Source organism: Micromys minutus (assembly GCF_963924665.1).
Source record: "Micromys minutus genome assembly, chromosome: 23".
In the NCBI taxonomy this organism is placed as follows: Eukaryota; Metazoa; Chordata; class Mammalia; order Rodentia; family Muridae; genus Micromys; species Micromys minutus.
The window spans coordinates 40,040,487-40,112,575 of record NC_137958.1 but is presented as its reverse complement, the minus strand read 5'-3'; positions in this window follow the sequence as shown (position 1 = coordinate 40,112,575).

Here is a 72,089-nt window from a genome sequence, read left to right as displayed (position 1 = left end):
CTAATTCTCTTTTTATTTCTTAATCTCTCCTCAGAGCTGTAACCATGAAAGAGATAAAATGTAATCATGCCTTGAAATTTTCTCCAACAAATACATTTGTACATTACTATGAACTTCAGCTTCATAAGACATGAGAACAAAGTCATATGTGTATGTGTGGGTGTGTGTGTGTGTGTGTGTGTGTGTGCATCCAGAATATCAGAGCCTGGCCCCTCACTTCCTCATTTCTTCTTGCTTTCTGAAACCTCATGAATCTAACCTCTACTATGTGTATTTCACTCAGCAGTTAACTCTTCCAAGCTCTCAATAAAGTGTCCTGTTACTATCTACTTAGAGCATTTAACAGTTTCACTAGGTCAAAGGTCAAATCTTCCATTTCTTTCCCAAAGGTGTAAGAATCTCATGGTCATGTGTATCACAGCAACAATCCCACCTCTTGGTACCAATTTCCTATTCTAATTAGTTGTCTCATTGCCATGACAGAAATGCCTGCCTGACAAAAGCAGCATTGAGAAGGATGGACCAATTCTCATCCAGAGTTTGATGTTCTAGTTCATTGTGTTAGGAATTTTAGGAAGCAGGAATGTTAGGAAGAAATTGGTTGTGCTGGACACACTGTCAGAATGCAAACGATTACGGATCCCGTGCTCAACTAGGTCCTTCCTGTGCAGTCCAGAACCCTACCCATGGCTCGTTACCACACATTCAGAGTAAGTCTTTTTGCCTCAGTTAACATAATCCACATTCGTTCACAGACATGCCTGGAGGGATGTTTCTGTGTAGTTCCATATCCTTTCTCTTCTGGGAAGTTTTGCAGGTAGGATGTGATGGCAACTCCTTTTAAAGCTGTGATATCCTGTGATCTCTTTACTATAACATTTACATAGCAGAAACATTTAAAATCTTTCTTTACAAATATTTTATGCGGATGCAGGTTTTGTCTGCACCATGTGTGCATCTGGTGCACAGAGAGGCCAGAAAAGAATGTTGAGCCTCTGGAACTGGAGCTACTGACACCTTTGAGCTGCCACATGTGTGCTGGAAATTGAACCCATGTCCTCTGGAGGGACAGCCAGTGCTCTTAATCACCGAGCTCTCTCCAGCCCCAGAATTCTAATTTCTATTCTTCGGAGTCTTCCAAAGGGCAAGTGCTGCATATTCATGTCCTTATGTAATGGGAAATAGAAATTCTTGCAGTTAGAAAAACAAATAAAAAGGAGATAGGAAGAATTCGGAAGTTTATGTGCATTTTTCAAGGTATAGGACAGCATGTGGTTTGAGCTAAAAAAAAAAAAAAATCCAAACACATGTTGTATCATGTCTCAGAAGAACCTACTAAATATAAAAGTCTCCTCTATGATTCAGTATAGAAATATTGGCATAGAAAAACAGTGTTCCATAGTTAAACATTTGACTGCTAGGAGTATTTACAAAAGTCTTAAAAGTCATGAAAGTGAATGCATCGATCTATCTTGCTTTCATCTTAACTTTTCTTCAGTGAATTTTTCACATGACTAAAATATGGGATATTTGTGACATCTTAATGTGAATTATTCTGCATTTATGTGGATTTCAGTAAGTATTTGGCACTGTAAAACCTCTCATCTTTAAATAACTTGAACTTTAGAGAATGGTGAAATACCAAAAGAAGACGTATTTCAATCAGTCATAATTAGGAAGGAGTAGTGGGACCTGATGCTGCTGAGTGATAATTATGTTTGAGGCAGCATATTAAGTGTTGTTATTTTCATGTAATTCTCATATAATTACACAGTATTCTAATGTAATTCTGTATCACACAGTAGCTCATAGATGAATCAATAGACAGGAAAATGTTCCTATGAAAAACACAATGATTCAGATGTTATGTGATTTTTATTGTCATGTTAACGTCTTATACAGCATTAGTCAATTATAATTACAAAACTATTCCAAGTGGAGTTGCAGGTATAGGATAAAATCACAGCTATATCCTAGACCAGTCTTTCTGTGTCCTTTTCTCCATTCAACTTGTATACATGCTCTGTCATGGAAGGAGTTGAATATGAACTTTTCCTCAGTCTTGAGCTTTCCACATTTGTGTTCAAAGTAAAGCTATCTGCTTCATTAAATTTTCTTCTACTAAGTTTCCATCATCCATTTTTAAATATAAGGACTTTCATTGTGATGATATTTCTTCAGTCCATCTAAGTAAAATATATATTTTTTTGTTTTAGAAAAAGGAAAAAAAAAAGCTTTAGTTTGTTTTTTTTTTTTTTTTTTTTTTTTTTTTTTTTTTTTACAGTTCCAGATACAATCCATTTCAGTAGGATAGTGTGAGGGTTTGCATATGCTAATCCCAGGAAGTGGCACTATTGGAAGGTGTGGCTTTGTTGGAGGAAGTGTGTTACTGTGTGGGCGGGCTTGGTGATCTTCCTCCTAGCTGCCTGAGGATGCTTAGTCTGTTTCTGGATTCCATCGACTGAACTCTCAACCTGTAAACTTGCCCCAATTAAATGATGTTATTTATAAAACTTGCATTGGTCATGGTGTCTCTTCACAGCCATAAAACCCGAACTAAGACAGACAGCCTTAGACATGACAACATGAGACAGCAGGTTCTATCTTATCAGGAGATAAGAAGAGAACAGTGAATCCTCATGCTCAATTGAGTGTCTTTTTTACACTCCCATTGTCCATTCCAGGGTTTGGTGTTTCCCACAAGAAAGTTCAGTGTTCACATTTCATTTGACCTGATGTAGACACTTCATAGGCATGCTCAGAGGCTAAGTCAATTTAGGTAATATCTCATAAGTATGAGGCTTGCCTTCCAGGTTATCCTACAAGATATCGACAGTCATATTTAGGAATCTGGTAATAGGTGTCTTCTGATGGTATTTTCAAAGTTTGGGTTAGTTTGTTTTTTACTTGAGAGTAGAATTGCCAGAATTCTCAGTGGATCAGTCCATTTCTCTCCTTCTTATAACTATGCTAAATGCAAGACTTGTCAGAATGCCTGCATGATATTTCACCACACTATATACAAGCTTGTTCTCTATTGCCTGTGCACTGCAATGTGGCCGTGTGTAGGTTTCCTATACTCTAGTGGATGCCCTAACAGCCATGTGCATACGGGATGCCTTACTAAACTCAGTGACTTAAACCAAACATACAAACAAACAAACACACAAGCAAACAATCAAAAAAGACACAAAATTGGAGGGATGTGCCAAGTGGAACATATACAAAGGAAGTTGAAGACGAGAAATGTGGATAGGTATGTTCATATTTCATTGCTCATGTATGTGATAATCTCAAAATCTCTATATTTAAAGTGGATAGTAATATTACTCTAAAATCAACTTTGCTATTTTGACACTGGGTGGTTATGCATTTCAAAAGCCACCATTGTAAGATGCATAAGAGGTATCTAGACTATCTTAAGTAATGGTGAGCTCTGCAATAGAAGATGCAACTCCTCCAAAATATGAAGTGTTAAATATACAAAAGATAATCATTCTCATTTACAATTAAAGATGCACTAATTAAGACTATAATAAATTATATCTTTTCTTCTACAGGATTGGCAAAACTTAACAAGTTTGAAAATCCATGCTAGTGGTGAGGCTCATGAACATCTCAGTGGTTGAATAAAGCAGGAAGAGTTACAATTCCATGGGCTTATCATAATTTAAGTAATTATATTTGCTGATTGATCAGGAAATGAAACCTCTGATGTAGAGAGCCGTTTGTGCCGCACCCAAACATGATGCTGGCTTCCCACCGAGGACTCAGCAAACAGAGCTATTGCCCAGCCAAGAGACTTAGTGCGCATGCACCACAGACATCACAGCCTGCTCTCGGGGCATGCTAATGAGTTACTGGAGAGCGCACCAATCAGGTAGTGACACGAGTCTCCTGGGCGTATATAAGCAGTGCATTTTTCTTCCACGTGGAGTCCCCTGCTCAAGAGTATTGTACAATAAAGGTTGTTCGCAGAAGAATCCTGTTGTTGAATGCCTTTTCCTGCCGGTGGGACATGGGGCGCGAAACACTCTGAGGAATCAGTCCTTAATATATACCTCTGTGAAGTTAAATGTAATCTAAATATTCATTAGAACCTGTTTAGCTAAATAAACTCTGTTTTATTAATTAGATGTAAAGTGATATGTATCGCTATTGGATTCTACATAAATAGATAAACATAAAAAGAATAAAAAATTTTCTAATTATTGACACTAGGTCATTTCTGGTATTATTGTTAGAGAAGAAGACAATCAAAATATGAATCAATTAATATTTTATTATATGTCAGAGGGATTAAGAACAATAAAATTGTGCAAAATTTATCTTTGCTTGTATATGTGTGGAAAAGAGTAAAACTGCAAGCTCATTGGTACGAGAGGAACATATCTGAGTAGAATCCTGACAGTGCAGGATCTATATCCAACACTTAATAAATGGTGCTTCAAGAAGCTAAGAGGACTAAACAAAACGTTCTCAATTGAGGAATATGGAATGGCTGAGAAACATCTAAGGAAGTGCTCAACATCCTTAGCCATCAGGGAAATGCAAATCAAAACAACCCTGAGATTCCACCTCACACCAGTCAGATTGGCCAAGATCCAAAACTCAGATGACAGCAGATGCTGGTGAGGCTGCGGAGAAAGAGGAACACTTCTCCATTGTTGGTGGGGTTGTAAACTGATACAAGCACTCTGGAAATCAGTCTGGTGATTCCTCAGAAAATTGGACATAGTACTTCCTGAAGATCCAGCTATTCCACTTCTGGGCATATACCCCAGAGACACTCCAATATACAACAAAGATACATGCACCACAATGTTCATAGCAGCCCTATTTATAATAGCCAGAAGCTGGAAAGAACCCAGATGTCCTTCAGTAGATGAATGGATACAAAAATTGTGGTACATATACACAATGGAATTCTACTCAGCTATCAGAAACAATGCCTTAACCAAATTCTTAAGAAAATGATTGCATCTAGAGAATATCATCCTGAGTGAGATAACCCAGTCACAAAAGAACAGACATAATATGCAGTCACTGATAGTAGGATGCTAACCCCAGATGCTCAGACTGCCCCAGAAACAACTCACAGACTGTGTGAAGTTCAAGAAAAAAAAAGAAAACAAAACAAAACAAAAACAAAACAAAACAAAACATTATGCTCAATCCTTACACACCAAGAAAACATTGACTAATTCCGGGTTACATCCTGTTTTACATGTACTTTTTGCTCATTGTAACTAGTAAGACCTTAATGCAGAGTATCAAACCTTAAAAAAAGAGAAAAAAAAGAAAAAGCCAAGCACTGACAAAAATGTATTTGTATACATTTATGCAAAAATGTTTAATTTTTTTCTTTTATCTTTGTTTTTTAAAATAAAGTTTAAAAAAAAGAAGCTAAGAAGAACACAGTCATTTGAGCAAAGTGGCAGCCTACATTATGGGGAAACATCTTTACCAATTATGCATATAATAGACTATTGGTATCTAGGATATATAAAGAAAACAATATATTTAAAATGTTTATAGAAATAAACAGTGAGTTATGAAAAGATGGAACACAGATGGTGGGGAAACACAAACTTTCCCTCCCCTCTCTTACACACACACACACACATACACACACACACAACTGGTTGACATCCATAGATGTATGTGAAAGGAAAATTAAAACTATCTTGTGATTTTATCTTATCCCAGTTAGAATGACCAAAATCAATAAAACAAGTGACAATATATGTAGACAGGGACTCAGGGAAAGGTGAAACACTTACTCATTGTTGTGGGAGTGAAAACTAGTACAGGCAATCTGGAAGTAAATGTGGGAGTTCATCTAAAAGCCAAAATGAGATTTACAGCAAGATCCAGCTATAGTACTCCCAGGATACACCCAAAGGACACTACATATCATAGATCTACATATCATATCATATAGATCTACTTCTAATCCATGTTCATGGTTGCTCTATCACAACAGCCAGAAGCTGAAAGCAGCCTAAATGTTCATAAACTGATAAATAGATAATGAAAATGTGGTTCACTTACATCATAAAATATTCTTTAGCTTTTAAGAAATACAAACATATAAAATGTTTAGATAGCAGAAAACAAGCTACGGACAATCATCCTGACTAACTCGTACCCCACTAGTCATTTTATGTTTTCTCTTACATGTAGATCATTGCTCTTGATTTTGAATACGTGTATTTTAATCAAAATAAACTCGGACGTTAAGTAGTTAGTAAGAGGCAAAGATGGGCTCTTCCAAGGAAGGAGATACAGAAGTGGCTTTGTAAAGAGAAAAGGGGAAAAGCTAGAAGAGAGATAAAAATGGAGAATAAATGGGAGATATGTGTGAAGGAGAAACATTGGGATAGGACAACTAAACTTCTTTTGGAAAAAAAATGGAAACCCACTACTATCAATAGATGTACACACTCGTGAGCATGTGCATGGGCACATAGACATGTATATGTATGTGTGTGCCACACACATATGCATACACACATACCACACATATCACACGACTATTGTACATAATGTAGTGTTTTGGTGGTTTTCTTTTCTTTTATTATTTAGTGCTTTGAGTAAAAGAACATGAATTTGGCTAGATAGGATGTAGAAGTTGGCCAAGGGGAAGAAGTATGATAAAATTATACTGAATGGATAACTTTTTCGAAAGTCCAATAAATAAAAAAAGAACAAATAAAATAAACAAAAAGAAAATAAAAATTTTAATCTCCAGAGAAGAGATTCCCAGCCTCAGAAGCATTGGGTAACAGCACACTTCACTAATGAGTTGTTTATTATGTTGGCTTGAAATCGTAAGTAAATATGAAAGCTTCTAACAAGCTGAGAACAGTTAATTTAATTACAAATGAAACCAATAACATGACCACCAACAAAGAAAATGAAAGTTTTTTTTAATGTTTCCTAAATAGAATAGATAGAAAAGGGAAATTATTTTTAACTTTAGAAAAAAACATAAACATTAAAGAAAATATGAGAAAACTAAGTATAATTATTTAATGTAAAGTGAGAGTATGTGGATATTTATTATCATGGCTCTTCTTATTTGGATATTTTCACAAAAAAGCTGTTAAAAACACAGTATGACCACTAAACAAGAAATGATTTGAGACTAATTATGCTACCAATTTATTTCAAAACAGATCTTTTTAAAGAAAACATTCCTCTGGTACATACTAGGAAACCAAGAAGATCACATATATAAAGACTTGTTCTAATTTAAATATACAAAATTATTAAAACAGATTCAAGGGAGCTTTAAAATACTTAATATGTAAACATAAAAACTTTTCATGCATAATTATGACAAACATAAAGGTATTTCTAATAAACAATAACAACAACGTGTTGTTATCCAGGATGTAAGGAATTACTGACAATTAATAAAAAATTTCAATAGGACAAGATGTACAAAAGAAGAGAAAAATTAGACAAAGCTGGGAGATTCTAAAGCTATCGATTGACTCCTCCTGTCTTCTAAACCTATAGATTATGTTCTGTGTCTGCTTTTCTGCTACTGTGCAAACTTCAGTCTTGTGGAGATAAGAAGGAATGTCTCATAGAATTCAGTTTTGGAAACGAAATCTTTCTCTCCAGAAATCTCAAATGCCCCTATTTTATGGCAGGTTTCTGTGTGAATGACAGACCTTACCTGTCCTGTCTCACTGATTGGCACTCACCACTTCTGTCCTAAAATCCCTGTCATGGGAAACAATTTTCTTCCTCCTTCTCGGTGTCTCTTATGAAGGAGGAAGTTGGTGTGAGTGTGGTGCCTTATGCACAGTTTTTATAGGAACATTTTTTTCATTACAAAAGTCAAAGTAATTTTTTACAACTTAGCATGGAGAATGGATTTAGTATTAAAATGTAGAGATGGCATTTTCTCGATCCTGCAGGCTCTGGAAAAGTGCTCTGTAACTTCAATTTTCACCTGTACACTTAGATGCATCCTCTCTCCTGACACTAATTCTCTCCTGCACTTGTTTCTTTCCTCGGAAATCTATTTGAGTTATTGAACTCCACATAACTCCTTCAGAATGATATGTCATCACCTTCTGTGGAGCAAGCCTGAACTCACTGTCTATCTCTAAGCCCTTTAGGGTCAGCTGTCACCCGACTCACACTTACCCAGCAATACCTCCAATTATATTCAGGTCATCACAGTCCTAAATGGTGTTAGTTATTGTCTGCTCTTCCAGCCCCTTGTCTTCCTCAATTAGCCCTCTTCATTCTTCACATGAGCATACTTTATAGGTTAAGCCATCTAATACAATCTTGGTCTTAATTCTTAGGCTTTCCTTTTTAATTAACTATTTTATTTGTTTACATTTCAAATAATATCTCCCTTCCCCATCACCCTCCCAAAACCGCACATCCCATTCCTCTTATCACTCTTTCCCTTTACCTCTATAAGTTTGCTCCTTCACTCACTCACCCACTCCCACCTCACCACTCCAGCATCACCCTATGCTGGAGCATGAAGCCTCCACAAAACCAAGGACCTCCCAGGGGAACATTGATGCCAGACAAAGACATCCTCTGCCACATATCCAGCTGGAGCAATTAGTCCCTCCATATGTACTCTTTGATTGATGATTGAGTTCCTGGGAGCTCTGGGTTGTCCGGTTAGTTGATATTGTTGTTCCTGTGGGGTTGCAAGCCCCTTTAACTCCTTCAGTCTTTTCCCTAGATCTTCCATTGGGGTCCCCAGGGAAGCAAGAGACTCCCAAGACCCAACAGAGATGGCTTGAGTTGAACTACCAAACAAAAAAGAGAAAGAGAAGGAAACGGTGGAGACCACCTTTAGTAGACAGTCACGATTCCCAGTTGAGGGATGAGGCCACCCACCTATCTCAAATTTTTTATTCCAGAAATATTCCTGTCCAAAGGAAAGACAGGGACTAAATAATGGAACAGAGACTGAATGAAAGGCCATCCAGAGACCACCTCACCTAGGGATCCACCCCATCTGCAGACACCAAACTGAGACGTTATTGCTTATGCCAAGAGGCACTTGATAACAGGAACCAGGTATGGCTGTTTCTGAGAGGTTCTAGAAGCACCTGACCAGTACAGATGCAAATGCTCACATCCAACCATAGGACTGAGACAATGGACCTCAGTGGAAGACTAGGGAAAGGACTGAAGGAGCTGAAGGGGATTTCTTAAACTTTCTGCCTGATTGCAACACCCTGTTCTTTCTGAGATCTCAACCAATGTAGTTAAATGTGGGAGAGACAAGTGATGCTGGTCCAGGGCATCAGATGACCATAGCAGCAGCACGTCAGGCAGACAAGCACAGTCACATCACAATGCCAGCCCACTTTTACTTCCCAGTATTAGTGCTGCTTGGTAGACATTCTTATTAATAGCAATCTGCTATATCAAAACTGAAGAATTCATTTGGATTTTTCAAAGAGTCCTTTTGCAGTTAGAAAAGAGGATAAAGTTGCAACAATTAAATCATATTAATTTTAAAAAACCCTCTATTTTCTCAGACTGTTCGTGTACCAAGAATGGCTATAGTATTAGCAATCATATTTAAATCCTTTTCTGTAATTTTTATACATTTATCTTCCACTACAGCGATTTGGTTTTCTTATTTTCCCACCTGATATTTTATTTTCTATTTCCAAATCTGCTCATATCTTTTTCTGTAGAACATTGTGGTGTTTTTCTCTATATATCTATATTCTACTTGCTGATTGTGATCAATTCTTTGTTTTTTAATGAAACTTCTTTAATTGGTGTGTCTAATGTTAATATTTGATGTATAACAACATTATAATCTGCATCATGTATTGAACATTGTTATGATCCAAACACTCCACATTCATTTCATAATTATTCTGGGTATAATTATTATTCTCAGGGAACTAACCATGCCTTGTACGAGTGTCTAAGTATTTTTTTTTCTTTTTCTGTCCTAGAATATTAGGATAAAACAGTAAAGTATGACTTAGTGAAGAAAGGCTTTGTTTTAGTTCACAATTTAAGGTACAGACCATCATGAAGTGGAATTAAAAATATCAGGAACTTGATTACATTACCTCCAAGGTCAGGAAAGAATAGGGAATGAAAACTCCAGTTTTACTTCCCTTTATCCAATGATACAGTCCAGAACTTCAGCCAGTTAATGGCAACACGGATAGTGGGCCTTTCAGTCTTAATGAAGTAAATCCAGATAAACATACACACACATACCCAAATTCCTATCTCCCATATGATTGTTGACAAATAAAACTTACCTTCAAAATGAAGATTTTAGCTGTATTATTAATAATACCCACAATTTTACTTCAAGTTATCAACTACTTGTTGAAATATTTATTTTCAAACTGGGTAATAAAGAGTGATTATTATTTTAATCCAGAAAAGGAAACAATTTATAGGATTAAAGTAATTGTTAAATTGATACACATTGCCTATCAATTTTTTTCTTGTACACATATGTGTGTTCCATGGGTGTTCATATATGTTCATATGGATGTGAGAACATATCTATATGTGGAGGTCTAAGGTTAATGTTGGATGCTTTTTTTTTGACCACCTTTATGTGTTGAGACTGGGTGTCTCATTGAACCTAGAGTTTACATTTTGGCTAGCTTGAACAAACTCCTCTGAGGACTCCTGGTTTTCCCTTCCCAACTGCTTGATTCACAGGCTGATTTGCATCCTCGTTGGCATTATATGGGTTCTGGTTTCTGTATGCAGGTCCTCTCTACTGTGTGGAAAATGCTTGAGCTTCTGAGTCACCTTATAGTTCTCCATCATTCCATCATTAGTTCTTAATTTTCTACTTGTTGATAATGTATTAGAAAACAGCAAACAAATGGTATTCCCTGAATAATATGTTACATACAATAGCTTCTACAAAAGTGTAATTTAGAACTTTTATATCTCAACTGCAGAATGAATAGGTTGATTATCAAGATTAGTCAAATTTCATGTATTCAATGTATGTATTCAATAGGGTCCACTAACCAAGCACAGGTAGCTAGAAGAGATAGAAGGATGATAATAGTCATAGAGAATATACAATGTTGCTATAGGAGTTTAGTGCCATGCGGTGAAAACCAGCATTACTTTGAAGATGTCTTGTTCATTTTTCCAGAATAATTATAAAGTCTACAAAAAAATGTATAACACTGAACTAAAGAGTGAATCCATTTGTGTATACCAACAACTGAAGTTCTAAGTTGGATTCTGGTGCATGCTTAGAGATTCTGTTGAACCTGGAGAAGATGCTTTCTAGGGAAGAAGTGACGATCAAGTTCAGTAGATTGCTTCTTCAAAGACTGGCTCATCAGGCAGCTTATTTGGCAGCTGAGTTGTGTTTGAAGGCAGAGTCCTGAGCATCATAACCATATGATCTCATACCTGTGAGATAAAATTCTCAGAGAAAATGGCAAATGGCCAAGCTGAATGTTCTATTTCCTCCAAGATGTTAGCTTTATCTTCCAATGGTGGAGCATGAAGGCAGAGCAACATATAAGATGAGTTGATCAAAAAAAAAAAAAAAAAAAAAAAAGTGTGGAGAAGAACATGGTACAACATAACAAAGGGGATAGAAGTTAGAACAAGAGATGAAGATATCCAGAAGAGGACATGGGAGTACCTGGACTAGGATTTTTTTCAGGATAGTTTATTCAACAACAAAAATTGGAAATGTTTTACTTAATGTTCTGATCTATGTATCTGCTTAAGGAAATGAGCTTTTGAATCTGTCATGCTCCACTGTGTTTTGGTAACTGAGAGGGCCATACCTTTTAGGGATAATTTTTCAAAGTCCCTAGAACTCTTGAGAATCTTTCAATAAACTTGTCTAATGCTTATATGGGAAAATAGATTTTCAGAAGGAGTACAGTGGCTACAGAGGGGGCTCATCAGTTAAGAGGTCTGCTGTTCTTTCAGATTAGAATTTATTCCTGGTCACCCACGTTGGCAGCCTCCAGACATTATAACTCCAGTTCCAAGAATAAGATGCACACTTCTGTTTTCCAGAGGCATATGATGACCGGTGCCTGAGTATGTGTGTATATGTGTAAGTATACACACATAGAGAAAAACATATACATACATGTAAAGAAAAACAAACATTTAAAAATGCTTCAGCAGTATTTGTGTGTTTGGTAAGAATATTAAAAGCTTTCAAATGAAGGCCAAGTGACTATTTGAAGAGGATTCAACTGTATTATCAGGGCTGGGGAAATAAGCATTAGAGGAAACTGTGCCACATCTGAACAGTCTGTGAATAGTGAGCTTAGATGTAATATAAACATCATTTTATTTTTGGGCTCAGTATTTCACACATTTCAAACATTGGGGAACTCTTGTAAAATAAGTAAAACACGAGAAATGCAAAAAAGAAAAAGAAAGGAAATGATTGAAGGAAGAAAAGAGTCAAGAAAGAAAACACCTAAATTAAGTTAAATTATAATAAAAGACATAAATTTGAAAGATAGTAAAATAGGTTATATGTAAGCATTTGGAGGGAAGAAAGGGACAGTGAAATGATATAATTATATTGCAGTCTAAAAAATAAGAAATGATAAAAAAAATCAATTTCAGAAATAAAAAGATTGACAGTATTTTACTATAATTTTTCATTGAGAATATGACAGTAGATGGATAGATGATAGAAATATATATATATATATATGATAAATAAAAATAAACAATAGACAGATAGGCTAATGGCAGTAATGGTATATAACATGGAAACCAAATTAAATTTTTTCATCAGGCCTTATATACTGTTTGAGATACAGACACTCTATAGATGTTTATAGATATCCATTGCCTGGAGAGCTCATTCTTATTGGAGCCCAAATAAATTCATTTTGTTGTATGTTTGACATTCCTATAACAATATCTAAACTTATAGTAAGTCATAATTTACACTAAAATGCCAACTTCATTATTTGAATATTGATAATTTACTCATGTAATTGTAAATTGTGCAATGTTAGCCATGCTGTTAAAAATACTCTTACAACTTATAGTAAAGATAATAGATTACTGATTAAAAAATAATCAACTTTGTATACCATTATTCGTTATGTATATGAGCACCATGAATTGTCCAAAGACAGTTTTAATTAATTCGAATAAAAGTCACATTAATAATCACAAAGGAATCTATGAATTAAAGTAAGCAACAGAAGTGAAACTTGCGGCTTGGCATCATCAACTAGAGAACTGGACATAAAATATAAACAAGCACCTTCGCAACATCAGATAGTAGCCGTTGGTGTGACCCTTGGATAGAAGATCTATAGCTAAATTTGCCCCTGATTTCACTAAACATTTCTAGAGTGAACCAGGAGAAGCCAATTCTAGAGCACAATGTAATTATTTAACCGAGAATAACCTCTGGACTCATATATTTGAGTATTTGGTACCCAGTCAGTGGCACTGCTGGGAAGGAAGAGGTGGTTCCTTTCTCTGGAGGCAGGAATTTAAAGACAGTGCACTGCTATGCAGTATCTGAAAGTCACATTGCATGGAGGAATCAAAAGATTAATACAGGGAAAACAATATACCTTCAACTTGTAGTACCAAGTACTGGTGAGCAACGAGACACATAGGATCTCTGAATCTTTTTAACAATGTTTCTTAATTCTTGCTAAATGCTCAAATGCAGGTTTGAGTGGGAATCTATCTATGGCTCAGGGAAGAAACAAGAAAGAAAGAAGCCCACTGTCCTGGAGCTTAACAAAGTAATAAGAACAGTCCTTATCTCCATCCGCACGAGGGAGAAGACCTCATAAAATCAGTATCAGAAGAAAACATCTTCAGAAGGGCATATGTAAAATACTGGGAGTGAGGTAGCACAAAATCAAAGAGAAATTAGTAAGTTTGTTTCTTTTTTTAAGAGATAAAAGGTACAATGACTTAAATGGGAAAGATTAGCAACCATAGCTGGTGCAGTATAGCAGGAAAAAAATTACTGAATTCAAAGAATAACAATGTAATTAATGCAAAATGAGTGACAGAAAAAATCTGTGAAAAATAACCAAATACTTTGAGGCAATAATAAGTATTGTGCTCATTATTTTAGATGAAGAAAGAAATTTGAAGAAATAATAGCTAAACATTTTTCAAATATAACAAGACTATGCCATTTATAAATTAAAAAGAAAACTCACCAGTCACAAGCCAACACACATGAATAAAATAACTCCTAATGTTATATAACCAAGTTGCTGGAAAAATGAATGATCTTACAGACCAAAGAGAAAGGCACCTTAATTTGCTTCAGGAGATTTAAAACACACTGCCTAAATTTTAGCAGACCGTAAGCACAGAGAAGCCGGTGAATATGTATTTTTCAAGATTTGGTGAAAATTTAAAGCTACAGACAAACTTTAGTCAAGAGTTCTTAAGCCAGTAAAAAGCTATTGACAAATAAACTTTTCAAGGCCAGGAAAGCAAAACAAGTAATTACCCCCATTCTTTTAATTTTCTCCATTAAGGGAAAGTTACATCCATTTTTCAAAACAGAGAAACATAATACCCATTGGAAATTCCATCCTCCAGGATGAGTGATGGGTATGAAATATGGCAAACATCTAGATGAGACTTTTCTTTTATCTTGTATAGTGTTGTTAAACACCTCATGGAGGGGGAGGGGGAGGGGATTGAGAGAAGGGGATAACATCTGAAATGTAAATGCAGAGATTATCTGAAAAGAAAAAAGACAACCAGGGACAGAATGATGTCAGTGGTGAGGTAATGTAGGCTTTATACATTTATACATTTGCTATAGGTGAGTCTAGAATCATGTGACACATTCTGGAAGATGAGACTAAACATAGTATAAATCTGTCTGCATCATATAATGCAATAGGCAAGACAACCGTGAAGAAAGCAAATTCCTGGTGACCAAGATTAGGCATGGAGAAGATGTAACAGAAAGATTGGTGTGCACTGTGTCAATGTGGTAATCGGCTTCCTGCCAAGACTCACTGACCTAGTTGTGACCATTACTATCTGCAAAATATACAGCTGTAAAAACGATTTTAAAAGAATGAATAAATAAGAGAGTTGAGATGAGAAAGCCAAAAGTCAAATCACAGCTTTACATTTTAAAAGTACTTAAGACTTTTTATTTTGACTGGCACATTTTTGATGGATGTCTGGCTTTAAGGATGATTTGACTGCAGATCAGTCAAAGAATTCAAACAGATTTGTAAACTTGGATGTGACCTTCAATGAAACCGATTTTCCTAATGTGTGCTGAGGTTGCTAAGCTGTGAATGAACTATACGATAATGAAGAATACATTTTTTAATCTGATCGAATGTACTAAAAGTAAAAGCGAAAGCTAATTCCATGGCAGATTTCCCTGCTTCATCTGGTTATTGAAGACAGTAAAAATACTGATAGTCAGTGTATAAGTTTTAGTTGTAGAGTTCTAACCATATAGATCCAGCTACCCTGTTTGTTTCTAGCTTCTTGATTGCCCATTTATTTATTTTAACCACAACTTGAACTGCATCAAGTCAACACCAGAGACCCACCAGGTGCAGCTACAGAACTATGATCCAGTATAAATGTTCTTTCTCTATTATAAGCCTTCATATAAGTAACAAAAATAAAAAAAATATAAAGTCAGTGTCCAATCTTGTATAATTAGGACCAGTGAGATAGCCCAGAGGGTAAATATGTCTGCCACCAACCTGACATAGTTCAATTCCCAGGGCCCACGTGGTGGATAGACATAATCATAGATGTCCTTTGATTTCCACAGTGCACCTCTCCACACAAACACACAGGCAATAAATAAACAAATACACCTTTAAAAATTCTTTAAAGTATGATTATATTCTTCTGATAGAGTGTATAATTTAACACATACATTCATTTTGTTAGTGTTTACTTTAATAAGAACAATTAATTGTTCGTTTTCATCCATTTATCATAGCATGACTTTTTAACAAATGTAAAACCTGCCAAGAATTTACCAATAAATCTTAAAAACAGAAGTAGACAAAGTTTTATCAACTAACTTATTTTCATATCATAATGAATTCTTCTTGTCACGACTTTAGCAGAGCCCAACATTCCACATATTATATCACACATTTGTTCTCATCTTACCAATAAAAGTAGATCATACATTGTTAATTTTTTATGGAGTCTTTTAATTCTTTCATGTTGCCAGGGGATCTGTTAGTAAATTACCTCATCCAGTGTTCTAAATGGTCCCTTAGTGGCCTAAGTTAATACAACTGCAAAGAAAGATATTCCCTTTTCACCAAAAGAATCAGACCCACAGGTTTCCTTATTTGTTTCTTTGTTTAATGAACAAAAAAATGCTAGTGTTGTTTTTTCATATTCACACAATGAATTTGAAAATCATTGCTCAGTATATCCACAATTTCTTGGGAGCAAGATTTTCTATTTTATCATATCTTAAGAAACATTTATTCTGTGATTTATTAATATTACTTCAGGGTTGTCATAGGGACTCATGCATAGTGAATTTAATTATCAACCACCTGAGAATATACCTTGTTCCAAAAATATCTGATTGCTTTTTTACTCAATTTAAGAATTCTAGAGTAACACTTGATTGTAAAGAAATAAAATACAGATATTTTCAGTTTGTGCTTAGTTTTCTATGTATAATATGAACAGAGAATTCAGTGAAAATTCAAATAAAGAATATAAAGTCAGAAGAAAAAATTAATAAATTTTTATCTTTTAAAACGTATCTAACTGCATTTAAAAAAATTTAAACGCTTCTGTCTATTTTTCAATGTTACAAAATCCCTATCACTAAAGAAGTGTCTTTAAAATATCTTATTAATTCAAATGTCGACTTGAAATTCTACAATGAAACCATCCTATGAAAAAAATATCATGAGAACTTAAAGTTTAATTAAAAAAGACCTTGAAATGAAAACTTTTAAATTATAAGGCACTTATTTTGAAATTCAGCTTTAGACATAGTAATCATAAATGTTGCATGTAACCACAAAAGACTGTGAATGGCCAAAGAACTTTTGAGAAAAACAAGCAAATTTGGAGGCATAATGCCATCTGCTTTTAAAGTCTATTGCAAAATTGAATAATCAAAATAAGCACAATTTTGGCATAAAAGTGACCCACTGGTCAATTTATGAAGACAGAGAATCCAGAGAAAACTCTACACAGCCATGGTTATTTGATATTAGTCAAAGGAGCCAAGAAGACACAACAAAGATGACAGCTGCTTAATGCCCAGTTCTGGGAAACTGGATATCTACAAAGGGAACAAAATTAGGCCTTCATCCCACACCATATAAAATATTGGCTTGAAGTGGACTCGAGACTAAAACAGAAGAGGTGAAGCTTTGAAACTGTTAGAACAAACGTAGGGTGCACACTGCACAGTACTGATTTGGGCCAAGAGTTAAATGATCCAAACAGGAAAGCAACAGATGCACACTAGGGAGCAAAGTCAGCACCAATTCAATGGTATTACTGGAAACCCAAACTAAGACGCTTTTTCACAGCAAAAGCAGCAGTGGAATGAAGAGATAATATGAATTGACAGGAAACATTTCCAAACTACTCATGTGATCGCCGACTACGGGAAGAAAAGAAGAAACTTGATTGATAAATATTAAATAAACAAATAAACATTAAATAAATGAACAAATAAATGAATGAATAAATAAATAAATAACTAAATAAATAAATAAATAAATAACAACGGCAAATGGGCAAGGGACCAAACCAGAGAATTCTTAAGAAAAGTGGCAGGCAAGTATCATTAAATTGTTCCTTGTTACAGACTGTCAGGAGAACATAAGATGAAAATTGAAAGTAAATTCATACTCCTTAAAATGGCTCCTATCAATAAGACAACTGATAACAGGAGTCAAAGAGGAATCAATATAGGTGACAAGCTAACATTATGGAAACGTTGTAGAAGTTCCACAGAAAACAGAATGTAACACACACGCATTAGGTATTGTTCTGTTACTATAGCAAATACTTAAGAGAATTGACTTATATGGAGAAAGTGCTTTTTTACTTCACAGTTGGAAGGTACAGTTAGTTCATCAGCCACTGGCCATGGTGATTTCTTATAGTTGAAGAAGCACATCATGAAGAATTGCACAGCCAAGAAAAGATACACAACTCATGCCCAAAGGGGATAACATATATGGACTGTGGTCTGCCAAGACCTTTCAAGGACACAAACCAATAATAATAATAATAATAATAATAATAATAATAATAATAATAATAATAATTCTAAACCACATTTATTATTATATACACAACCTAAACACTAGGGACTAAGTCTTTAATCTGTAGATAATTGGTGGTTCTTTAAAATATAAACTAAAAATGTTGGACGCCATCTGTTGCATGTTGTTTCAAGCTACTACCTTAGCTCTAGGATCAGCAGTGCTACTAGTCCCTACTTGGTTTCCCTTTCTTTTCTACCCACCCTTAGCTTCGGAAGGTGACCACACTACCAGCCTCCTCCCATCTTCCCTGAATCTTTGGATAAAAGATATACACATCCAATTTGTTCCTTTACAACTTGTCTTCTTGACACAATTGCTGAGTGCTGATAACTCTCCCTTGGAAAAGTACATTCTTACCAATTTGTTACCTCTGTCTCTCCACCTGCCTTAAACTTCAGTAGCTAGTTCCAACTAGCACAACACAAATCCTTTGCTACCTGTCTTTAGTAGTGGCCAGAAGCCCAGGTTCCCCCTGAGACCTCACATGGTGTCTCTGTTCTTCTCCCTCCAAAGCATGGCTGAAAATCTTCTCTCCTCTCTTGTGTCTGCCTTTTTTTCCTGGGACCCAGAAGCCCAGTCTGTACCTGGTGAGCAACAATTGCCCCCCTGCCTTGTAATTTCTATACTCACAAATCAAGAGCCAATTGGGTAACAGAACTTGAGCATCAAAACCACCCTCCTCAGACATATTGCCCAATAAAATTTAAATCATTATTCTTTAAAGATGTCCAAACTTCCATGTTTATTGTCACTTTCTTTATAATAGCCAAGAAAGAAACAGAAACTTGATGTCAGTCATCAGCAGACTGGATTGAAGCATGTTGGGGATACACAATCACAGTCAGAAATCTGAAACCCCTGCACTAAGTGAAATAAAAGAGGGAGAGTAATGAGAATTCTGGGAGGTCTTGCTGACATTTGAAAGGTAAAAATGGTGAAATCACATGGTGTGGAATGGAAGCTATCCCAGACTGGGACAAGGGGCCATATATGAGCAAGGAAGAAACTGACAGCATTTTGGCAAAGTCTTTTCAGAAGAATAAGCTTCACAGAGCACAAAATAGGCATTGCAATAATCATACATGGCACATTTTAAAATTAGACACTAAATTAACATGTGAGGTTAATTGGTTAGGTTTAGTCATTCATATTATGTACACAGTTCAAATATTAGACCAGAATATTGACACTCTATGAGACATTTGGTGAGTGGAACCTCTCAGAGGACAGTCATGGTAGACTCCTGTCTGCAAGCGTAACAGAGCATCATTAATAGTGTCAGGGATTGGTGCTTAACTATGGGATAGGTTTCAGGTTGGGCCAGTTACTGGTTGGCCATTCCTTCAGTCTCTGCTTCATCCATGCATTTCTTGTAGACAGGATAAGATGTGGGTGAAAAGTTTTGTGGGTGGGTTGGTGTCCCTATCTTTCCACTGGGGTTCCTGCTCTACCACAGGGGGCAGGCTTCCTTAGCAGGATATTATCTTCTAACTGGGCTGCCTGGACTGGCCCCAGTGGGAGCTGAAGCACCTAACCTTGTAAAGAGTTGTAGTACCCTTGTGGGAGATACACAGGGGCCCCCTACCTGTCCAAAGGAAAATGGGAGGAGGGATGGAGAAAGGATTGTAGGAACTTGTGACTGGGAGGGGAACAGTTGGAAGTAAAGTAAATAAGTAAAAAGAAAAAATGAAGAATAGAAATTCCACAATAACTCTTAACCCAGAAGCACAGCCCAGCATGTCTGTCCATCATAAATTGCAAAGGTTAGGGTCACCAAGAAAATCATGAATTATACAAGCTTTTGGCATAATAGTATCACCAACAGAGAGAAGAGGCAGAAAACAATGAGATTAAATAGTTAGCATTGTATCCCATAGCCTGTGAGGTAGTACCAGCAGCTATAATAGGGAGATGGTAAGCTCTCATTACTCCCTTGCTAGAAGACCTAGTTGCTCCTATTGGATCAGATACAATAGTAGGCTTGACGTACAACTTAAGCGTATCCAATGATGCACACATCTGAACAGTGATAATGTTCCCAAAAAGTTATGGTCAGAATTTTTTTTTTAAAAGGCATTTTTATCACTTTCAAAGGAATTAGTCTATCTTATGCAATTTTGTATGAATGAAAATATTCATACATATGACACTATTTCCCAACAATGAGTTTATCAACATAGTAAAATGGGGGTTGGTAGACTTCTGACTTTAATCCCTACCTTATAGATGGCTTTTAAAATAAATACTTATTTGAAAACTTGAATGGCCATTTGTTTCCTATTCTTATTTGATGAGTTCTGATATGAGAAATTTCTCTGCAGAGCGGTGCAACAGGACTTCCTAGCCATTTCCAAATATAATGCTGCCAACTGCACCCATGGGATCAGTGAATATAATTTGGGGAGGCTACAGATCAAGGTAGTTGAATGTGTAGTTATTATAATTGCAGGCAAATTGATATGCAGTAAGTATGTTAAGAAAGCAAGCTAGAGGAATGAGAAACCGATTGAATAAATCTGAATCCTCAATAAATAATTTAATCATTAGGAAATGTGTGTGTGTGTGTGTGTGTGTGTGTGTGTGTGTGTGTGTATGTATACACATAACACAGAGAACATTAAAATGCTAGCAGAAAAACCTTGCCTTCTTTGGAAGGCTGGAGAGTGGGCTGGGTAGCCCTTCCCATGGCCTTTCAGTCTCAAGTCTGTGAGACTTAACACTTAAAAAGAGTTTTGCATTTAGTCCAGTCAAAAAGTGTTTCAGCTAACCCCAGTAAAGGCTTCTAAATGTACAACGACTGACATTCTTAAGCATAAACATGGTGTCTTTTCTACTGGAAGGTGCTAGTGTTCAAATAATGACACTTCTTCTGACATTGACAGTGGCGAGTAGAGTAGAATGTCAGACTAATATGAGAGACTGCATTCTAGGGAAAGACTGGACCAGGACTCCCCTGACACCACATCATCATTTGACAGGCCAGACTTCCCTGCCATCCACTCTGCGCTAAAGGACAGCAGTAGAATCAATTAAACTATAACCAAACATGGTTTTGCTTGTTCTCCTTTTGTTTCTAGCAACTATAATCAAAATTCCAGTTCTTAACTAGTGGTAGTGTAAAAGCAATAGGCATAGAGAGATACACTAAGGCCCAATTAAAGAAATCCATGCACTTAATACTCCAACCAGAAACACATTTTTTTCTTTCCTCAGACTCTTTCAAGATCATAGTCTACTTTTTTTCTCCTCATTTTTTATTCCTTTGGTGACATTCAAGTCCTAGAAAATGTTTTTGAAAGCAATTATATCTCTAAAGCAAGTTTTCCCAAACTCCCACAGCTTAACTTTTTTGGCTTAAAATATCACGTTTTAAAAGGTGTTGGCATTCAATTTTACCTAACAAATCGCTGGTTCTTGAGAAAGGAAAAAAAAGACAGTTTATCAAGAACAGAAAAGTATGTGTGTTTGTGAGTGTTTGTGTGTGTGTGTGTGTGCATGCACGGACATGCCTGTGTATGTGTACATATACGCATATATTTGTGTATGTAAGAGAGAGACAAGAAGACAGAGACAGAGGAAGACAGGACAGAAAGGGGGGTTAGTAGATTATTATAAAGCACTGATTTATTTAAATAATTTTCATACACCTATGAATTATAGATGTTGGTTTAAACTCCTTTCGCATTCCATGTAGTTAAATTACATTAAGTACAATTCATCAGTCTGAAACTATTTATATATAAAACATGTTTACATATGTGCACATATGTTATTTATAAACCCAATGCAGTTATACCTATTTTGTTGTTTTTATCTATTTAGATAATTACTGTCTATTTATTAAATATAGTATCAAATTCTTCTCTGTCTAGTTACCTAACTGTAAACAAATGTAATATATATAAAAATTAAAAATTCTTTAAAAATCAAATGACAATTTTAAAATTAAATAATTACAATTTAAAATTGTCTCTGTTAAAATTTCTTGAAGGCCCAGCTTTGGTGATTTACCTAGTATTCTTCTCGAAAAATACCTAGCCAAGAAATATAAAATAAACAAAATCTACTATTATCAGGAATTATCAATAGGTTCTACACCATGGCTAATGATGAAACAAAAAAAAAAAAAACACTAAATAAATCAACAAATATATAAATTAAATTCTTATAACATTCCTAGTCTGAAATGATTTACAGAAGAAGGCAGAAAGAAAAACTCAGTCAGTACCAGAGTCCAAATGAGCTGAGAAGACAGACATTTAGATTTAAAGAGTATGAGGAATCAGGCATTTGTGAAAAGGAATGAACAGAAATCAGAAAGCTGCAGAGAAATTCCCAAATGTGTGGAGAAATGTCTTTGAGTCTTATTCTTAATGGTAAGATATTCATATCACCTGAGAATCACAGAAAGCCAGACAGAGAATAAACAGTTAGTAATGGGCTATATATCAGCCTGTTTCCCGAATTCAAAGCTCAGAGCTTTTCAAGTTATCAGCCAAATTCTGGGGAGATATTCCCAAACACTATGGCATTTACAATATTCTTTCTAAAAACCACCAATGTAGAAAACAACTCCAAAAGGACCATAAAACAAATGTTAAAAAAGGAAGGAAGGAAGGAAGGAAGGAAAGAAGGAAGGAAAGAAGGAAGGAAGAGGAAAGAAAGGCTCAAGATAATCTACAACTGTCTTAAATGCCTGGCAAAATAATATCCAAATCTTTAGGAAAATGTTAAGATAATACAGTTTTTAACAGCATTTACAAAATATTGCATCTAATGTGAAACAGTATAGAAGAATGAGGACTCAGAATGCATTCAGAGGCAGAAGGGAAGTTCAGAGAAATAGACTTAAGAATGCCAAAAACAATAGAATTACAATGACAGAGGTTTGATGTATCTACCATAAAATGGCACAAAGATTTATAGAAAAATAGAATTACATTGAGGAGAATCAATCAATAATGAAAAATACACAAAATAAAATATTTCACCAATGACTTAGAAAACTGGAACCAGAAGAAAATATAAAGTTGAAATCAAACCAGTAGAACCTATTAAAATGAAGTTATGTGGAAAATTTGTCAGAAATGAATATTTTGGCTCTAAATAACATCTTCCATTAGTAGAAATAAGCATTCCTTAGAGATATAGCTTTTCCAAGGGATCAAGGGCCGAAGAAAAGGCAAACATAAAACGAATTGAAAGCATGTTGTGCCAGAAAATAAGGGAAATGTAAAAAGTACAAGGATGATTTTTTTTAATTTAACTTCTTGAGTTCTTTATATATTTTGGATGTTAGTCCTATGTCAGATGTAGGGTTAAGGAAGATTTTTTTCCCCGATCTCTACTTTCCTATTTTGTCCTATTAACAGTATCCTTTGATTTACAGATTCTTTTCAGTTTCAAGTGGTTCCATGTATCAATAGTTTATCTTGGAGCCTGAGCCATTGGTGTATTTTCTCTGTGCCAATGCATTTGAGACTATCTCCCAGTTTCTCTTCTAGTGGATTCAATGAATTTGTTTTATGTCAAGGTTCTTGATCCATTTGGACTTCAGCTTTGGGCAAGGTGATAAATATATATCAAGTTAAATTTGTTTACATGCAGACTGCCAAAACTACACATTGTATGGTTTTAACAACCAGGCAACTGGGGAAAGGCACAAATGTAGAAATAAGAGTAAATCTTTAGGAGTCTATGGACTTGGAAAATGACATATCAATGTGGGTTCAATTGTAGTGCCACTATAATAGAGAGAGAGCTTCTGGAAAACAGTGTAGACAATGAGCCAGGGACATATGGCAACCTCTGCTACTTGTTCAATTTGGTGCTCTTCTTTGTCTTGATTAAACAATAAAGTATATGGCAAAAATAAAATGAAAGTTAAGAAACTAATTTTATGCAGAAACACACATTTAATAATATGTAAGACTGAACAGTTTTGCATTAAAGCATCTATAGGTTCCATTTAGTTTTTATAAGATTGTAGAATTTTATAAACTTGACATTTCAATTTTTTGTTTGTATGAAGACAAAATGTGTAGAAAACTAAAATAATTTTGAAAATAGTACATATTTACCTTCATTAAAATAACAAAAATGTTTCATTATATCGATTAATTAAAGATTAATTAAGCAATTTAAGATATAAGACAATGCAAACTGTCCTACCTCATTGGTTAAAATTATAAAATCATACCTCAGAGAATTGTTTAGTAGTTTCATTAAAAGAGTAACAGATTTCCTCATATCATGTGTGAATTTAACAAACATTTATTCATATAAGAGGACTGAAACAATTTCCATGTAAATGTCTGTAAACTCATGTTTATAGAATTTTTTAATCATTTTATTGGATATTCTATCTATTTACATTTCAACGATATCCTCTTTCACTCCCCTCTCACATTCCCGTCCTCCTTCTCCCCTCCCCTTGCTTCCATGATGATGCTCCCACTCCTATTCACCCTCTCTCTCCTCAGCGCCTTGGCATCCCCTACACCGGGATAATGAGCATTCACTGGACCAAAGGCCTCTCCTGCCATTGATGCCAGACAATGCTATCCTCTGCCTCATATTTTCTATCACAAGAGCTGAAAAGACTCTTGATGTGAGGAAAGATTAAATGCATACATCACAATATGAATTTACAAAAAATATAAAATATTATATTAAAATCCAGATGCGAAAGGGCATATGGTATAACCTGTGCTTATGAAATGTTAGTTAAAATGAACAAACTAATACAAACAAACAAATAACCCAGATATTTTAATTGTAATGCCAAGATGTTACCCACACTCAGGAGTTGCAAGATATGAGAATTAACCCTTTTTTTCTTTTTTAAAATATAGAACATTTCATGAATTTGTGTGTTATCCTTGCATAGGGGCCATTCCTTTGTATCATTCCAATTTTAGTATATGTGCTGCTGCAGCAAGCACTAGAATTAACTTTCAAGTCTTAATTTTCGTTTAAAGATGCATCTGTTCTGAATCAACACCTCTATATTAGTAGAACATTAGCTGGTTAATTTATAGTAATAAAAATTGAATAGAAAATGTAAGATATGATTTTAGATCGGAGGCATCCTTACCAGATCATCTCATTTATCCTAGCCCTGGACTTTGCTCACCTGTGCCCAGAGGACCCAGGTATTACTCGTGGTTCCACAGTTAATTAGCTTTGTGACCTAGGATATGCTACTCATTTCTCTTAACCTATTAAATGATATAATGGACTATAGCATCGTAATTGTACAGCTACCTCTAAAATCTTCAGTGCAAGATAAATACTTGAAACCTCAACAGAGTGATAAAAAGAGTCGTTTAATTCATTAAATCTTGAATTTATTAAAACATCAATAACATATAGTTACCGGCGTGTGGTCATGTGGCAAAAACTTTAGGGTTGGAAGATATTTCTTCAACCCTAGATAGTATTCCCTGCAAGGACAGAGGGGAGCCTAGAGATAACATAGCCTCCAACTAAATGGCCCCAGAAAAGAGGGTACATAGTTCATTCTTTCTTCTTTGTGATTCAGTCTTGTAGATAAATAATGTTTAGTACCCAACACGGATTGCTACCAAATAAGAAAATGTGACATATTATTCAATCTGTCTAAATTTAAAGACATTTCTATAGAAGTGTTAAAAGCATCCCCTGGCTTGATTATTGACTTCCAAAAGTGATCTATAATTATTACTGTATATCAAAGTGACCACTGATTTCCAGTAATCAGAAGTTACACTTAAATTCACTGAGAAAGTACCTCTGCTGCAGGCTTCACTGGTCACTGTTGCATACATAGGCACTATTAGCATCCAGAAACTACGAATTGGTTGAAATAAATCAAAAATTGCTATGTCACAAAAATTATGGTCTGGTGAGACTTTCCAGTGAATCAAGATGGTTGATATTAAGACTGGCAACCTGAGTCTGATCCCCAGATCCCAGGTAATGGGAGAAGAGAACCGATTTTTGCAGATTGTCATATATAACTTCCACGTTCAGATCATAACCTTCACAAACATATAATAAATACATCTTCAAAACCATATTTGAAATATTATTTGAAGCCAATGAATCCAATAACAAACTGAAAACATTCCGTTGTTTGTAATAATTTAATATACACCTAAACAATAACTAAGGGTTTCGAGCAGTTTTTCTCTTACTGATATAAGCAGGGGATAGGGATCCTTGAGAATAATGGAAGTTTTCTCACCTCAGTTATGCACGATTTAATAATCATGTCTATTGTGATTGTCTTTATTGTTGTTTGATGAAGTAAAGGCAAGCCCACAGTTGGTGTCACCTCTAGGGAGGTAGTCCCGGGTTGTATAAGAGAGCTAGCTAGCTGAGGATGAGCCAGAGGAAATAGGTCATGAAGCGTCATTCCCCCATTGCTTCTGCAACACTTTACGCCTTGAGTTCTTGCTCTGAATTCCCTCAGTGATAGATCAGATCTGGATGTGCAAACCAAAATAAATTTCTCTCTCTCTCTCTCTCTCTCTCTCTCTCTCTCTCTCTCTCTCTCTCTCTCTCTCTCTCTCTGTCTCTCTCTGTCTCTCTCTGTCTCTCTCTGTCTCTCTCTGTCTCTCTGTCTCTGTCTCTGTCTCTGTCTCTCTCTCTCTCTCTTTCTCTCTCTCTCTCTCTCTCTCTCTCTCTCTCTGTCTATCTCTCTCTTTTTACACTAGTTGCTTCTGATAATGCTGATTATCACAGCAACATGGAAGGTGTCTTTTGTTTAGTAATATGTAGTTTGGTGAATTCAGGAAGGTATATAATGCTTCCATTCGACTCTTGGGTTTCATTAAGTAAGAAATCTGTCAGGAAATGTGTAACTCTGTGTGTGTGTGTGTGTGTGTGTGTGTGTGTGTGTGTGTGTCAGACAGACAGAGAGAGTAAGAGAGAGAGAGACAGAGAGAGACAGAGAGACAGAGAAACTACTGAAATGGTGGTCACTGCAACCATATTTCTTCTGTATTGCAACACTGATGCTTTAATTGTATGCTTTCCAGTGCAATATAATACAAGTTCCCTTGGAAATTAATTGTATAGATCTCAAATATAAATATTACATTATCTAAATCTAAAGTTAATCAATAATTACAAATTTGAAATTTTCCATTCTTAGATCTTACCAACTCAATTTGTATCAGTTTCTAACTTTAAAGTATTAACACTTAAGACATATTTAAAGTATTAATACATAAGGCATATTTAAAGTATTAATACATAAGACATTTAAAGTATTAATACATAAGACATATTTAGTGTATATCGAATAGGAGCTATCACCTATGAAATAATATCTGAGGCTCAAAGTTACTGAGATTCTGGCATTATGTCTCCAGCTTAGTGTATCATATCTAAACAGAAGTTGCTTGTATGAGGAAAGTTGTTTGTTTCTGTGTATGTAAATTTTAACTTTATTATGCTTAAATCTGGTAAGTTTTGAACCTGAGATTTACAACTGAATGCATAACTTCTACTTTCTATATCCTAACATTTTATAACGTGATCTACTTCTGACATAATGGCTTATTTATTATCCATCAACATGTAGTAAAAGCATTCTTTCTATAGATATATTCCCTCTACACATAAGCACAGCTGAGGCAGCATGTTTACTAAAACAATATGACCAAGTGGTGGGTGAGTGGATCCAGAGTTCTATTCGGTAGGATATAGATGTATAAGAAACCCAAGAACAGCTTGTGCAGCTTTATAAATTATAAGCTGTCTTAGCCCAGGGATAAACTTTCTTGTCAAGAATATTAGTGAGTCTTCCATTTCTCTATAGACAATTGTGCATCTACAGGATCGTAGAGAGCAATTCAAATTCTCCCGTGATTAGCAGGTGCTTCTGGCCATACAGTAGGAAAAGATAAGACAGAATGTCATTATCTACCCATACAGAGAGTTTGCCTGCTGCCTGACAGGTAAACTATTTGCCACACTTTCTTTTTTGATCATTCCTCATGCCTGACATGGGGTGAAAGGAGGTAAAGGACAAAAATTGATCCACTCTAGCCATTCGGAAACCCCCTTGATTTCTAGCACAGCTATGTCTTCTCTGTGAGTTTGATTCTTTCCCTGAAAATAAATCTTGCAAAACTTGGAAGATATTTTGTCTATAAAATTCTCCCATTTCAAATATCCAACCTCAGGGAATGAGGGTGGGGGACCTTCTAGAAAGTACCAGAGACCTGGGAGGTGACTCTCAGGACTCAATGGAAGTGACCTTAGCCAAAATTCCTAACAAAGGGGAGAAGGAACTTGAAGAGTCCACTTCCAGTAGATAGACAAAACCTCATGTGGAGGGATGGGGTTACTAACCCACAGTCAAAATTTCTGAGCCAGTATTGTTCCTGTCCAAAAGAACTACAGGGACAAAAATGGAGGAGAGACTGAACAAAAGGAGATCCAGTGACCATCCCAACTTGGAATCCATCTTAAGGGTAGGCTCTAAGGTCAGATGTTGTTACTGATGATGTGGTATGCTTACAGACAGAAAGCTAGCATGGCTGTCCTCTGTGAAACCCTACCAGCAGCTGACTGAGACAGTGGGCTAAATTCAGGGACACCTATGGTTGAATTAGGGGAAGGATTAAAGAAACTAAAGGGGAAGGCAACCCTATAAGAAGACCAGCGGTCTCAATAAACCCAGACCCCAGGGACCTCCAGAGACTAAGTCACCAACCATGAAGTATATTTCAGCTTCAATTAGTAAATGAGCAAGTCTAAGATCCTGAATAGAAAGGTCATATCAGCCAAGGGTAAAAATGGAATTTTAAATACTTTGAATTAAAAATTGTACTATGAAACTTAAAATAAAATAACAGAAATACACCAATTAAATTACACAATATATCCCAAACACATACACAGAAAGTCTTGACTATATTGAGAAAATTTTATTGTGTATGGAATGAAAGATTAAAATTTTGTATGGTACAATCTATTAAAATTTTGACATTCCCTTCCCATTCAAAGCATTTTCAAACTGTTTTTGTAAATATCTACAAATTGTTTTTAAAACTGTATAGACAGAAAAATAAATTTGAAGAACTAATATAATAAATGCACTGATAATGATTTGTAGAATTCCTGGCTAGAAAATGCAGTCTCCTGAATTTCTGAACTTAATGTGAAGCTGTAAATAGCCAAGATATGACAGTATTGGCAAAAGAACAGATACAAATTCAACTGTATAGAAAAGAGAGCCCCGAAATAGACCCATACAAATATGGTCAACTGATTGATCTTTGACAAAGAAGCAAAAAGCAATCCAGGGAGAATGACAGTCTATTCTTCAAATTGTGATGGAACAATCAGATGTCCATATACAAAAATAGAAACATGGACAGACATCAATTCTCTCAAAAAAATTGACTCAAAATGGATCATGGATGAAAGAATCCAAAAATGTAACACTTTTCCAAGAAAATAAACAATCTAAGTCACCTTATGTTTGATGATGTATAGAAATATAGCCCCAAATCATAATGTCATAAAAATAGTTTGGTCTTTATTAAAATTAAAACTATTTTGTGAACAACACTAAGAATAGTTTTTAAAAGCGTTAATGGGATGAATTATTTCCTTAGTACAAACAACTGACTTGTATCTACTATATACAAGACAAGTTCACAATAACAGGATATAATAATTTTAGAATTACAAAAGGCCTGAGCAACTAGCACACCAAGGAATATTATTGACAGTCCATAAAATATTCTCAACATTATTTGTTATCTTGGTATAGCAAATTAAAGTAATACTGATATTTTACTATTTATGCTCAGTGCAACTAAAATCTCAAAAGAGGAAACAAACAGCTTATGAGGCAGGGAAACACCAAGAACAGAACATAAGCATAAAGGACACGTAGAACAGAACGTAACGGAAACAGTCAAAGTTTTCTTGGTGTGTATTGATTAAACATAATAATTTTTGATTATCAAAAATTACCACAAGGCTATATTTTTAGCTCTTGAATTATTAATGATTTAAGGTCTAGGTATACCACACTTTGAGAGGGTGCTGTTCACTTTTTTTTTCTAAGAAGGACTGAGACTTTCACTTTTTGACCTTTTTTTTTTTTTTTAGCTTCATATGGCCTGTGAGTTGTTTCTGGGGTATTCAGAGCTTTCTGGGGCTAGTATTCAATTATCAGTAACTGCATATTATGTCTGTTCTTTTGTGACTGTGTTACCTCACTCAGGATTGTTTTCTCTAGATACATCCATTTTCCTAGGGATTTCCTAAAGTCATTGTTTCTAATTGCTGAGTAGTAATACCACAATTTTTGTATCCATTCATCTACTGAAGGACATCTGGGTTCTTTCCAGCTTCTGGCTATTATAAATACGACTGCTATGAACATGGTGGTGTATGTGTACTTATTGTATGTTGGAGCATCTCTGGGGTATATGCCCAGAAGTGGAATTTAAACTTTATGTAACTTAGAATAATGGCATAATAACACCTCTCTGGCTTCCCCTTTGCATAAAAATCCTTGTAAATAATGATAAGTGTACAATGCTTTCAAATGAGCGCGTTCCAAGATAAATGAAAGTTGAGAATGGTCATCATTTATCACTCAAATGTTTGCTGCCATCTAGGATCTTGTTATATTTGAGGCAGCAAGGTTTCTTTCACCGAGAAAGAAACCAAACTCATCCTAGAAACTGTGGGCTCACCCTTCTCAGGGACTAAGGCTGACAATTCGGATCACTTGTTGAAACACAGCATTTTAAGCATTATATGTATTGTCATGTTTAATGTGTATGAAACTGCTGTGAACAAACCTTCATTATCATTCTAATTCTGCTGAGGAAAAAAAAGAGATATAATTGGGAGAGTTTAACAAAACCAAAAGTAGAATTCAAGATGCAACCTAGACAGTCTGACCCCATTGTTTTAAATATACATGAGTAGAGGCGAGTATCAGCTATTTTTTAGTTTTGAAGCGTAGACAACAACAACCTGGAATAGATGTGAGAAACCGAGCTTTAACAATTACCACCATGTAGGGCGATGTACAATGACTATAGCTGTAGAAAAAATGGTTGTCCTCAGACTTCACCTGTATAAGAGAAACAGACTTGTGTGATATGAGGACAGCACTCAAGGACTGCCAACCTAGACAGAAATTGTCCATATTTCAATATAGCCAGTGACACACAATAAACATCCATTAGCCTTGTTACATATGTGCCTTGAATTAATTAACCACCTCTAATTCTAATCAGAATCTAGCAACAAAGGGAGCATCAGCCACACCTAGGCATACCTTTTAGTTTCACCACCTCTTTATCTTTTGGGCCTTAAGTTCATCCCTACTGGTCCTATGTTCATTTGCAGTGTCATCTCCAGATTTTCAAGTTGAAGGATGACTGACTGAGCATGAAGAGAATGGTATGTCAGGCTCTAAGTTAGTCCCCAGATTATCTGTGAAAAATGCAAAGAAGGCTACATTATGCAAACCTTACTCGGAAAATTCCAACATCTTTTAAAATATTTCAACTGATAAAAAAAATCACAATGGAATAAGAGACACGGTTGAGTATGAGTCACAGCAGCACAAAAGATATTTAGCTTTATAGGAAAGTGTTGCCTTTGAAGAATGCCTATTCTTTGCCACAGATCAATGTACGCAAAGGTACAGTCCTTTACTGAGAGGAGAATATGCTCCCAAGCAACAAACCAGGTTTTATGTAAGTTACTTTTCAAGTTAGCTAAGATTTTGTAAATCACCTGAAGGGTTTTAGCTCAGGCATAAATTCAAAGCTGTTATTTTTCTGGAAAAGCCAGCAACAGGAAAATGTATGCCAAGGAAGGGAGCAGAGGAACTTGAAAATTGAGCTAACTTAATAGAAATCTAACAGGTTCTGTTGCATTGAATAATTACTTTTCCCAGATCTCTTTGAAGATGAAAGGGTTTTGTATTAACAATTTTTATTATGTGACTGTCATGAAAGAGAGCATCCCTCCTCTATCTCAAGCATTTCCTGTTTTAAAATATACACATGACCTATTACCTTTGTTATTACTACCGCTTCTGTTCCAATGAGTGTTAGTATGGAAAGTGTACGGAAACAATGAAGAATATGTTAAGATGAGCAATGGAAATATCTTGCTGTTGATGCTGATAGGCATTAAGGAATGTGTTGTCCCACAAGACAAAGGCTGTGTTGTCTCGGTGTGTTTAGCTATAGCAATTGTGCAGATGAGTCACCGAAAGCATTTCTTAGGCTATTATGTGCCCCACTCAATTACTTTCCCTAATATAACTCCATGTTGTTAAAATGTTTAAAAACTGCTCTGGAGATGCTAATACGTTCAAATGAGCATTAAAAAGCAGAAGGCTGGGAGGGATATTTATCTCTTGAGGAAGGTGTGTCCTTCCTATAAAGTAGGTATTTTATGGCATGTGCTCCTGCAGGGCTGGAATCTGGCATAGCATACATTGACCAGATCCACTTTGTATTCAGGGAAGTTGAATGAATTCTCTAAGTGCCAAGAAGCTAAGTACACCCACATAGTTTCTGAGTCTACCAGTTTTTCAGTGCACATTAAAACTTTCCAGATTTATCTACAGCAGCTGGCTGTTTGCCAGAGTGCAGATTCTGTTCTGCTGTGCAGTGGGCTGAGTATCCCCAGGTGATTGCAGAGTTTTATGCCTAGTCCTTATTTACAGTTTTTCTTAGGATTGCTTTGAAGTGTGAACAATCAAGTTGCAGCAAGCGGAAAAGTTCTTCCCACATGAGCTCTTTATTTTGTTTTCTATTACAGTCCCGGCTTTCTCAAAACAGGAGTATTTATCAACAATGATTAATATGAGCTCTGCATAATGAGCCCTTCAAAATACCTTATAAACGATTTTATTCCCTTTGAGTGAGATAAAACATTAATAGAAAATATACCTCTTACTCTTCTCCTTGGAAAATATTATTTGTAAAAGTTTCCAATTTATTAATTATTAAAATACACAAAGTATCCCATATTCCATGATATGTAAACCTTGTGTATATGGTCTATGTCATTTGCTATTTAGAGTTCTTAAGTTTGTAATTCTAATGAGGAAAGTAATTGGCTGCAGTGAGGCTCGCTGTTTTGGGAGAAAGAAAGTCTGCCATAGCATGCCTGCAAACCTTGCACAAATATTTGTCTTCCTAGTAACTGCCACTTTAAAAAACCTCCAGGGGTAGTCTACGTTTCTGTGGTTTATATTCTCTTAGGATCAAAATCTTCTACCCAAACTGTGTGGAAGCAGACAAAACCCATCACTGCCTCCAAAAGACCCTTTAGTGAGACGGCTTTCTGAAGCCACAAGGGTTGCCCTTCAGGAAGTTGACTTAGATAAGACAGAAAGCTTATGGTGAGAAAGGGAAACATGAACGACACCTAGAACCTGGGTAAGAAAAGAGTTTTTGTGTAGTTTTTGAGAAGTGGCTTTCTCACTTCAAGAGTCTTTTGGGCTGCACACACTTCCTTCTTTTGTGTCTCTTTGCCATAATAATATCCAAGGCTGTGATAAAAAAGATCAAAATTGGAAATAGTCCTGTGTTTCAAAAGTTATGCATGATGATTTGAACTATGTCACCTCACCAAATGGCTATTGGGACTTGAAATTCTAATGGTACCAAGTAGTCTTTGTGTGAATTTCTTCTCTTTGTCCCAATTCATAGTTCACAGTTTAATTTGATAAGTGATAACTAGGAAGCCACTAATGGCAACTGTGAGCCCACTAACACTTGGGATGGTTGGCATATTAAACAATAAAGGTTGTAGGTAGCAGTGATCAGTTCCTTAGGTGCTGTCATCTGGCCAGAGATAAGTTCAATTTAGAGGAAAACTAGGAGGGACCCTTATTACAGGGTCCACAAATGCTCTATATCAGACTATTGCACAAGTCACAGAAAACATCCTCTCTTTCACAGCACATCTGAGCATGAAGAATCACTGTGAGTGTCAAACCATCAATGACTTAAAATTGCTCTTGTCAAATCAGTTTTTTACAGAAGACCGGCCATGTGTTGACCAATTTTCATAGTGGGGGAAGAGTTTGGGAGCAGGACGTGGAGTACACATGTGGTTTCTAAATTACTTCAGTGTAGAAATTCAGTCTGGCAACATTTCCTCCCCACCACCACATCCATATACATGTACACACGCACTATCAACTTCCACTGACATTTCTTCATTACCATAAAAAAAGCTCAGAGAGTCTGGGCATTCAACAGAGCATCATTCCTCTTTAGACCCAGCCCTTACCTCTGCAAATTGTTTTCAGAATTTTATGCCCCAACTGGAGGTAGGGTTCAGAGTCTGAGTTCTGAACATGGTGGCTTCTAAATTTGTCACTTTGTCTGTCCTTTCCAATATCTTTCACCTTCTGTGCCCCAATCACAGGGGCGAAATTGGCAGGCAACATTTCGAGGTAAGTGGTCATAAAGCTTTCATGGATTTATTTGATTTGAGAAAATGTGGACTCAATTACATGATAGGAGATAGAATCACCAGAATTACATACATTCATATACTTTCTTTGTGTCTGTGTCTGCATCTCTCTGCCTTTCTCTGTCTCTTTCTATGTCTGTCTCTCTGACTCCTTCCTCCCTTCTTTCCTCCTTCCCTCCCTCCCTCCCATTTCTCTCTAAGCATATCTTCTGCAGATTTTCTTGAATGTGGGAGTTACACAGTCCCCTTCAAATGATAAAAGAATTCAGTATGAAATTTGCTTTTATAAAGTTTTGTGAAAGGTGCCGGCATTCTTCTCTAATGCTTCAGGAGTGCAGGTCGGGAATGCATTCAGCTGTTTCCCTTGATGCCTTAATGATCCGATGCTGAGGACAGCACCATCTGAGTTTCATTCTTATTATCTGATTCTTTCCCATGTAGTGTCGGAATAAGGATGGTATTGACAATGTCTTCTTGAGTAAAAATAAAAGCCATGTCATGACCCCTAGCCACAGTATTTCCTATAAAAAAACACATATTAGGAAAGAAAGGCTCTTAAAACATATCAACACTAACTTCAGAAGTTCAAATGGAAAATAAAGAAGTTTCCAATTCAGTGTCTGAATACACTTGAGAGTCAAGGTAATGTGTGACTGATAACATGACTGTAATTACTTCTCCTGACATAGCAGGGCACATAAGAACACTATGACATCAGAAGATAATCATACTATACTAATCCCAGTGTTTATATAAAAAGCCATTTTCTGCCTTCTTGGTTGCATTAATATCTAGTAAAAGGATTGACCCATAAATACACTTATTGCAAACAAACTTTTGAGAAAATCACTCAGCTACATTTAAATAATAGCATTTTACCCTAAATAAGCAAATTCATTTTGGGATTTTTTTTATGTTATTTTTCATTTCAGCCTTCATATAACTTAAATAAATTTCCATTTGCAATCATTAGCCCATGATGTTGAGTGTAGCCTTCGGGCCTTTTCAAGGAGAGAAATAAAATGATAACACTGTTCTGTTTGGAAAAACAGATTTTGTGTATGTTGTATTTTTTTCTTCAGTAAATATTTAACTTTTTAAAAAGACCATGTCCTTATTTTTTAGCACATAGAGGTAAAAGCTAAGTCTAACCCTAGTAGGGTGTTCTAGAACTTGAACACTATTTCTCAGAATCAAATTCTACTTTTATGAACCCATAAAAGGTCTGTCACCTCCGCAACAAACATATAAACCTACCGAACCCATCCTAGGTTCTGACCTGTGTCCCTTAGCTTATATTCATCTCCAGTTTACATGTCACACTTAGTCTCTCCACTTTCAATCTGTTTCAATTGTTCTGGATGACACTAAGCAGTCCAATCATTCTGTGTCCATCCCCCATACTGCAGCTGTTTCTTTTTAGCTTACACTCACATGTAGAAATAGCACATTTAATTTCTTGCCTATGAATGTAAGAATCCCCTTCTATCCTCTGACTAATATTAATTTCTACTTAGCAGAGCACCATCCTATTCTTTATAAGACATCAAGTTTGTTTGATGATCATTAGTTAGGTACACAGCCATCTACACAACACAACTCACGGATGGCAGAGGAGATATTAAATTCACTGTAACCCTCAATCTATTTCACAAATTAGAGTATTGTGGCTCATGAAACAGCAAATGTTAAGCAGCCCATGGATACCAGACTGTGGAAATAAAAACAAATTCACCTGGGTTTTTGAGGAATTCTAATTACATGTAGTATATTCCTTAATATTATGGGCCACTCATAAACTCAAAAGCAACTTGTATTTCATGTGTCACATTTTAAACATGAAAGACTATGGAGTTAAAAGTGGCACCACATCATTCCTGGTTACTGGAAAGGGCACAACTCTGCTAGCATTAGTCTGCAGGGGCCGTTTAACAATCTAGCTGGTATAGCTGTGAAATATCTATGCAAAAGCCAGTGAGTTCTCAGTAATCATTCTGTGGAAGGTTTGTGTAGAAATATGTGGCATAAGAAATGTTCCATGTAAGAATATAAAAATGCCTTCTGTGTGCTCTAAGCCAACTTGGCCAAAGTTCAGAATACGATTGGAAGGCCTACTCCAGCCTGAATATTTCACGAGAGACAAATACAGTAATCCACAGGAAGAATGGAGTGAATGTTTGTGCTGTACCATAATCTAAAATGTTTCAACAAGTCTGCTCCCACCACAAAATGTTACCTCATTATGCACATCTGAAGAATTATAGATTTTCCATACTTCTTTTGTCAAAACGGAGGGTTGGAGAGGTGTCTTTGCTGGTTAAGAGCACTGACAACTCTTGGAGAAGACCTGAATCTAGTCCTCAGTAACCATATCATGTATTAAAACCATCCCTAATTCTAGAGTGGAGGAATCTAATGCCTTCTTCTGACCTCCTTGGCACCATGCATACACATGATTTACATGCATCCACACATATTGGCAAAACATTGAAATGCATAAGATAAACATAAATATTTTAATGTAAAAGGCAAAAATCATAAAGCGCCTGTCAATCGAGGAAGTCGTCATTATTTTATGATTGTGTGTGTGCATGTATATATATGGATATTCTTAGGTACCTATATGTAGGTGTCTGTAAAGGCCAGAAAAGGCATCAAATCTTGTGCAGTGACGGCATGGACATTTGTGAGTGACCTGATATGGGTAATGTCTGCGATGGAAACTGACCCACATAGTAAGAGCATCTTCTTTAACTGTGGAGCCTTCTCTCCATATGCATTGTTGTTTTTCTGTTTCAGTTTGTTAGTTTTTGATATAAGTTGTTGCTGTTGTTGTTCTGTGTTGTATGGGTTTGTTTTGCTGTTGTTGCTGCTGCTGTGTTCATTTGTTTGTTTGTTTTTGTTTTTAAGGCAAACTTGTATGTAGCTCAGGCTAGCCTCAAATTTGCTGTGTACCTGACAATGAGGTTAATCTTCTCCAGTTGACCTTCTAAATGCTGGAATACAGGTATTTTCCACAATTTAAAATTCTTAAAAAGGATGATTAGAGTTCTTGCCCAAGTAAGAATCTAGTACTAAACTTAATAATAATACTCTTCTACATGAAGGATTAGCTAATGATAGCTTCATTTTGTTAAGACATCAACATAAGCCTGATACTTTATATGTGCCTTTTATTCATTTTTTACTGCCCATAAAAATATACTTATCACCACTTTCATTTTGAGGAAACTGAGGCAAACAGAGCAAAAACAAAAAAGATGGTAGATGAATTTGGGCTCATGTATTTCTGACTCAAGAGCCTATGCTTTGCAATTACATTTTTTTCTATCCCTTTGTGATAATTAAAATGTGCCAAGGTTCTAAAGATTCATTTTTAAGCTAGGCTATAAGCCTGTTACTGTCACTTAATGCTCTTTAATTCACATGGATTTAAAATAGAAATATGTTCATGAATGACTAAGAAAAAAATAACTCATTATGCCTCATTCGAATCGGAACAGTGACTCTTCTATCATAGTTTCCCAAAGATCCAAGTCACCTGCTCTCCTGCTTCTAACCACTGACACAGTGAAGGGTCCCATGCTCCATGTTCAGAGCCCCCATGCCTTCACAAGCCACATCTCCTGGCTTGGGGAGAAGGTTTGTTACGTCAAATGCTTTAGATTTCAGACCCCAGATAAATGCCACATACATAGAAGCTGCTTATAATTCCAGCTAAAAGAGAAGGCATGGGATTCCCCAGAGCAAGCTGCCTGGTGGATTTGCTGTAGCACTGACCTCTGGGTTTGTCTGATATTCTGTCCCAGAAGATGAGGAAGGACAAATCAGTGAGGAGCAATACCAACATCTCGATTCCAAGTTCAACTGAACACATGTGTGTTTATTCCAACACAGACATAGGCACACACATACACACACACACACACACACACACACACACACACACACATATGTACATACACACTGCTAGCACACAGATGAAAAATAAGGCAAATAATTTAAAACTATATCTTACTTATTAGAAGTTTTGATTGAAGAAGCCTCTGGAAATAGTACATTATTTTTAAATCACATTCATAACCTTTATTTCCAGATGTACAAAACTGTTATCTGAAGAATGTTTATGTGTCTGTTGTGTGTAACAATATCTCTGAAAGCTGCTTCATTCTAGGCATCACATTACTCTCTGACTCCATCTCAGTATTGACAATGCCTATGCTGCTTGCAATCCTTCCTGTTGTATGTAGTTTTTCATTCCAGAATTCTTTGGGGGTCTTTTCTGATGCACTGACTGATGATCCACAGTCTCATCAAGAAATTAAAAATGGACAATAATTGTATTTTCTTATGAACAGCCTACTGACTACCTACTTCTTAGACATGCTAGTATTTAAATCAATTCATCTCAATATGAATGTGTCTTATGATATTATAAGGGCAGAAAAATCTCTCATAAAATTTTTACACTATGGATTTCCTATCTATCTATCTATCTATCTATCTATCTATCTATCTATCTATCTATTTATCTATCTATCTATCTATCTATCTATTTATCTACCTACCTACCTATCTCTCCCCTCTCACTCTCTCTCACATATAAAGTGATATATCATATTAAAATATTTTGTAGTATGTTCTAATTACTACCAACATTTGATGGATTTTTATATTTTATAAGTTGTACATCATATTTTTAAGAACTTCAGGAAATGTACAGGTTTTCAAGGAGTCCATTATTAATCAACCAAACAAAGGCATGAAAATGGAGGTGGAATAGGATTGATTTAACATCTTACAAATTTTTATTTTTTACTTTGGCTAGTAAAATTATTTAATAAATTATTTTATAATAGTTATCTAATATCTTCTTACTCATGGGTTATAAGGCCTATTAGTCACTTTGCTGTTGCTGTGATAAAACATGACCAAGGTACCTTATAGAAAGGACTTTATTCTTATTTGGCCTTAAGGTTACAGAGAGGTAAGACTGGAAAAATGTATCAAGAGGCAGACTAGAGCAGGATGCTGAGAGCTCCCATCTTTTACCATAAGCACAAACAGAAAGAACACATTGGAATAAGTTTAAGACTTTTAATCTCATAACTCACCTCCAATGAATTACTTCCTCCAGGGACTTATTACCTCAGAGGGTGAGCCACTTAAACTTCCCCAAACAGCTCTAACAACTGGAAATCAATCAAGTATTCAAATGCCTGACCAAGGAGACATTGCTCAAATCACTGTATAATGATTAATCCTTTACTACTATCATAACTCTTGACTTGAGAATGTAAAATGCATGTTTAAAAGTAAAAAGTATACAATATAAATTAAACAATAAACAAAATGAATGCAATTGTTACTAATTTTTAAAATTTGACTCTAATCCAAATTGGTATACACTTGTGAGTCTTTAAGCTTTTGAAAGCATATTTCAAAATACTCTAAGCAAATTAAGAAATTACCAAGTCTTATTTTTAATCTTATTTGTTCTTCTTTATGCCCTGTAAGTATGTATGAGTACATATGTATACATGTGTTTATATGTATGTATATATGTACAATAATGTATGTGACTCATGTGTGAAGTAGGCATTTCGTAACATCCCTGTATGTGGACAGCTTTTTTTGCTTTGTTTTGTTTAGTTTGACCTAGAAATTCAATTTTCATATTAATATAATTTGCCCTAGTGACAAAACTCTCCTTCAGAGAATAAAGTACATTTCATGCTGGATATGGAGAAGAGATCAACAATGTCAAAACAAAACCCCGACCTTCCAGAATTATGTGAAATGTAAGGGGCTGTTGTAAATAGAAAGATATAACTTCATTAGTGAGGCTAGAAGTATTCATTTCTCAGAAATTTAACTCTCTATAATTCTTTTATTTCTTTCACAAATTGGATAATTAATGTGAGTTAGTCAGAATCCTCTATGGTTACAATCTCTGTGATTCTTTAATAATCCAACTCTATGGGCTCATTTCTCATTTTCCTCCACACCTCATTTAAGGCTTGAAGTCAGTGGGAATTACCCCAGGCAAGGTGAATTAGAGACTATCTGCCTAATCACTTAAGGCAGACTGTCAATTTTTAGAAATTATTAAGTACATCTACAGAGTCACAGGAAAATGTGGGTTTTCATAAGAATCCACATTTTTATATTTTTAATATGGATGGGAAATTTTTAAAACCTAAAGGCTCAGAGGATTATAGAATTTCAAAATCATAAGTCTTATATATTATTTATTTATTACTCATTTGTTGGAAAATTTTCCTGAGGACTTTATATGCCTAAAGGTAGCATCTTTGTCAAATGGCTTGAATTTTTTGGGCCTTAGCTGTGGGATCTGTGTCATGAGAACTCTGAAGAAGATGAAGTTGTGATGCTATTGCTCAGTTCTGTGATGAAAACTACTGAAAAGTTACCAATTGATTGGTGTCAGAAGTAAGGCTGACCCCCAGGAGCTTTCTACCTAGTCTCTTCATGTCCTCTGAACTGTGATGTTTCAAGTTCCTAAATTCAATAATAAATAATTTCTGACTCCTCAACATAGTCTTTTTGTCTACAAATTGTCATTACAACTGGCAAAATTATACAGGAGCTCTATTAAATAGTAACAAAATATTACATATCATCTCTAGGAACTGAATATGGAGATATGAGGGTGATTTATGTCCAATTCCATACTTACTTAATTTTTGACAAATGGCGAATGCCACTTGGATATTCCTGGCATACAGCTGGCCTCCTCTGTAGTGTTTGAGGTTCACATTGAGTCAAGGTGACTCAGGACCTAGGTCAGCTGCAGTCTGTATGTAACTCACCATATTGACACCTGAGTTTACACTTGTATTGTGCAGATAGATTTTGGTTTTTTTTATTAACACCTTTATTTTACAAAACAAAGATAAATTACAGATTTCAAGCATTTTTAGCGTAAAATTATACAATACATTTTTGTCAGTACTTTTTTTCACATTTTAAAATAATTTTTACATAAATCTATATGAATAGTCAGTACTTGATCTTTTTAAAGGTTTAACAGTATGCATCGAAAACCCAATAGTTACAATGAGCACAAAGTACATGCAAAACAAAATGTAACATGAAAATAGTCAAAGTTTTCTTGTTGTGTAAAGATTTTTTTGTTTTGTTTTGTTTTCTTTATTTCTTGGACTTCCTACAGTCTGTGAGTTGTTTCTGGGGCAGCCTCTGGGGTTAGCATCCCACTACCAGTGACTGCATATTATGTCTGTTCTTTTGTGACTGGGTTATCTCACTCAGAATGATATTCTCTAGATGCAGCCATTTTCTTAAGAATTTGGTCAAGTCATTGTTTCTGGTGGCTGAGTAGTATTCCATTGTGTAAATATACCAAAATTTTTGTATCCATTCACCTTCTGAAGGGCATTTGGGTTTTTTCCAGCTTCTGGCTATTATAAATAGAGCTGCTATGAACATTGTGGTGCATATATCTTTGTTGTGTACTAAGGTGTCTCTGGGGTATATGCCCAGAAGTGGAATAGTTGGGTCTTCAGGTAGTATTATGTCCAATTTTCTGAGGTATCACCAGACTGCTTTCCAGAGTGATTGTATTAGTTTGCAACCCCACCAACAGTGGAGAAGTCTTCCTCTTTCTCCGCAACCTCGCCAGCATCTCTTGTCATCTGAGTTTTGGATCTTGGCCAATCTGACTGGTGTGAGGTGGAATCTCAGGGTTGTTTTGATTTGCATTTCCCTGATGACTAAGGATGTCGAGCACTTTCTCAGATATTTCTCAGCCATTCGATATTCCTCAACTGAGAACGTTTTGTTTAGTTTTGTACCCCATTTTTTAATAGTTATTTGATTCTCTGGTGTCTAGCTTTTTGAGTTCTTTGTATACCTTGGATATTAGACCTCTATCTGATGTGGAGTTGGTAAAGATCTTTTCCCATTCTGTTGGCTGCCGTTTTGTTTTCTTGACAATGTCCTTAGTCTTACAGAAACTTTGCAATCTCATTAAGTCCCATTTGTTAATCTTTGACCTTAGAGCTTGAGCCATTGGTGTTTTGTTCAGAAAATTTTCTCCTGTGCCAATATGTTCTAAAGTTTTCCCTATTGTCTCATCTAATAGGTACAGATAGATTTTGATTCATACCCCCCCAAAAGAAAGAACTTTAGGAGTGAAACTATCTTCATTGCACCTCAAGCCATGTGACATACAACCTGCCTTACGTTTGTCACTTCTCTCTTTTTCGAGTGTGTAGAAAGGACAATCAGGTCTTTTTTAGCACATGCCTGCCAAGCCCCGAGCCATCCCTCCTTGTCCCATGTGTTGCCTAAATGAGTCACTTTGCTGATGTCAGTAAGAGAAGCAAATAGGTAATGGAGACTCGAGTCAGCAGGGCAATGCACCATATTCTAAGAATTTCTCTTGCGATTCTCATCCTGCCCGAGCCAAAGCCCCTGACCTGGAGCCCACTTTGACAGACAGCAGTGTAGCGTAGTGAGAAGACTGTCATCAAAAGTGTATAGCTTCTGCTTAAATCCCAAATCTATTACTCACTTCTAAAGTGTCCTTGGAAGAAAATCCCATGACTTTCTAGGGACATTCACTTCTGCATATGTAAAATCACGGTGTTAAAATGCTCCTCATAGGGCTGTTGTAAAGATTAAAGGATTTGGCTTTTCTAGCTGTTTAAAACAGGCTTTGTTAGCTTTTATTATTAATGTTTTCTGTATTGAATATTTTTCCTATTGTTCCGGTTACCAAGCCCAGAAATCATGCTGTCATCCTTATACTCTGCCACAGCTCAAATTTAACATGTCTTTGCAGTTCCACCTCAACAATATCTTGTTAATGTAGCCCATTCTTTAGCCTCTCACCATCATACATAGTTCTGACTGCCTGGATCACCCTGGAGGACTGTATTATACACTTCACTTTTCTGTGTTGCTTGTTCTTTGATTATTTTTTTCTTTCTTCTTCCTGGGCTCCCTACTGTGTTTTTTCTCATATTTCTTTGCATTATTTCCCGCACTCTGTATTGATAGTAAATGATATACAATCAGATATGATCATTATTGATTGACCAGTATTCTTTTCTTTTTTCTTATTTATTCAACCCAGCATGATCATTACCTAATTATTATCATCATCTACCAATGTCAATAACTATAGGTAGTATTTAATGACTATCAATGGCTATTATAATTAATAATCATTATGAATATCTATTATTACACAAGATGCAACAGAAAGAAATAATTTTCATACAGCATAGTAAAAACTATAAAGGACAAAATTCATATGTCAATCAATCAGTAAAATGTTGAAAGAAAACTGGATTTATAAATTTCTGGAGAGTCATAAGAGAAACACAGAGAAAAGAATATGCATATTATCTCAGAGTTAAAGAACAGTATGAGAAGATTTAAAGCTATCATAATCAGGGGTGATGGTTACGAATATTGAACAGACAAGGAGGCAAGCTTCAGGCTTGTGTGTGAAATATTATGCAGGTTTGGTTAACTGGGGTATGAAAACTAACTTTAACAATCAGGAGCACCATTCTCTGGACTGAGGTTCTGGACTGAGTATAAAAGAGAAAGCAAACTGAGTTCTTCCTTCATTGCTACCTCGCTGCTGACTATGAGAGCAATGTAATCAGCCACCTGTGTCAAGATTCTGTAGTCACGACTTTCACCACATGATGGATCGTACCCTCAAACTGTGACTTAAAACAAATTCACTCATTTACTTATGTCAGATATTTTGCCTCAGAAACAAGAAGGATAACTAATATACCAGTAAGTGAAGAAAGTAATATAGAATATGTGATCATCATAATACTGAGTTTCCTAAATCTATTTAATCCTAAGTACATTGTGTGCATTATTTTGGGTTCTCCTAACAGCCCTAACTACTCTATGGGATTAATTTAGCATTCAAAGGGATGCAAATTAGTTTTCAGTGTCATCAGGCTAGTAAGGACAGAAGGTGAAATTTGAATTACAACCCTCTTGTCTTCCTGTCTGTACTACTGGTCTTGTACATCCCACTACTCTATGGAAACTATTGAGAATTTTTAATCTGAACAGAGGTATATCCACATTGACCAATCACATTGTCTCTGTACTTGTCCTGGTAGATTGAGCATCTCTTTAGTGTTTGGTGCTGTGCTCCATGTTGGTCTTGGTGAAAAATACAAATCACTAACGGAAGGATGGGAGGGGGAGAGAAAGATCTTCCGAAGAATTTTAAGATGCTAATTAATGTTATTCAGTGTTCTTGGCAAAAAGAAAAAAGTTGAATGCATCAGATAAGCAAACTCACTTTAAAATCTGCATTTAACACAAGTGATTATTCAATTTTATCCCTATTTGCTACAGCTCTTTGTGCGAGACATGCGGATGCGAAACATAAAGCACGGTCCTTGAGGTCAAATACCTTCTACATGTAATTGGTTGTCCAAGACACAATGGAGAAGAATTTTTTAAATTTTATCATTTACCTACTCTGTATGATGGAATTAAATAAGAAGTCATGTGCCTTTTTTCTTCTTAAACTCATTCAGAGTTATAGTCCATATTACAGTACATTATTTCATCCACGTTAAGTTTAACCATTTTGTTACAAAGACATGATCAACAAGCTGTCTGTATTCCATAAAGAAACATTTCCCTCCCAAATTCCTGTTCATTCTTCAGGAAATTTTCAGAATATTCTAGACTCATAAAGCCCTGCAATGAATCTATACCAAGAAGAATATTTGATCCCAAATGAGGAGCAACCCTGAGACCACTCCTGCCCAATGCCACACAGCAGGAAATAGCACTCCTAAAAGGATCCCAGACACTCAGAGACCCAGGTACCTTTAAAATAAGCAATTAAGGAGGTGACAAAAAAGAGAAGAAGAAGGATGTGTCCATAATGAAAGGAGACAGAACTGGAGTCTCAAGAGAATGAGGTACAGCCTGGCGTGAGCAGTTGGTGATGCCACCTAAGACCATTGTGAGGATCTACCATCTGGGGCCATGTTTGGCTCCAAGGCACTGCAGTAGGAGGATCTGTTACTGCCAAAGGCTAGGCAGATATCCTTGATCTGAGCTGTTGCCTGGAGACATGTTAATGTCTGAATGCTGTGTAGACCAGGCTCTGCCCATTGCCTGGGCATTGCAGGAGGGCTGATACCACAGGCATGATTTCAGAAGATTGCAGAAGCTGGCCCCAGCCCTATTCAAGCACAGCAGTCAGGAAAGTATCCTGGTACCTCATCCAGAAAGCACAACAGAGTTGGCCCTGGCTGTGGTAATTGCTGGTGACCTAGCCCAAAGAGGGTGATCATGGGAGAGTTGGCCTTACCATTCATCTGCCATGCAGTGGTGTGGGGAAGTGAAAGATGTCCTCCACACCCCCTGCTAGATCTGGTTAGCAAAGCTTTTCCATCTACATATAAAAAAGCTGAATCCTGCATTTCTAAGTTGAACTCTTATTAGAAAGTCCTGTGATTAACAGCAGGTCCTCGGTGATTGTTCAAGTAACAGATGGACATGCCAGAGTGAAATAGCTCCTCTTTTTATTTACAAACAAAGGGCAACTTTCATGTGGGCAGAAATTAACACATTAGTGACAGATTGGTTGGCTCAGCTTAAAGGCGTTCACGTTAATATGGATCCAATATTATATATCACTGTTCTCAATGTTTTTATAGAATTGCAAGATATAATCCACAATATGTTGTGATTTCCTTTCACTTCCACCAGTTCCTCTAGAAAGAATTATGCACCTAACACATAATGAGGTAATTAACTAGGGAACAAAAGCTTTTTCTTCTATTCCAGACAAAACTGGCCTCTGAAATACAAGCAGGATAGGCCTTCTGCTTACGACCATCTACCTAGTCTTCAATGGTGATTTTGTTGTTAAACATCTCACATCATTCCCTATGATGCCAAATATACCTGAAAAAAAATTAAAAGACAATTGAGATTTAAAATGTGCTGTCTGTTCCTTCAACATGTATTCCATTTGGCCAACATGCAAGACTTTAAGTCACAATATTCTACAAATAAAAAAAAATTATGAATGCCTCTTTTGACTAACAGCTGTATTAAATAAGAACCAGAAATCATACTGTGGCTAAATGACTTAAATTATATTCAAACATTTCAACATGTACCTAATTAAAATATAATTTCAAAAGTTTTGAGCCCAAGAAGTGCGTATAATATTCCAGAGAATGGCCTGCAAAATCTGTCTCGTGTTGCTATATGTCATCTAGTTCTACTGTCTGCCTCTGTTGGCCCGTCACCTAACTCTTTCACAAGTTTGAAACGTTTATTTAACACCCCCAAAATGAAACACATTAAAGAACTCCAAGCATTGCTCCAAAGACCATAATCAGACGGTCTGCAAAGTCAGTTGTCCAGTTGACATGTCTAATTAGATATCTTGTGTATACTAAGGCTGTGGTTATTGTTGTCAGTTGCTATGAAAGGATGAATAGAGCACAATTCCATGCCCAGTGTTCTTCTACTCACTAGAACCTGCAAGTACCATAATCTACTGTAGAAGGAGCTATGCAGATGAGATTGCATCAGGTATCTTGTGATGGAAGGATGATCCTAGATTGTCAGATGTTGTTGAAAGGCTTCTTATGAGAAAACACACTGAACATATCCTAAAGAGACAGAATATATACATAGAAAAAATCTGAGAATACAATCCTGCTTAATGGACCATGACCCAAAAGATGTAGAGGGCTTCTTCAAGGAGATGAGCAAGAGGATTCCTTCAATCTGGAGAAGGAGCATGTCTTAGTCAGGGTTTCTCTTCCTGCACAAATCATCACGACCATGAAGCAAATTGGGGAGGAAAAAGTTTATTCAGCTTACACTTCAATATCACTGCTGTTCATCACCAAAGAAAATAAAAACTGGAACCCAAGCAGGTCAGGAAGCAGGAGCTGATGTAGAGGCCATGGAGGGATATTAGTTACTGGCTTCTTTCCCCTGACTTTCTCAGTACACTTTCATATAGAACCCATAACTGTCAGCCCAGGGATGGTGCCTCCTTGATCACTAATTTAGAAAATGCCTTACATCTGGATCTCATGGAGGCATTTCCCCAACTGAGGCTCCTTTCTCTGTGATAACTCCAGCTTGTGTCAAATTGACACAAAAACCGCCAGTACAGAACGCAACCTCACCAACCTATTACAGTTTCTGACCTTCAGAGCTTTAGGAAGGCAAGCCTGTGTTAAGTCACTAAGGTGTGGTATATGTCACAATAATAACAACAGGAAGCCAAGCCAGTTGCCTAAACCCATTATTTTAAAAGTTCACATGAATTTTCAGGTTCACTTAACTTTTAGAGTTTGGGTTCCCTTAAATTTGCAAAACCTGATGACTTTGTACCCATTTCCACTTTCCTCTGGCAATAACTGACCACAGCCCTTTTCCTTTAGAAGACACATGCTCTCCGCTCCACCAGGAGCTCTGCTAATCTTGTTCTCCCATGCCTCTCCTAGATGTTTCATCGCACCCTTCTGTACATGGCCTGACATTTTCCATTCTCCTTAGGATTCATGCTGCAATTGCTTACTTTGTATCTCCCCACAGCAGCTCTTCAAACATGACTTTGCATTAAACTCTTCTTCCTGAGAACTGTTCCTTTTACATGTTCATGTTCACCAGTTTGTCCTCCCATTAAACTTTCAGGCTTAGAAAGCCAGAATCCCATCCCATTTAAAATATATATATGTTGAATAAACCTGTTTTAGGAGCCTCCACATGGAATCCTTGCATTGCAGCTGACTCATCGGTTGTCAGCTACACTGGACACTTAGTATTGACCATAGGTACAATTGAGTCTATTGGATTCTAAGATAAAGCTTTCCCATTTCCCTTCAGAGAAGGTTAACTTTGGGCTGAAGTGAGAAGAAACATGGAATAGCAGGGATGACCTCTTCCAGGGTGCTCTTTGTGCTAAACTCTTATCCTTGTCTCTGTCCGAACTGAGTGCTGCCTTCCTGATGACCCCTTCTTAACTCTTCAAAGCCAGAAATTTCAACCGCAGCATTAGCTTCTTCAGTAAATGTTATTATGTACTGTTCACCTCTGAGTGCTTATTGCTGACCGTATCTGTATAATTCAGGGCATGAATAACATGTTATTGATCTTATTTGCAAAATTCTTTTTTTATAAAAGATCATATTCACAGGTATCAGGTGTTGGGGTGTAGACATCGCTGAACTCCATTATTCTGCAAATCACATTTGAACTACAGAATCGAAAACCTAGAAAAGTTTTTACGCTAACAGACCTCTCAGGTACAAAATGGGTGGTCACATTGGCATTCTCCATTGTGAATCAATAGGGTCAATTTGTATCTTTTTTTGAAAACATTCTCCCACTGGATTTCAGACACCTCTTTTTATGCTCAGTCTTCCTAAATAACTTGTGTTCTAGGGTCTATTCTATTCTATGTTATTCTTTTAAACTCTTCCCAGTTACCACGCCAATTAATAAGAAGCCATCCTGACTCCTTTTCAGACATCTTCAGCTACATTTTCCTTAAGTCAACTTCTCAAATTGACTCATGATATCCCAGAGTCCTCCTCATTGTTTTTCTCATTGCTAGGATCTGGAGTTTGGCTTTATATTTGCTGTACAAGGACTTTGAAATAGATGTTGTCAGTAGACTGGCTATCAAATATTTGTTAGCTGAATCCATTTATGTTATTATTGGATTCACCTTGCAAAAGCTAAAAGTTGATCACGTCATAACCTTAAGTAAAAACAAAGTGCATATGAAAAGAAAATCTCCCCATAGGATGCGTCTGGAATGTGAATTCACACCTTGAATTTTATTTGTAACTAGGCACTCTAAACTCTTCATTATCTTTTGTCAAATCAGAAATTCTAAACCAAATAGTGATAGTTTGACTTATTTCTATCCAATGTGTATTCCTTTGAGCTTATTTTGTTGTCTAAATGCTCTGGCTAGGAATTTGATGACTATGTTGAATAGGGAGGGAGAGAATGGGCATCCTTATCTAGTCTCTAATTTTAGTGGGATTGATTCAAGTTTCTCTCCATTTTGTTTGATGTTAGCTACTGATTTGCTGTATATTGCTTTTACTATGTTTAGATATGGGCCTTGAATTGCTGATCTTTCCAAGACTTTTAACATGAAGGGGTGTTGAGTTTTATCAAATGCTTTCTCAGCATCTAATGAGAAGATCATTTTTTTCCTTTGAGTTTGTTTATATAGTGGATTATGTTGATGAATTTATTTATACTGAACCATCCCTAAATCCCTGGGATGAAACCTACTTGATTGTGATGGATAATCCTTTTGATGTGTTCTTGGATTCAATTTTCCAGAATTTAATTAGGTATTTTTGCATTGATATTAATAAGATGATATGATAGTATACTTAAGTGACCTTAAGAATTTTACCACAGAAGTTCTACAGCTAATAAACAACTTCAACCAAGTGACTGGATATAAAATTAACAGTAACCTTCCTTTAGTCAAAGGATAAGCAGACAGAGAAAAAAATTAGGAAAAGGATACCCTTCACAATATTCCCAAATAGTATAAAATATCTTGGTGTAACTCTAACCAAGCAAGTAAAAGGTCTGTATGACAAGAACTTCAAGTCTATGAAGAAAGAAACTGAAGAAGATCTCAGAAGAAGGAAAGATCTCCCATGCTCATAAATTGGCAGGATTAATTTAGTAAAACTGGCCATCTTGCCAAAAGCAATCTACAGATTCAATGCAATCCCCATCAAAATTCCAACTCAATTCTTCATAGAGATAGAAATGGCAATTGGCAAATTCATTTGGAATTTAAAAAATTCAAGATAGTGAATATTAGTCTCAACAATAAAAGAAATTCTGGGGAATCACCATCCCTAAACTCAAGCTGTATTACACAGAGCAATAGTCATAAAAACTATATGATACTGGTACAAATACAAGTAAGTAGATCAATAGAGTAGAATCAAAGACCCAGAAATGAACCCACACACTTATGGTCACGTGATCTTTGACAAAGGAGCTAAAAACATCCAGTGAAAAAAAGATAGCACTTTCAACCAATAGTGCTGGTCCAGTGGGTGGTTGGTGTGTAGAGGAATGCAAATCATCAATCCATTCTTATCATTCTGTACAAATCTCAAGTCCAAGTGTATCAAGGATCTTCACATAAAACTCGATACACTTAAACTAATAGAAGAGAAAGTGGGGAAGAATCTTGAACTGAACACATGGGTACTTTGGGAAAATTTTCAGAAGGGAACACCAATGGCTTATGCTCTAAGATCAAGAATAGACAAATGGGACGCCATGAAATTGCAAAGCTTATATAAGGCAAAGTACACAGTCATTAGGACAAAATGGCAACTAACAGAATGGGAAAAGATCTTAGCCAATCCTACATCCAATAGATGGTTAATATCCAATGTATACAAAGAACTTAAGAAGTTAGACTCCATACAATCAAATAACCCTATTATAAATGGGGTGCAGATCTAAGCAAAGAATTTACAACTGAGGAATATCAAATGGCTGAGAAGTACCTAAAGAAATGTTCAACATTCATAGTCATCAGGGAAATGCAAATCAAAACAATCCTGAGATTCCACCTCACACCATTCAGAATGGCTAAGGTCAAAATCTCAGGTGACAGAAGATGCTGGTGAGGATGTAGAGAAAGAGGAACACTCCTCCACTGTAGGTGAAATTGCAATCTGGTACAACCACTCTGGAAATCAGTCTGGAGTTACCTCAGAAAATTGGACATAGGACTACCTGAGGACACAGCTATACCACTCCTGGGCATTTATCCAAGAGATGCTCTAAGATACGACAAGTATTTATGTTCCACTGTGTTTATAACATTCTTATTTATAATAACCAGAAGTTCAAAAGAACCTAGGTATCCTTCAACAAAAGAATGAATACAACAAATGTGGTACATTAACACAATGGAGAACTACTCAGCTATTAAAAACAGTGAGTTTGTGAAATGTTTAGGCATATGGATGGATCTAGAAAATATCATCCTGAGTAAGTTAACCCTAAAACAAAAAGCACCCATGGTATGCACTCACTAATAAATGGATATTAGCCCTAAATCTCAGAATACTGAGATACAATTCACAGACCACATAGAGTTGAACAAGAAGGACTAACCAAGTATGGTTGCTTCAGTCCTTAGAAGGAGGAACAAAAATATATTTTAGAAGAAATATGGAGACAAAGTTTGGAGCAGATCCTGAAGGAAAGGCCATCCAGAGATTGCCACACCTGGGAATCCAGCCCATATATAGCCACCAAACCCAGACAATATTGCTGATGCCAGGAAGTGCATGCTGACTGGAGCTTGATATAGCTGTCTCCTGAGAGGCTCTGCCAGAGCCTGAAAAATACAGGGGCAGATGCTTGCAGCCAACCATAGAACTGAGAATGGGGTCCTTAACGCAGGAGTTAGAGAATGAATTGAACGAATTGAAATGGTTTTCGACCTCATAAGAACAACCATACCAACCAACCAGAGCTCCCAGGGAATAGGCCACCATCCAAAGAGGACACATAGACAGACCAATGGTTCCAGCTGTACATGTAGTAAAGTATGGCCTTGTTGGGCACCAATGGGAGAAGAAGACCTTGGTCCTGTCAAGGCTCGATGCCCCAGTGTAGGGAAGTGCCATGGTGGGGAGGCAGGAGCAGGTGTGTATGTTAGAAGCAGGGGAAAGGGGGTGGAATATGGGATATGAAGGTGAATCTGGCAAAGGGGATAACTTTGAAATGTAAATAAAATATATCCAATAAAATCAGTTAATAAAAAAAGAAAGAAATTCTAACCCAATATTCACAAATACACAAAACAATTTCCGGGATTGAGACTTCTTCTTTCTATTAGTTTGCATTTTTTCCTTTCTTTATATTTTTAAAATCATTGCTTATATGATATTCTGTGTAGATAAAGTTCTATTCATTAGAGAATTCAAATATAGTGCCACAGTTGGCCAAGTCTCTTTAATATTTTTTGGAGCTCTTTTTTTTAAAGGCGGTGTGTCTGAGTATGTGCTGTGGGTATGTATATATGCACCATGTACCTGTATGGCTTCCACAAAGGTCAGGATAAGGCATCAGATCTTCTTGACCTAGAGAAATGGATAGTTATGACCGTCCATAGGAATACTGAGAATTGAACCTGAATCCTCTGTGGGAGCAGCTCATGACCAGTGAGCCACCTTTCCAACCAACCAGAGGTGCATTTATATCAATAAACACTGTTGTTTTTATCAACTGTACATTGTAAATTAAGTTTCTTCAGAGCATTCATGACATGCTATTCACCTCAACCACCTGAGTATCAGCCTAAAAAAAAAATCTCCTAGACTCACTAAGAGTGTGACTCTATCTGACATATTCTCTGTTACTGTTTAGCATTTCTATACCTTAGTTTAGAAGTGAACAAATGCTTGCCAAATTACATTGAACAATCTCATTATAAACAAACAAAATTGGTTTTCAAAATATAGAAGACAGATTTTATGCCATTAAAATAATTAAGGCATCCATGAAAAAGGTGAAATTTTTCGGAAAGAATAAACTGGTACAAAATGTTTTGTTCAGGGTGAAGAATATCAGAATATTAGGATATATCTCATCTTGTTCCCCAGTGCTGAATCTAAGCACAGTTACCTTAAAAGGTATATATATATATATATATATATATATATATATATATATATATATATATATATATATATATATATATATATATATATATATTCTTTAGTTGAATTAAGTCCTTGGGACTACAAAGCAAAATGAGAAATTATCCTTTTAATTAGCTTCAGTAAGTTTCAATTAAATTATTTTCTGTGAATTAATAATAGAGGGGGGCTTTTCTGGGTCTTCCTTTTATAAGAGACGTGCACGTCTCTTTAAAAATCAAAATCATTACCATGGAAATTTCCTGACCAGAATGAGGAGTTCTCTAGATATCTGCAATTTAAGAAAACTGGTACTAAGCAGTTCATCGCATGATGATCCTAAACTACTAAGACCATCATGACACTTGCCCAACAGCCATTCTTTGAGCAAACTAGTTTTAGAGCCAGAATTTAAGCAGGAAATTGAATCTGCAAAAGGAAGAATCAGTGAAGCATCGTGTCTTGTAACACTTTTGGATAAATGAGTAAGTGTGCATGGGTAAGCACTCATCAGATTTGAAGAAATAATAGGAGAGAGCGGTCTACAATGAAACTCATAAATGTCTTCCTAGTGTTATTTTATCTCTAATGTAGTTCTCAAAACAAGTGACAAAATTCCTTGGATCTTAGGCACCCATATCTGAAGACTATATAATTTGTAAGTTCCACTCCAATACTAAATACCAACTTTTGTCATAGGGGTGTATTATAAATATAATAGAGATGTTAGTTTGGACTTGTTACTGAGCATCTTTTCCAAGAGTGTTCTGTCCTTTTGAATCTAAAGCATCCATTTCTTCAATAAGATGCTAGGATTTCGGGGATAATACATAATCTTTCCCTTTTGACTGTGCAAAGAGGTTTGTTTTATTTTAGACAGTCAATATACCCTCAAGGTACGGGCACTATAGGTAAGCTAGTATATGAGGATCTCTTTTCAATTCTGTGAGCCACCATTTATTATAGAAATATTTTGCCAATATTTTTTTAGGATATAGACTTCTCAGGTAATACAGAAAAATGTACTGTTCCAAAAAAATAACTTCTGGATCATGAGCTCCCTGCACTTTGATGTAAAGGGGTTGTGATGTCAAGGTGTGAGAGAATTTCAGGCCTTTAGGCACAATGGACCAAAGATTTATAGCATTGTAGTCTAGCTTTATAAGTCACTAGAATCCTTTATTGAAGTCAAACTACACACCTATCACTGACCATAAATTCTCAAAATGGTTTGCTCCAGCAGTCTACTCAGAGGCAATGCTATTCTAAAAGAGTTAGTGTATCCCTATTTACTTCCCAGACAAGCTTCACCTCCTATGTACTCCCATGAATGCTTAGCCTTTCTCTTGGCTTCACAAAGAAGTTTCTCAACCATTTCCCTATCACAAGATGATCACATCAGTGTTTTTTTCCAAGTGTTTCTTATCTTGATGTCCATAGTTACCTTGACACATGCTATGACCTAACATGCATGCCTATATCATGAATGTTTGCCTAGTTCCCTAAAGAAAGTGAAGCAGCAGTTAATTTCCACTCTCACTACAACCTGTGGAGCTCATTTGTACACTTTCAAGAGTCCATACTAAAAAAGAGAGTCCAGAAGATAAGCACCTTGCGATTTGCTTCTCTTTTCTCTGTTCCTCAATCATTAAAGTATACTTGTCTCTTCCATCTACATTAAGACAAGTATATGTTTTTTTCTTGCCTCTAGCAAGAACTTAACCTTTGCGATAACACCCTCTTTCTTCTTAACTATAGATTCATTGAATAGCTTTAACGGCAGATGAGGTACAGAAAGAAAACCTGGATTTCTAATAATTAAGTTTGATGTTGTACATCATTCAAACTATGACTTCAACTCCCATAAAATGTAGGTTATGTTATATGATAGATGTTTTATAGATAGTGAAAACTATATCAAGAACATGAAGCTGGCAAAGTGTTTTGATTTGTGCCAAATTTCACATTAACTCCTAATTTTTAAGACTCAAAACATCTGAACTGCACATTTACTGAATGCTGGCATATCCAGTTAAACTATTGCATCCAACATTAGAAGTTAATTACTTTGTGAATGTGAAGGTAACTTATTCATGACATACCCATTTTTCTTGTAATTAACCATCTGTATCTTACCTCAGAATGATTAACATAATTGGTAATAGCTAATGTTTATTTAGTCTTTTATATACCACAGATGAAACAGCACATAGGCAGAAGCCGCAGATGTTTTTATTTGTGATGCACACACAAGACACCATATTCATATCATAAATAAAAATAACATTGATAAATTTTAAAAAATAACCAATATCTTCTATTCTAAAACTGTTTGTAGTGTACAATTAATAAAGAATAAAGAATGCTCTTGTATATATTCCCATGAGAGCAGGTCCAGATGTGTACACATGGAGGCCAGATATCTACCTCAGGTCTTGTTTCTCAGGCCTTATCACACAACACTTGAGAAAGAGCTCTCACTGACCCAGAACTTATGGAGTAGCCTAAGCTGATTGCTTAAGAGCCTTCAGAATCCACCTGCCTCTGCCTTTCAAGTACTGGTACTGCAAGAATATGTTGCCACATGCAACTTTTTACACAGCATCTGGAGACCAAGATCAGGCCTTGATCTTGGGAGGGAAGCACTTTACAAACTCAAGCTATCTGGCTATTACTGAAAAATGCTGTACAAAGGCAGAAAGAAAGCTGTATTTCCAATGACTTCACAAATTCTCCTATCTACCCACTACTCTCAAAAATGAAGCAGAGCCTATATGATTGGCTCTAAGCCTGTAAACATTGTGCAGATATTCTGGAAGACATGAACCTATAAACATTGTTTTACTAGCTTCAGCTTATTCCCATTTTCTCTCTTCCCATGCAAAACTGATCATTATAATCTTAACATGCATTTAAATTAGTAAAGAGTAAAATGATTTTTGACTTCCTACAAAATATAAAAAAGCATCTGACAGAGCCCTCTCTTTTTGAGGGATTTAAGGGTGCAAAACAGGAAGAGCCTAGTATGGAAATTCTCGGAAAAGCACACTAATCCCTGAGGGCATGCATGTTTTATCCCTTGAGCTGAAGTACTTACATAAAATTTGTACCAATTCTGTAGATTTGGTTTTTAAAATCCCAAGTTCTCTTCCATCTTTCTCTATGATAATCCTTTGTAGAGAAGTTACTAGGTCACAACATTTGACTATACTGTTGTGAGAGTGACTTCATATTGTGTTGTCATAATCTAAGACACACTCCACCCCACATGGGGTTCATGTAACTGACTTTCGGTTCTGCAATGATATGTATGTGTATATGTATGTGTGTATGTATATATATCAATATACATATATGTCAATATTCACATATTGTATATATAGTAATATATATATATATACATGTATACACACACGTAATGGTTTTTGAAAACACAACAATGAAAACTTCATTCAAATGGTTTTAGCTGCTCTAACTCATGTTGCTTTATAAGATCTCACAGCATCTTTGAATCTGAAAACACAGAATATTAGTAGATTTATTAGATTGACTTACAAAGTGTAGTCAGAGTACTTCAACAATCACTGTCTCATACCACAGAGGCTCAAAACATTGTAGTTGCTAGGATTATGAGGCTAAGTGCCTCTGCAGGTCCATCCTGGCACTTCAGGGCTAGAAAATTCCTGGAAATCTTCTGGTCTTCAGTCCACATTGCAAGCCCAAAGAATATGGGGCTTCCATATTGAGGAAGAGATTGGTAATGGGAGTAAGAGGACAGATGAACTTGTCCCTGAGCAAAAAGACCAAGCAAGCAAAACAATACGAACTTTTCTTCCTCCATGTTTTCTGATCAGCCAGTAGACAGTGCTGCTCACATTTATGGTAAATCTTCTCCCATCAATTAACGTATTCAAGACAGCTTCCTACATACATATCCAAAGGCCAACCCAAAGAAAAAAAAATCTCTTACTGAGAATCTCTTTCCGGGAGTTCAGGGTTATGTGGAGTAAAGATAAGTATCATAGAAGGAAAACAGATAAGTGAAGAAAATTTGAGACTGGCTAAGATGAAAGAAAAAAGGAATAATAGGACAATTTGGACAAAGAGATTCAAGAAGAAAGTTAAGTGTGTGCTCTGTTCCCATTATTCCTAAATGCTAATGACCATGTGTAATATCAAAGAAATGCTTGAAATATATCCTGACAACAGCATAAATGGTGACATCTGATTGTGGAAAGATTTCAAAAAATCTTTAAGTCTTTCTGAATATTTAAATAACATTAAAATAATATATATATTTGTGTATGTATGTATGTATGTGTGTGTGTGTGTGTGTGTGTGTGTGTAATTTTATACACAAACCAAAATTGAAGTGTGAATTTAAGTCTGAGAAAGAGCTCATGTTTTTAAAATATGGTTTATTGTCATTGTATCATTTGAGTGTTTTCATCAAACACTTCTGACCTACTCTGAGGGGGAAAACAATGCCAATCATGGGGTCCTGGAGGTACGGATCCTTATAAAGGTTATACCAGGGCAGCAAGACTTCAGCCCAAAGAGGTACAAAATGACTTAATGGGAAGACTATCACAAAGTAGAGAGGATAAACAGTTACGGTTAGGCTTCAGGTTAGGGTTAGAGTTAGGGTTAGGCTAAGGCTTAGGCTTAGGTTTAGGCTGATGTTTAGGCTTAGGTTTAGAGTTCACTTTCTATATAATTTTTGCTTCATTTTTAATCTTGCCACTTCTTTTAAAGAGACATGGACTGGGTAGGAAAATTATTATCATAGTAAAATTATAAGTTCTTACTCTTCTAAAAGAGTCAGTTTGGCTTTTTTTTTTTTTTAATAACATAATGGTATCACTGAGAACTGGAAACAAAGCAAAGGGTGTGTTTTTAATTGTATTTAAATCAATTCTTGGATATACAGTAGAGGAATTAGAGAAGTTCTCCAAAAAGAGGGGTTATTTTTTTCTTGAGAAACAATGGATCTTTCTCTTAGAAATGTAAGTGTGGAAACCTTTCAAGCACAACTTAAATGAAAATTAAACTGATTCTCAGCAACCACTGTGTTACAATTTATTCATGAAAAATTTTCTTTACATATTTAGTGTGCATTGGTTAATTCTCCTAACATTTTCAAACCTTTAGTCAATGAATTTTCTGATAAGTAGAATGCCTAGACATATGCAAGTACTGGAAAATGATTTACAAATTAAAATAAGCAGACATGTTTTGACAGACTTTGCCAGTTTCATGTCTTTAGTTAAACCATAGTTGCAGATGGGTAAAGATTCAAGTTTATATTGCCTGTTAATTGCTAATTTTCATCTGTATTAATAATAATCATAATTATTTTCACGATGAAAAGGAAACAATGGTGATTATTTATTCATGAAAACCTATTCATTTCTTCAAGACATCATTTCTCAAACACTGATGGCTACTTTCTAACTCAGCAATGCTTTTGAAGGTTCTTTGTAAGTCACACAAACTGCTGTGAAGTTATAACAGTAAGGTTTGGGGAAAACATACCAAATAGGTAATTTAGACTTAAAGCATTATTTTTAAAAAGAATAATCATTTCCGTATATCTATTCCAAAATGATTACCACACAAATTCGGGGACTGTCATGGTCACTTGTCTTAAGAATATACTGTGTTACTTAAGATAAGGAACTTGCTAAAATTGGTAAGTATGCATAATATTTTATCTGCATGTTAATAAAAATAAAAATACTACTGGAGAACAAAGGCACAACTAGAAATATATTAAGTTTTCCACACATGTTCACCGCACACATACACACACCCTCCACATACATACATTAAAAACTTATAAGTACAATGAACATTATTTTATAAAATTAAAGCTCTCTGTTTTACAATTTTTTTCTGCATAAAATAAGAAAATGTATACATAAAGTATAAATAAAATGTTTGTACTAACTTAGACACAAATATGGACTTTAATAAGCACTTTTAATGTGTTAGAATTATTTCTATGTGTGCATATGTATGTATGTGTACACACATGTATATATGTTTGTGTGTATATATATATGTGTATATGTATATATATAGTAGTGGATCATATAGATAGCTATAACAAAAAACAAGGAGCCATGGGTTAATTTAATTAACATTTATGACACTCTATTTAATTAGTTTGACTCCTGATAATGACTGTAAGACCAGTAGTGTTCAAATGCTGAATTCTCCTTTAATGTTACTAAAAATATTTTATTGCTTTACTTTGAAATTACTTTACTACTAGTCTTAGTATTTTATCATGATTTTGGGATATTAAGACTGGGAGTTCTAAGGAAACCAAAACATGACCCACAAGCCTCAGGATTTATCAGAACCCAGTTTTCTTACATTCTTACATCTGTGTGCTTACTGTCTTCAACCTTTTAAATATAACCAAAGCTGAGAGCAACGTGGGGCAGTAGCCACATTTGTATGGTTTCAAATTTGTCATACATCCCAATTTGTGTTTCCCCAAGCCACTTGTGATTTTTCTCATGTATTTACTCACCTACAGTAGATTTTGAAAATTTTGACAGCTATTAAAATAGAGAATATCAAGAAGGTTAGTTAGTGACCTTATTAAAACCCAAGAAGACATTGAAATACAAAGTAAAAAATGGAAAGGTTTCATCCCTACTGAATTCATTGAGAAGCAACAGATTGGGGTTGGGATTTACGTTTTAAGTCGTGTTTTACATATCTGTTTCATATTGAGTAAGTATGCCTATGTAATGGTATTTTTAACTATCTGAGCTTGCCAGCTGTAAAGTTGGTTTCTTTGTAGGTATCCAAACAATTGAGCTTAAGTTTTTTAGAAGAGGATGCATGTGCCATGTTTCTTCTGAGTAGTAAGTGTTGAGTGTCACTCCTCCTCTCAGAAATTAATACTTGTATGCATTATTTATTTATTTGTTTATAAAAATTGTACGTTTAAATATGAAATTTTGAATGAATCAACTTATCATGAAAGCTTTTTAAGAACAGCATTTCAAAAGGTACGTAATGTAAATGTATCTAACACATGTATTTTCATTGATGCTTCTTTGCTTGTGTATGCATGCATCTCTCATGTATCTGTGTTTTGAGTCTTTTAAGTGGCCTATGAGTTCACAAAGGCTTTTATACTTTTATATTCTATTTTATTCTTTGCTATTATTAGAATCTGATGCATGGGGTTCTTAAATACTGCTTTTGAGTCCTCAGAACCTTTGGCTTTTCCAAACTCAAGTTACCTTATTATATAATTTATTGAAAGCTAATAATTACTAAGACATGTGGTAGGCGCTTATCACAAGTAACGTCACATGACTGGCTCTATGGCAAGCTAGAATAGGGCAAATGGTACAATTAGAGGGAAGTTCCTTGGTGCATAACAATGGAAGCCTTAGTGACACTGTAAGATTAAGAAAAGGCTAAAACATCTTTAAAACTACTCATTACCACCAGTCAAGATGTGCATATTTGACCTTTATGGTAATCAGAAGCATCAGAGCTTATGCAGTAGGTGGCTAAATAATCGTCACTTTCGACACAGTTTTCCTTGAAGTGACCGAAGGTTAACATGCTTGATCCTGAAGCTGACACAGACATTGAATCAACTCATCAGCGGTCACAGTGAAAGGCCACTATCTTCATCACCTAGGTTACGGTGACAGGATAGAATGTTGTAGGTTCTCATCTCAGCAAAAGACAGAGGGAATTAAGTGCTGTCTGCTCTGTGCATCTTGAAGGTTACAAAATTCCTGAGAAACTTCTCCCTGGGGTGCGTATTCACTCTGTGTTCTGAGAATCATGCAACTTTCATCAAAAATAATTGCTTAGTTTATTACCTTGTTGTCTTACTATATTAAAGCCTCATCCTAGATACAAAAGTCTCATGCTGGTCTCTCTACCTTTCCCTGGGATTACCACTAACCTCTGTTTTTTCTTTAATTTCAATACATGAGCAGTTGCAACAAGGAATCTCACAATTAAATACGTATCTTCAAATAATATAAAATCAACACTATAATGAGAGCGAAAACATCACAATGCTAGCACTTGAAAAACCATTATTAATCATGTTCAATAAACGTAACTTTTCCCACAGTATCCCTGCCTCAAGTGTTTAAGCTGAAGATGTAGAAATCCATAAGTACTGTTATTCTTTAACATCAAATGAAACTGATTTTTGTGGTGGAGAGTTGAGCATTATCCTGTTTCGAAAGTAAAATATCCTAACAGGTAAGCATAAAAACACCATTCTATGTATGTATGTTATGCCCATATGATTTTTGGAGTATAATAATGTATCATATACAAACAGAAGAGTTTAATTGTCATAAAAATTATGGCAAGGAGATAAAAACTTTTTTTACAGGTAGCCAAGGTAAAAATGTTTTAACGCACAAAGCAAAGTTTCCCAAATATCTGTGACTTTGATGTCACTTAAGAGTAGACATTGGTGTGTAAGGATAATGAGTATAATGGTTTTTTCTTTTCTTTTCTTTTTCTTGAACTTCACACAGTCTGTGAGTTGTTTCTGGGGTGTTCAGAGCGTACTGGGGTTACTATCCCATTATCAGTGACTGCATATTATGTCTGTTCTTTTGTGACTGGATTATCTCACTCATGATGATATTCTCTAGATGCATCCATTTTCTTAAGAATTTCATAAAGTCATTGTTTCTGATGGCTGAGTAGTACTCCATTGTGTAAATGTACCACAATTTTTGTATCCATTCATCTACTGAAGGACATCTGGGTTCTTTCCAGCTTCTAGCTATTATAAATAGAGCTGCTATGAACATTGTGGTTCATGTATCTTTGTTGTGTACTAAGGTGTCTCTGGGGTATATGCCCAGAAGTGAAATAGCTGGATCTTCTGTTAGTACTATGTCCAATTTTCTGAGGAATCACCAGACTGATTTCCAGAGTGGTTGTATCAGTTTACAACCCCACCAACAGTGGCAAAGTGTTTTTTCTCCACATCCTTGCCAGCATCTGCTGTCATCTGAGTTTTGGATCTTGGCCAATCTGACTGGTGTGAGGTGGAATCTCAGAGTTGTTTTAATTTGCATTTCCCTGATGGCTAAGGATGTTGAGCACTTCCTTAGATGTTTCTCAGCCATTCAATATTCCTCAACTGAGAACTTTTTGTTTAGACCTGTACCCCATTTTTAATAGGGTTGTTTTATTCTCTGGTGTCTAGCTTTTTGAGTTGTTTGTATACCTTGGATATTAGGCCTCTATCTGGTGTGGGGTTGGTAAAGATCTTTTCCCATTCTGTTGGCTGACGTTTTGTTTTCTTGACAGTGTCCTTTTTGCTCATTGTAACTAGTAAGACCTTAATGCACACTATCAAACCTTTGAAAAAAAACAAGCCAAGCACTGACAAAAATGTATTTGAATACTTTTATGCAAAAATGCTTAAAATTTTTTCATTTATCTTTGTTTTTTAAATAAAGTTGTTCAAAAAAAAGAGTAGACATTGGCAATTACCTTTAATAAACACAACATTAACCAGTGAAAACCTAGAAAACCATGCAACTTCCTGTATTTCAACCATTGCTTTTGCTGTGAAACCTGGAAAGCGCTTCAGGATTCATTATGACACGTGGAATATATAAGCAACAATGCATGGCAGGAAGTGTGGTTATCATAAGATAATCACACCCCTGGGTCATTAGGAAGCAAAAGGAAGAATGGTGTCCCTTTCATTCCCCTTGGGGTGCGATTACTGAACAACAGTCCTACTCCATGCTATTACCTTAGAGCTTTATTGAAAGTCTTCATAAAAGAAAAACCATATGCTTTTATTGCTTAAAGAAGACAAAGATGGCAGTTTCTAGCATCAATGTTTCTCATTTAAGCCAATCAGTTTACCAATACTAATGTATTCCTTTAAAATGAGCACCTGCCAGGGTCAGAATCCAGGAGCATAGAACATAACCCATTCTGTACTTGTGTATTCACAAATAGTATTTTTTCCACACAAAGTCTAATACCGGAAAACAAAACATAAAAGAACTAATCTCCTTCAAATATTATTACTCTCTTCCTAAGTCACAAGCTCAGATTTACAGACAGAATTGAGGAGATGCAGCATAAAGTAGCTGACTGATTAAAGGGTCAACAGAATATGCACATTCTCTTTTCTCCTTAGTTCTGGATTGAAATCAGGTGACAACTCAATTTAAAGTCAGACACTGAATCCCATGCTGTCATTCAAATTATAGCCTAAGGGTCCCTGTTGTGATCTCACAACTTCTCATTCTACATAATATGCTTTACATTGCTTAACACTAGTCTTGTCCCTTTATTCAAGGCTATGCCATTTTGAAGCACATATAACTTTAACTAATGAATCACGTGTGTTGTATAAACTGCTTATTTTATAACACTATTTTTATTGCATATATCCAGAACGTTTATTGTCACAAGATTCTTTATATGTAATACATAGATGTCATTATTATTCCCATTACATAGAAGGATGATCCAGGCTGCTGGGAAATGAAATATTGCAGCTTATTCAGTTTGTCCAGTGCTACCAGACTATTCTAAATATGAGTCATGGTTTCATTGACATGTCATGTTGCAGTGAGAACACCGAACAGAAGCATATTGTAGTAAATATTAAAAAATAATCTACTGCTACCAGTCCTGTTCGGTTTCTCTGGTTTCTCTCTGTGGGAGCTGCTCCAGTGTGGAGCCTTGCACCTGAGCTCTTTCTCTACCACTGTCCTCTCTCAACTGTCTCTCTTTTAGTCTGGAACTCTTGCTACCAGTTCCCACACAGGGCCATCTGGCATTGCAGAGATCTCTAACTTGGCAGCTTTATGCCTGCCTCTAAGAACTCAGGTGCAGTTCACTTCCACACCCCTGTTGCTTCTATCCCAGGTGTATATGATGGTCTGGTATGTTCCTTTTTTCCACCTCCCAGAACAAACATGACTCCACATCCATTAACTTATCAAACAGGTTTATATGTTAAATTTTCAATCCAAAACAAACCTTCTACACTATAAGTTTACAACCAGCAGACAATCATTTACTCTACTGTCCAATCATTTATCACCTTAACATAAACCTACAGAAGCATATGAAGGGAAAAGTGTCTGTTGGCTCTTGGGTTCAGAGGGTATGATTCATCCCAGTAGGAAAGAATTGGTGTCTCCATAATGCAGTGGAATCTTCTTTATTCAAGTTCTGAAGACAATGCAAGAAGCACAGTTTGGAACCAGAGGAAAGTATAACCTGATATTTTGTTCCTAGTAAACTACTTCCATCATCTTAGCCCTTGTCTTAAAGACCCCACAGTCTTCCTAAGAACAATGACCATGTGCAAACTCTAACGTAAATGGTGAGGAAAAGAGCATTGATGAAAGTTATCTTTGACAAGGACCTGAACCTTCTCTGGCTTCATTTCCTCATCTGTGAAATAAGGTTGTGAATGCTGGTAGCTGTCATCATGCACACCATGCTTTCTGAGAATGGTTTTCTTGTATAATTGCATTAACTATCACATGGCAGTTAATTTGAGCAGCTCATGCTTAGACATTAGACTCTCAAAAAGTGGTAGTTTAAAGGCATTTTGCTAATGCAAAAAGCAAACAGATGGCACCATAAATCACTGTCAAGGAGAATTACCTGCCTTGGTATCTATCACTATTCTATTCTTTACTGGAGGTCTTCTCTTAGTATTTCATGATTAGTAAATATGATCTTGAAATATAGAAGGTGATACCACTTGCAGTACCAAGACGGAACAGTGAGTTCCAGAGTTGTTCATAGGTTACCACAAATGCAGATGATAAATTAAAATAACTTTTAGGGGGCTTTCAATCATATCTCTACTTTAACTTTAAACAAAGCCCATATGGAGAGACACATGGCTCCAGTTGTATATGTAGCAGAGGATAATATTGTCCAGCATCAGTTGGAGGAGAGGCCTTTGGTCCATTGTATGTGTGTTTTCCCAGTATTGGGGAATGCCAAGACACTGAGGAAGAGATGGTAATTGGGAGAGGGAACATCTTCATGGAAACAAGTGGAGGGGGAGGAGGGATGGGAGTGGGGGGAAACTGGATAACATTTGAATTTTAAATACAGAGAATTCCAATAAAAAATTAAATTAAAAAATAAGGCTATGATAATGTAGATGTTCAATACCCTTAGTCACCAGTAGCATAGACTATTGTCCATTAATAAAGAAAACCAAGAATATCTATAAGCTATATGTTACTATAGTTAAGTGATCTTTGGTGTAGGTTCTCTCACTCAATTTGTTTTCAGGCAAGATTTTCTGCATTAGGTCAATTTTTGGTGCTTTTGATGGTTTTTGGAGCCTTTCTTCCCAAACTAAATTAGAACCTGCTTTCTTGTAAGTCCCTAGAAGTGAACAAAACTCACATGGTTCAGGAAGCTCCTTAAGATTGAGGAATTTACAGTCTCCTTTCCAAGATTTTAAAAGCAATGACAACTTCTAGGGAGAGCTGCTTGCAAACCACAAAGTTGTGCAGAGGCTTGAGGGATTCCTTTTTCGTGAGACAGGACTAAGATGGGGTGGGCTTTTTGGTGATGCAACTGTATTAAGTAAACCATTTTCCTATAAGTATTTCCTCCTCACTGCTACTTTAAGCTTTCGCAATGAACTGAATGACTCACTATGATAGACTTAGGTAATTTTTTTTCCTTAATCTGTTATTGGTGACATATCAAAATTGAACAGGCCCTGGGTCATACCTCCACAATTAAAGCCACACTACAGAAAACTAGTTGATCAGACTTCTTTGCATAAACCATACAATATCTGCAGTACTAAATAGTAGCATAACATCTTTAAAATGAAAAAGAAAATGGTCAATTTAACAATCTAAATATAGTGGGATGGATTTCAGAAGGATTTTTCTTTCAGATAATGACAGATTTTTAAATAGTGAGTCAAAAGAATGTAAGAAAAGGAAGATGAAAGAATCATATGCGCCAAGCAGGAAAATCTAGAATGATAGATTGATACTCCATATTTTGATTATGTGTTGCTAATGGTTAGGCAGCTTCCATAAAGCACAGATGGTCAGATGGAAAACACATGAGAAGACTAACTGGAGTCCCTGTTAGAAACTCACAGGTGAAAAATGAAACATGCAAAGTAAATTCTATAAAAGCATGGACAATAAATACAAATAAAACTGAATTTGCATTCACATAAAAATAATGAAGTAGCCATTTTTTTATAACTGCCAGAATAGAAATCGATACTTTATAATGATAAACAGGCATATGAACTAAGGAAAGAAAACATGTATTAATGTGTTTCTAATTACATAGGTTTAAACACATGAAATGAAACAGAGGCTTCAAGAGTTTTCAATGGTGGAATGGCATAACTAGTAAGTAGAAAGGATTAAGTTTATAAAAAATGAAAACAACATCAAATTGATCTAATTCACATATACCTATCAGTCTCCCTACACAGAAAGATATTTTATTCACTATTTCTAAGTATATGTAAGGTGTTCACCATGTGAATAAATATTGTCATAAGTAATTTCAAGAAAATTTAAGTGATTGTAATAATTTAGTTTTTGTCTTTATTTTTACTTTGGTTTAAGATTTTTGACCACCATCTGAATACTAAATTGGATCAAGTACTTCTTTAGCCTCTGTTATAATACAATCATTATATTCTCATCTTATATCATATTTAATTTATCTTATTTATGACGTCAGATGTGAACGAAAAGCCTAGCAAGCAAGCAGTGTAACACACACACACATACGCACACACACACAGAGCTAGCAGGAAAAAACAGAGAGAGAAATGTCATAAAAATTTTAATAGAATAAGTATAAATAGTGAACAAAATAATAGCAAAATGAGCTAACTCCATAGAAATAGGAATTCCAGAGCATGACAGAGTAGAGAAGTTATGGTGCTGGAAGAGAAGTGGGGCATTCTTCCTGTTTCTATAGTAATAACATCTTATAAGACTGTAGTCAAAAGTCACAACCAAGATATTTACATAGACATGTGGTCAAGATACAGAAATAGTGTACCCCTTGCGGGAATGAGTTTTCAGGTTTGCACTCCTGAGGTTAGCCCTAGGTGGGTCCCTGGTTTTGTTCCGCGGTGTTTTGATTTTAGACTTGTCTTTCACTGAGACCCAGGGCCTTTCAATTAACCTGGCCAAATTGCTCCAGAAGTTTACCTATTGCTGCCTCCTCTACAATGTGATTCCAACCATGTGTCAACGTAATCTACTCTCAACAGGAATCTGTGCACTATCCCTAGGCCCTCATGCTTGAATAATAAGCCTCCCACTGAGTCTACCAGCTGCCATGCTTGCTCCTTTTGTTGTTGAGCAATATTTTATAGCATGGTAGTATCACATACAGATATACATATATATACATATACGTATATGTATATATATGTATATGTATATATATGTATATGTATATATATGTATATGTATATATATATGTATATGTATATATATGTATATGTATATATATGTATATGTATATATATGTATATGTATATATATGTATATGTATATATATGCATATGATTTCATGTTAAACCGGGTTTTTGTCTATAACAATGTTCATTCCTCTAGCATTGATGATTAGAGCATAAATTTTAGTAATAAGTCATATGATAGGTGCGTATTCCTTTTCTTTCAAACTGGTTCATTACTTTCAGTGTCTGTAACATTTAATATTGCAACCAGGACTACGGGAACCATTAAGTTGCCCTATATCTCCACTGGCATTGAAATACATAGTATCTCACTGTTACCTTGCTTCGCAGTTCCTTAGTACTTAATGGTGTGGCTTGTCGTGTCCAGTGCGCTTAGTTTTCATATATGTATGTGCTTCAGTGAACTGTCTGTCATGTATTTTGCCTCTGTGTCATATTTAACTTTAACATTAGAGTTTAAAATATTCTTAATACAATGCACATATTAGTATTTAATTGCTTTGCAGATATTTTGATCAGAAGACACCAGCCTTTTCTCTCATCAGAATCAATAATTATACAAAGGCATTAGATTTGAATGCAGTCCACATTACCGGCTTCATTTTTTTTTTTTTTTTGATTGGACTAACAGTGTCCAGAAATCTTAGCCTAAATGCCAAGAGTGTATTCTTAGAAGTATATGGCTTTACATTTTCCTTCAAAATCTGAGGTAAAACTTGAACTATTTTTATGAAATTGTGATATTTTATTGGGGATTATTTATTAAGTAATTAATACCTCACAAGGCACAAGATTTTCTAGCACTGTTTCTTAATAAGATTGTTCTTCCAATGTTATACTAACTTTGTGTTTCCATTAAAAAAAACTCTGGTGTCAAAACTTGCAAGGGCTCTTCTTGGGGCTGTTCATTTTCACTGATTTATAAGGCTGATCTTATGCCAATACCAAGAAATTATAATCATATCCTTATATAGCAATATAAGGATCCTAAATAACCTCAACATCCCTCTTTGAGATGTATCAAAGATGCATAAGACATTTAAAAAACAGGAATGTTTTCTGAAAAAAAAATATTATGAGTTTGGATACTCTGGATTTCTCCCTGCGTTTCCTTCTCTGTGATATACTCTAGTTCATTCTCCACTTGAATTTTGGAGTTATCTTTTTATAGATACCTAAATATCTTGACTGGATTTTAGTGAATTATTTTAAATCTGTGTGTAAGTTGTGGGGGGAATGGTTTTTTATTAATGATTTTATTTGTTAACATTTCAAATGATATCCCTCTTCCTTCAAAACCTTCCCATTTTATCAAACTTCTCCCCCTTCCCCTTTGCCTCTATGAGCATCTTCCTCTACCCATTCCTGTCTCACGGCTCTAGCACCCCCTACATTGAGACATCTCATCTCCCATTGATGCCATACAAGGCCATTCTCTGTATCTGGGTCATATATTCATTCATGTATACTCTTTGGTCAGTGGTTTAGCCTCTGGGAGCTCTGACTGGTCCGATTAGTTGATATTGCTCTTCCTATGGGGTTGCAATCTTCTTCATCTCCTTCAGTCCTTTCCCTAGGTCTTCCATTGGGATCCCTGGTCCAATGGAAGTCCAATGGTTGGCTGTCAGTATCTGCATCTGTATTAGTCAGGTGCTGGCAGAACTTCTCAGGAGACAGCCATACCAGATTCCTGTCAGCAAGCACTTCTTAGCATCAGCAATAGTGTCTGGGGTTGTTTTTGGCAGATGGGATGGATCCATACATTAGGTGGTCTCTGGATGGCCTTTCCTTCAGTCTCTACTCCACATTTTTGTCCATGTCTTTTCTTTGCACAGGAATAATTCTGGGTTAAAAACTTTGAGATTTATGGGTGGTACCATCCTTCAAGTGGGGGCTACTAGAAGTCACTACAAGTTCTATTTCCTCTTTGTTGAGTCCTGGGACTTTAGAGTGGCTACCCCTAGTTTGGGAAAGGGAGCGATTTTTATAAGCCTGTTTCTGTATAGCATGGTGAACCATCTTAAGGTACTACAGGACCATCTTTGGAGGTGGCAGCACCACCATCTTGGAGGGCTAAATAACTAGTCATTGGTTTGTTTCTGTCATACATTAGACTCAAAACACAAATTAAACTGCGAGGCATGCATCTACAAACACAAACACGACCTGTGTTATTTAGGGTTGTTTAAACTCTGGGTGTGAAAGAGGTTGTTGCATAAGCCTTCCATATATCTCATTCTCAACTATGGGTCTGGAGTCAGCAGAAAGCTATTAAAGCTAGTGGACAAAAAAAAAAAAAAAAAAAAAAAAAAAAAAAAAAAAAAAAAAAAAAACGAAGTGTAACTATTCGCAGTTGATGGCTTCTGGCATGGTAATGGGAAAGGACTCATTTACCTTTCAGGGGATGGTCACTGGGAGTTTGACTACATTTCAGTAAGTGTACAGGCAATACAAATTGTACTTGGTATATTTTTTTCTTAATTTTTTTCTTATAGGTGTTAGGGGCCCACAAGGGTGGGAGGGTGGACCTAGATGAATGAGGATCAAGCATGGGAAGCAAGCATGACTTGGTGCACTGTGAAATTATAAAATAATCAATTAAAAATTTCTGGAAAACGATCTGAGAGAAGATGTCAAGTGTTTGATATAGAAAACTTAACTAGTTCAAAGTTCAACCAACCTCTCAGGTTCCATTGCTTTTTTTGTTTTCTTTCAGGATCATATCAAGTTGCTTTCTACTTCTAAATTTAATGTTTATAACTCACAGAAAATATCTCCTCATACCTTAGCATGAGGGGTAAGGCATTAGCTGGCTCTTGACTCCATGTATCAGTTCAAATGACACTTCCTCCTTGAGAATCTTTATGATTTCTATTCTGTTACCCCACCAGCCATCATGGAGCCCCCCTGTTTTCCTCCCCTTAGATTACTGCACACTATCATTCCTTTCAGTTTTTAGTAGTAGGACCACAGTTCATCTAAGTGATTTATTCTGACCCTAACTCTTTGAAATGTCCTTGTCTCTTCCTTTGCTCCTTATGTCTAATACAAATGACGCACAGTAGATGATATTTTATGAAAAACACCTTCTTTGTGGAACTTGTAAACAAATATATCTACTTAAGACAAGGAATACTGAAAGCAATTTGAAAAGACTATGGTTCAATCACAGCGTGAAGGAGAGGATGCCTCAGTAAGCAAGCTGAAGATGAAGCAAGAGTTCGAAATGGGAACATAGTGCTTGACAGTGGAGGGCTTTGACCCTCTGGAGTGGGTAATTTTACTTTTGCCTGGAGGTGATGGGAATGCTTCTAACAGGGTTGGCATAATAACATACTATTTTAAGAAAGTTAAGTGGGAATAATACACCAAATTAGGGCGAAGATTGGTGAGCTCAGATAGAAGCAGGTACCAGTTGGGAATAATCTCATTGGCAGTGTTGCTCTGATAGCCTATGATGTGTCAGTAACACTGGAAAGAAGAGTCAGCTCTGAAACACCATGAGAAGATTCATCTTTTGTAGTAGGGCCCATACAATTATCTCATTTGATCAAAGAATAACAGGCATAAACTGAAGGGATAATTTTATATCTCTTTAATGACTTTTTCTTTCATTATTATTTGCAAATTCCTGCCTTCTGTCTTGAGAGGTTTTTGTTTTTTTGTTTTGTTTTTTTTTTTTTCAGGCAAAATTGTTGTATGTGACTTCATAGGAGCCTGACTGATCCCAGTTTATGTTTGAACTTATTTACCTATTAGTAAATAATCCCCAACTTTAAAACTGGAGAAGTTCTTTGCTAAATTGACCTGGCAAAGGCTTAATATTGATTAGAATAAGAATCAATCTGTGTGAACTTGGTTTCTTTGTAGGAACACATGTGCATCAAGACATCTTCCTACTTCAGTGCGTCACTTGAGTTAGAATAGGGAATAATGATCCTGAGACAGCTGATTTTTTTATCCCACAGTTTTGTTGTTTACTAGTTGTTGTGCTCAATTTGTGCTCCAAGAGTTGCCTCTGGCAGACTTCAAGACTGGGGTCAGCCCAGGATGACAGCATGGGACTTCGCTTATGAAGGTTACCCGTAGCTCATC